Source organism: Mauremys reevesii, linkage group 17 (assembly GCF_016161935.1).
Source record: "Mauremys reevesii isolate NIE-2019 linkage group 17, ASM1616193v1, whole genome shotgun sequence".
NCBI lineage: Eukaryota > Metazoa > Chordata > Testudines > Geoemydidae > Mauremys > Mauremys reevesii.
In genome coordinates, this window is record NC_052639.1 from 33,855,691 (window position 1) to 33,927,340 (window position 71,650).

The following is a 71,650-nucleotide window of genomic DNA, read 5'->3' on the forward strand; positions in this document are numbered from 1 at the left end:
GAGCGCTGCGTTGTCACTGGCGCTCGAGGAGCTGCACCATCACTGGGCTCTTCTGCCCAGCAAGTCCAACGAAGGACTGATTTCCTCATGTAGCCTGCTCGGGACCGTCAAAGGATCTTGTCCCATTCTTCTTCATGGAAGGCCATCTTGTAGCCTGCAATAACATCCATGGTGTGATGGCAGCCCTCAACATCGTTCACAGTCCACATGGTGGAGACTGTTCGTTGATTCATCGAAGACGAGTCTTAAAGATGTTTTACTGCATAATGGCAATGTTTTGCCATCAATTCCACTTGGTCATGCAGTCCATATGAAGGAAACCTATGACAACATGAAACAACAACATGAAACCTCTCTGAGGCTCTTCTCTGCTCCACAGGGACTTCTGTCTTCTCACTCAATTACCAGTGGGAAAGGGAAAACCCCAAGGAGGCTCCTCCTCACGCTCACAGGCGTGACCCTGTATTCTCTCACTCCTCAGGAGACCTTGAGAAGGAGACTCCCTGCAGCAAAGCCATTTCCCCCACCCTGCAGCCTCTTTACCTGCCCCTGCTCATAGACTCTCTGTGAGGTCACCGCTTTAACCTCCTTTGACCAATCAGCCCAGCTCCTGTAAAGGCTAGTGTGATGTCACCGCCCTGGACAGCCTTTGCATCTTTGAGCTGCTCCTGCTGTGTCACACCACACCCCCACTCACTCAGTGTTACTTCTGGACACGAAGCAGGCGACACATGAAAACATCAGAGGCTGCTCAATGGCCCATACTTAGTTTGCAGAGATTTGTAGACGTTAAGGCAAGAAGAGACCTTTGGATCATAGAATCATAGGACTGGAAGGACCCCAAGAGGTCATCGAGTCCAGTCGCCTGCACTCAAGGCAAGACTAAGTATTATATAGATCATCTCTGACAGGGCTTTGTCTAACCTGCTCTTAAAAATCTCCAAGGATGGAGATTCAACAACCTCCCTAGGCAATTTATTCCCCTGCTTAACCACCTGACTCTTAGCAAGTTTTTCCTAATGTCTAACCTAAACCTCCCTTGCTGTAATTTAAGCCTCTTGATTCTTGTCCTATCATGAGAGGTTAAGGAGAATAATTTTCTCTCCGCCTCCTTGTAACAACCTTTTAGGTACTTGAAAACTGTAATGTCCCTCTCAGTCTTCTCTTCTCCAGACTTAACAAATCCAATTCTTTCAATCTTCCCTCATAGGTCATGTTTTCTAGACTTTCATCATTCTTGTTGCTCTTCTCTGGACTTTCTCAATTTCTCTGCATCTTTCCAAAAATGTGATGCCCAGAACTGTACACAAGAATCCAGTGGAGGCCTAATCAGCACGGACCTAGGCTGGGAGACCTACAGAAGGAGACTCTCTGCAGCAAAGCCCAGGGGTCTCTGAGATGGCCCAGCCCTGCAGCCTGTCCTACCTGGCTGTTGTCATGGACGCTCTGTGAGGTCACCGCCTCCCAACCTCCTTTCACCAATCAGCTGAGGTGCTGCACAAGGCCCTTGTGATGTCACCGCCTCACCCACCCCTGCCCTGCAGGGCTAATGTCCTGCCCTGGCCAGCCCCTTTGCATGTTTGAGCTGCTCTCCTGTGACACCCCACGCACTCAGGGTTAGTGCTGGGGATCAAGCAGGCAGCACATGAAACCTCAGAGGCTCTCAATGTGCCTCACTCAGTTTTGCTGAGATTTGGAGACTAAGGCCACAAGAGACACTTAGATCATCTCATCTGACCCCTCTGCACAGCCCAGGCCTCCTGTATGTCACTCTAGCAAGTTTTGGACCAAAGCAGACTCACAAGGCACCTCATCAAGGGATGGATGGAGAAAGCACCACTTCCCTTGGTGGTCTGGAGAAATTGATGCTGTCGGGGCAGGAATTCACCCCAAGGCCACGCTTGGGAGTCTGTATCATAACACGCATGCACAACAGCACTGCACAAAGTTTGTACACGTCACCTTAACTCTGATGGTTCCTAATGTTTAAAGGCCCCAGGGGTGCAACTTGGAGCTGGGGTACCGCTGAGCCCTCTGTCTCCCCAGCCTGGGCTCCCTCTCACACAGCTGCTGGGAGAAGATGCAGCTCGCTCCCGGCCCTGCACTCACACAAACCTTTGCACAGGCAGGGACACACCCAGCTGCAGGGACTAGGAAGCTTCTCCCCAGCTCCCAGCCTACGTCCCAGTGCTGCAGCGTCTTGCCCTGGCCAAAAGCCTGGCGGATCAGTTTATTCCCCAGTCTGCTCCTCCTCCAAGTGGAAGGATCATGCACCAGTCTCTGGTCCTGAGCAGGTGCCCCAAGCACATCTAGCAAAACACAGAGTTTTAGGAAATAGAACACATTGATTAACTACTCAAAGATAGGCTTGAAGGGATTGTAAGCAATGGCGCACAGCTCAATGCAGGTTACCCAAGAACTGACCCAAAGAACCCTCTGCTTTGGCCCCAGCGGCAGATCTGGCCCAGAGCTGAGGGCAGGTGCTTCCTGGGGCTGTGAGCTGAAGCTCAGACTCACTTTCCTGCTCAGCCCCAGCCCTTTCCCCAGGTCTCTCCCCTCACCGGCAGGCTCCGGCTCAGGGGCTGGCTCCAGCCACCGCAAAGAGTCGAACCCTCCCCGCCCTGCAGAGCTGGGCACAAAGAGGCTAATGCAGATCTCTCCCCATACAGACCCAGCTGGGGGCAGCAGCAGCAGCCCAGGCACCCACCGACCCCCAGCAGCTGATTTGTGCAGCAGCCCCAGACTCCCAATGCCTGCACCGGACACACCCGCCGGGCTCACAGCTCCTCCCCACCCTCCCATGGTGTGATGGGGCTCATGCAGGAGTCTGACTCCTACCAGCTCAGTTCAACTCTCCGTGGGACCATCTGGTGCCCTGTTGGCTTGTGGCCAAGCCCTGGAATCTCTGCTTCTTTCTCTGGAGTTGTGCAGAGCAAGTCTTTCCCCTCCTGCCGGTGAGTTGATCCCTGGAGCCAGGCCTCGGTCTGGCGGCAACATAATGGCCGCAATGGGCGGGCCTAGAACTTGACACCTGTGTGACGTTATTGATATAAATGGGGACCATATAGAACATGGGTTGCAACCAAGGTCCTGTAGTGGCACCAAATCTTAAGTAAAGGGGGTCATATAAGGTGTCTAAGACCAGGTTCTGGGTTGCTGGTTATGATTATGCTGTCTGTATGCATGTATCATTTTTAGTTGAAGTTATGTATATTGGCTCTATACTGTCTGTATTTCAAGTTGGTGATGTGCTTCTGGGTGATATCCCAGACAAGCTGGTGTTAGCTCTGCTTAGCCTGATTGATGGCCCATTAAGGACCATCAGCTACACAACTGACCCATGGAGAGAAGGCAGACATGCCTTGTGACTCAGCGAAGTATGCAGGGACTGGCCCATGTGACTCAAGACTCCATTTTTGCTGTAATTTTCCACCGTGAGGACAAAGAGATTCTTACACATGGAAAAGCCTATATAAGGCTGATGCATCATCTCCATCTGGTCTTCAACCCTGTTTCTTACCTCTGGAGGGACTTTGCTGGCTGAGCTCTGCACAAAGGACTGAGGACCCATCAAGCGGGTGATGTACTCCAGAGACTTGATTTGAACCTGCAGTTTACTCCCATCACTGCGCAAGCCTGAACTAAAAACTTTGCCATTACTGTATGTAATTGATTCCATTTAACCAATTCTACTCTCATCTCTATCTTTTCCCTTTGTAAATAAACCTTTAGATTTTAGATTCTAAAGGATTGGCAACAAGAAAAGCGTGATTTGTGGGTAAGATCTGACGTGTATATTGACCTGGGTCTGGGGCTTGGTCCTTTGGGATCAAGAGAACCTTTTCTTATTATTTTATTGGGGTGTTGGTTTTCATAACCATTCATCCCAGGACAGAGTGCACTGGTGGTGATACTGAAACTGGAGTGTCTAAGGAAATTGCTTGGGTGACTTGTGGTTAGCCAGTGGGGTGAGACAAAGTCCTTTTTGTCAGGCTGGTTTGGTTTGCCTTAGAGGTGGAAAAACCCCAGCCTAGGGCTGTGACTGTCCTGTTTGAGTAATTGGTCCTGATTTGGCACTCTCAGTTTGGGTCCCGCCAGAATCGCTCCGTCACAGTGGCGTAGTCGTGCTTGGATCCACAGAACCAGGTCAATTAAGCTTTGGGTCAGAACCCGCTATCCAAATTCAAATTTTGGGTTTGAGAGTTTGGTTGGTTAAAGATCAGTGACCATGAGACAGAAAGCATCAGGAAAAGCAAGGAAACTGCAAGCCTTGAGAGACAGCCTGCAGTTTGAATATGAGCAAAAACTGGCAGAAATTCAGATGGAAGAGAAGGAAGCCTTGGCCCAGCTGGAGAAAGAAGCTGCTAAGAGAGAAGAAAAAGCTCGTAAGGGCATCTGGAGCTGCTGGCTGCTGAGGAGGAAACTCAACAGATGCAGCAGGAAACTGCCAGACTTCAGCTCCAAGTCAAAAGCAAGGAAGAACGGCAGAAACTGTATCCTCTTGAAAATCAGTTTATAACTGTGTTGATATGTGGTGTCACTCTGGGCAGTTTTCTGTGTTTAACCAGTTTTGCTATGGCTGAGGAGAGGGAGTTCTAACCTGGAGAGAAATATCTGTTTGTCTGTGCAAGAAAGCAGTGTGTCTGTAAATGAAGTTTCTGAATGTCTGTCTGATGTCTCAGAAGGAAATCTGAAGTTAGATCAAGAGCAGAAAGATCTCATTGGTGAGGAAAATGTTTCTCAGAAGCAGATTAAAGTAGATGGTCAGGTTAAAGCCCTAACTGAGGAAGGAGAGGGTAGATTTGTGATGGGTAATGGAGTGTTGGCTAGTACAGCTTGAAAGTGAACCTGAAATGAGTAACTATGATTTGCTGGAAGTAGCTCAGTGTAGTGAAAAAGCAGCAGCTTATCCATTGGGAGTGGCAATGTGCCTGGTAGGGAAAGTTTGGAGGGAGCCACAGGCAGCCTTGTGAGCTGATGGCTTTGCTCTAATCAGGAGTTTGGGAAGGAGGATAGTGGAAGATGAGTGTCCTATCCCATACCTGTGTCCTGTGAGGAGAAATGTGACAGTGAGGGAAGTGTGCCTATGTCTGTCAGGGGGTATTGACTTGCCTATGAGAGGAAGATTACCCCAATCTCCAAAAGCAGTTGTCTGTGAACAGCCCTGTGCTGCTGGGACAAAGGAAATGAGATCCCAAGCTGTGTGTCTGGTGAAGAGAATGTGTCTCTGGCTCTTCTGGTGTCTGTGGAGCAGACAGAAGGGCCTTTCAGCCTGTGATGGTTGAGGGTGATTCAGTTGTCTCGAGTTGGTTGTAAATACAGCTAAAGCCCAGGAAGGGAATGGTCTGAGTTTGTGTCTGCTGCCAGGAGAATGGCACTGTGACTAGGTTGCATCCAGTTAGTGTCATAGCAAAATCCAGAGACCAGACAATTCTGGTGCATGGTTTACCAGTTGCTAATGTGTGGTTGGAAAAGGGTGTTGCAACTCTGTCTGTCAGGGGTGATACTAGCCAGGGCACAAGGAGAGCATGAAGGTGATTTAATTGTGTACCTGCAGCAGTTTGACAACTTGTATGCAAGAAGGAGAAAGATTCCTAAACTTGTTCCAGGCCAGGGAAAGGAGATTGTTTCCTAACCTGTTATCTAGGAAGTCTATAAGTTTGCCTGAAAGGATTGTGGTAGAAATCTGCCTGATGGGCTAAGGTGATTATGAATGTAGTAGAACCAGAAAGAATCTGTGATTGTAGGGAAAATGTTCCTTTAGAGCAGCTAGGTACTTGAAACGAGGAAGAGGCAGAATTTCTGAGGTGAATTGCTGTAGAAAAGCTCCTGAAAGGAATCCTCATAGTAGCCTGTGCACGACGGTTTACTGCAACTGAAGGTGTAAAAGTGATTTAATCAGGAAGTTTCAGTTTCTAACAACTGAAATTTTCTGTTGTGATGGATCCACTGACTTTCATGCAGAGAGTCCAGTGGGCAGCTTTGCAGAAGGTCTCAGATGGAGTAAGGCTGTTAACAAAGTTAGGGCAGCTATAACCACAGGCTGTGTGTGGCCAGCCTGTTGGGAGACAATGGTGTTGAACAGGACCATTGTCTCCATGCTGATTCTGTGAGTAAGCAGTCTGTGCTTCCAGGAGTCTGAGGACAGATTCAGCTACTGGTGTTTCGAGCAGAACAGTTTTATGGCTGAATGCTTAGGATGCAGGGGAGAGCAAGCCAGCTCTCACCCTCAGATTACTTTAGTTTATGTGAGAGTATCTCTGTAAAGACAAAGTCAATACTTGGAATCCATAGCTAAGGTTAAAAGCTAGTGTCTGTGTTAATGCAAGTGCACTTGGCTGGCAGGAGAAGAAAGACTTGCTAATAGCTGTTAGCACAGAGAGCCCACCCCATCCAGCCCAGTGAATTCTGTTAAGCAAGAGAAATCAGGGTCTTTCATCCTGCAGGCCAGAAGGAAGAAGGCCCAGATTTTTGCAAAAGAGGCCACAGGTTAACCTAAAATGCCCAAACTCAGTAGTGTTGAGCCAGGGTGTGGCATAGCCAAACATGATTGTAAATGGACACTTGCAATGAATTTGTTGTTATTGTACTAATGCTAATTTTTGTAACTAATGTTTCTATGTGCCAGAACTGTAACAATGTTGTCAATAATGCCTAATCTTTTGGAGAAAATCCATTGAACGTAATGTTGAAAAGGGAATACAACAGAAACACACTTTATGTTAAATTTGTACTATACTGATGTTTCACAGTTAATGCCTGTAAACAGTATTGAAACTTTTCACAGGAAAAATACATTCCAGACCTGATGTTGCTGTATGAAAGGAAACTGAGGCACACTACCATATTAGCTTTCATGGCTAGAATGATGCAAGATTCACCATACTATGAACAACCTTCCAATATCTACATTGGTTTAATGTTTTGGTGGGTTCCAAACATTGCTTCAATAAGCTGGTATGGATAAAGTAGCTGTTTTCTTTAGCTCTTGGCAAAATCATATGAAACATATGCCAGGAACTACATGCTGCAAAAAGCTATGCCAAGTTATACCTTGAGTTTGTAAAGAAATTCAATCATGTTATTGAACATGACTTTGATAAACCATTTCTGTTATACCTGGTAGATGCGGCCTCTGGCCCAACACTAGCTTTGTAGTGAGACAGACCAGGAAAGGGGCTTAGGATGCACGATCAGGCGATGTTTGTATTATCCCTTTCTATATCAATTTTTGCGTTATACGGGGTCGTCGACGTTATTGATATAAATTGGGACCATATACTGAACATGGCATGAGTTTGCAAGCAAGGTCTGTAGTGGCACCAAAATCTTAGAGTAAAGGGGTCATATAAGGTGTATAAGACCAGGTTATGGGTTGCACTGGTTATGATTATGCTGTCTGTGTGCATGTATCATTTTTAGATTGAGAGATTATAGTATATTGGCTCTATACTGTCTGTATTTCCAAGTTGGTGATGTGGCTTCAGGGTGATATCCCAGACAAGTTGAGTGTTAGCTCTGCTTAGCCTGTGATGGCCCATTAAGGACCATCAGCTACACAATTGACCCATGGAGAGAAGGCAGAGCACGCATATGACTCAGCGAAGTATGCAGGGACTGGCCCCTGTGACTCCAGACTCCATTTGCTGTAATTTTCCCTCAGTGGGGACAAAGAGGTTCTTACACCTGGAAAAGCCTATATAAGGGCTGATGCATCATCTCCATCTTGTCTTCAACTCCTGCTTCTAACCTCTGGAGACTTTGCTACAAGCTGAAGCTCTGCACAAGGACTGAGGACCCATCCCAGCGGGGATGTACTCAGAGACTTGATTTGAACCTGCAGTTTACTCCATCACTGCTGCAAGCCAGAACTAAGAACTTTGCCATTACTGTATGTAATTGATTCCATTTAACCAATTCTACCTCTCATCTCTATCTTTTCCCCTTTGTAAATAAACCTTTAAATTTTAGATTCTAAAGGATTGGCAACAACGTGATTTGTGGGTAAGATCTGATGTGTATATTGACCTGGGTCTGAGGCTTGGTCCTTTGGGATCGAGGAACCTTTTTCTTTTATTGGGGTGTTGGTTTTCCATAACCATTTTATCCCCAGGACAGTGCACTGGTGGTGATACTGGAGACTGGAGTGTCTGAAATTGCTCAGGTGACTTGTGGTTGCTTGGTGAGGTGAGACCGATGTCCTTTTTGTCTGGCTGGTTTGGTTTGCCTTAGGGTGGAAAAGGACCCCAGCCTAGGGCTGTGAAACTGCCCTGTTTGAGCAATTGGTCCTGATTTGGCACTCTCTCAGTTGGGTCCCGCCAGAATCGCTCCGTCACACCCTGGCTAGAATGCTGCCGTCCTGTGGGGTGACCTGAGGGCTGCAATTCTCGCAGCTTCACCTGATGCCCGGTTTGGCCCTTGCACTTGCTGCCCGCGCGCTTTGCTCTTGCCCTGCCGGCGCGTGGCAGGAGAGTGGGCCAGGCTTGATGAGCCAGGGACAGGCAGGAGGAGGAGGGAGCCCCAGGCTGGAGCCCAGCACAACTTTGCCTCCTCTGGGCCCCTCGAGCAGAGAGGCGGCTGGTGCTGACAGCGCCCAGGGGAAGCAAAAGCCACCACAGAGCAACCGAGGGTGGGGGCCAAGAGGGAGGGGAGGACCATGCCCGCGTGTGGACTGCAGACAGCCCCAAAGACACCACAGCCAGCCTGCTCCCTGGCACTTTACCAGACACACCACTGAAAGGCACCCGCAGACCCAGCATGGGGGCAGCCTGCTGATGCTCTGTGAACAGCAGAAGACATTGAGGAAAGCAGGGCTGCTGCCCCGCTGCGGGAAGCCTCTTACCGTTCCGCTCCAAGGTTGCTCATTTTGTGGCAGTGGGGGCAGGAGATTTCCACACCCCCAGAGGCTTTTCCCCAGCTGGCAGGGAAGCAGAGAAACTACTACAGAGCTCCCAAAGGTGGCATTTATGGCAAGCCCCCCTCAAGCGGCGGGACAGGCGCACACTTGGGAGGAAACTGCTCTGCACGCCAGCCTGCAGGCGTCAGTGCCCCATTTCTCTGGCACATCAGGAATGGCAAAGGCTGGTCTACTGGGAAGCCACTAAGGCTCACGCTCTAGCCTTTGGGACGCCCTGCCCAGGTCCATCCCAGGGCTCTAGCTGGGAAAGAACAGAGCATGGGCCTGAGAGGCCAGAAAGAGGCTTTCAGTCCTGAAGAAGCAGGAATTTCTGCAAAGGAAAGCTAAGCCAGCACAACCATGGAGGACCGGCCCTCCAACTGCCAGAGTCCTTTGGAGATCAGGAGAGGCAGGTAGGAAGCCCCGTCTCCAGCTGACCACAAGCATATGGGGCGGGTGCTGGGAAAGCCAAAGGAGCAGAGACAGTTAGAGAGAGGGAGAAGCAAAGGGTCAAGTGTAAAGGGGCATGGTCCCTATGTTGTGGCTCATTTTTTTAAAGCATACACCCCCAGTGGGATAGGCCAGCTGGGATGTGAGTCCTCTCCTCCTTTGCAGAGGCCTCCTGACCTCGAGACCTCCTTCTACTCTGTGTGTAGCAAGTCCTCCTTAACCCCCTGGTAAGGCTGGGCCCAGGGGTATCTGGGAGTTCAACCTCAATCTTGTTGTGGTCACTTACAGCAGGGGCTGAAGGTGTCCCCACTCTGGGGTTCTGCTCTGGCCGCTCCTGACCAGTGGAGCTGCATCACCTGGATCCAACCTCTAGCCAGGATCTAGATAATTTCTCAGCTACTACTGGCTGCGATGGGAATTGAGACAGCACAGCTAAGGCTCCAAAGCACACGGGTTCACATTAAACATGAACCAAGATTACTAACTACAGAAACCAAGTAGTGATCAAACAGATCAAGCAGATTACCTAGTAAATAAACAAGGTACCAAACAAGCTAAAGACTAGGAAAGATTGGGTCTGATTTATGAGTGCTCACCCTGACTGATGACCACACAGGCTTGCAGATGCTGAAGCTGTGCACTCGCTTTCCAGCTTGGGCTCCCCACCCCCGCGCCAAGTCATTTTCTTTCGGAGCTTCTCTCAGGTGTTCCAGCAATGGAGAGTATCAACAACCGATGATATCCTCCTGCCTTAGAGCTGTTTCATGTAAGCCGATACTCGTTCTTCAAACTTGGTTCCCAGCCCAGTTTGTGGAAAACTAGGGTGCAAGATGGAGCTCAGTGTCATGGTCCGATGCATGCCCTTGCCACCTTGCCGAGCCCATTGCTCAGGAGGCTGCCTGGAGCATTCTCCAGCAGGCTCACCAGGTCGAGGATAAGATTCTCCTAAGACTGTTGTCTCCCTGCTGGCCCTTCCAACCAGCTGTCTACATTGGAAAACATCTTTCCTAGTGGCTGTGCCAGGTGTAACCACATTTAAGAAATTAAGATACAGAGTCAATATTCATAACTAGCTACAGAACTGATACATGCATACAGACAGAGTTCTCTTATTCAGCAAATCAGAACTTTGCCAATGATACCCTTGCGACCCGTCTTGTACTAAATGCATCATCATGACGATGGATCACAGGTGTAATTATCAAGGCAGGTTCCTACTCCTTCCCCCAGCAGGTTGTAGGAAGGCCCAGCAGTTCAGCAGCCAGGGCTGTGGCAGGGAGGAGGGAGCTGACCAGGACTTCTCCTCTGCCTGGCCTTTGCTGAGACCAGGCAAAACCAGAAAGTCACCTGATCAGCTCAGGGTCAGCTGCTGGTGGAACCTGCTCCAGACATGAACAGCTGGATTATCTAGGAACCAAATGTGCCTGCTGCATGTGGGGATTAGGAATGGACGTTTTTACTATGGCCAGCCCTAGTCAGGGGCACTGAGAAAATTTCCTCCTGTGTGGAGGAGTCTCTGATGTCTAGTGTGGTGTTAGCTCCAGAAACATTTCCACGCTAAGGGACATCTGAGGAGCTCTTCCTGTGACAAGCTCTGCTGATGCTTGATGCCATCGCCCAGGCACAAATGGCTTCCCTCACATTCAAGCTCCCTCCTCCTCCTCTACAGATTATGTGATGGGAATGTGTGAGCTCAGATTGAGATCTTTTCCTGCATTTATTGAAGGTTCTCTCTTGTGTGGACTGTCTGGTGTGAAGCAGGTTTGATCTTCAAATGAAACTTTGATGTTTATGAGTTACGAGCTGGGGGCATCAACCCTTCTGCCCCTCTGGAGTTGGCAGCAGCAAAGAGCCGGGTTCAGTATCCAGCAGTGCCGTTTCAATGATGCAATACAAAAACCAACTCAGGCCCCCATCAGTGACCTGGGACAGTACATACTACACCCCAGGCACTCTAGAGCAATGCTTTACCCCCTCTCGCAAGCACAGAGTCTGAGTGTAGCAAAATCCTTTTAATAAAGGAGGAAACAATGTGGCATCATGTTGAAACACCACAAAGAGGATTCATAACGCAAACCATGAGCAAAAGACCCACCAAGGAAGTTTTGGCAGTGTCCTGTTCCTTGCTCCCCTCAGGATGCCAAGTCCAAATCACCCCAAAGTCCAATAACCCAAAGCGATCTCTGTCTCTGGTCAGTGCCACTTCAGAGTTCAAAAGTTTATCAGCAGAGTTTACTGCCCCCAGCCTGGGTGGAGATGGGGCACACAGGGCCTGTTCAGAGGCGCCTTACGTGGTCCAAGGCTGACTGCCCTGCCTCTCCATGAGGTTCTGCTGCGGCCTTCACCTAAACAGCTCCGCTCCACCCGGCACTCTGTTTCTCCAGCCCGACCATGAGCCGCTCAACCGTCCCCGCAAACCCTCCCCTCCGCTCGCTCGCTGTTCCATGGGCTGTAATCATTCTGCAACTTTGCAATATATCTTCTGGCTCCCCGCTAGTTAACACAGCACCCAGTAAGTTCAGCTCATTACAATGATTCCAGCTTCTAATAGGGGCCCCAGTGCTGGTCATAATTGGCCCAAGTGAAGTCAGTTCCAGCAGTCTCTAGCCTAGATTCTTAACAGGAGATCAGACCCAGCTCTACTATTCAACAGTGGAGAGAAAAAGATGCAATTGGTGCTCTAGACTCTTAAGGGCCCCTTCCACCAGTACATGCTTGTCCCCTACCTCTATCAATTTCCTGGGTTTTGGAACCCATGTCCACTTGTCTAGTAGGTGTTACTTAGACGAAAGTGAGACCTTCTGTCATAAAACAGTTTCATAGTCCCTCATTCACATACTCCAGGGTAACAACACTTTATTCCTCCTGCCCCAGTAACAGAGAAATTGAGGATCCCACAGCCTCGCAGGCCATTTTGGGTTGCCGTGGGCTCATGCTGGAGGCAGGGTGGTGTGCCTATGCAAACTGTAGTCAGCCCTGAAATTCCTATTTCCACACTCGCCATAATTCACCACCAGATGTGGGGTAGAGAGCTCATCCTGACTCTGCTTACAAGCATTCATAGAGTTTCTCTCTTGTGTGGATTCTCAGCAATAGGGGCTTGAGCGCTGACTGAAACTGTTCCCACAGTCAAGTATTTAGAGAGTTTCTTTTTCCCGTGTGGTTACTCCTCTGGCAAATAAGGCCTGAGTGCTGATGACTTTCCCCACCTCCAAAGCATTGATAGGGTGGCTCTCCTGTTATATAGATTCCCCATGCTAAATAGAGCACTCTCACTGAAACTTTTCACAGTCCAAATTTTAAAGTTTCTCTCCCATGTGGATTCTCTTATGCTTAGAGGCTTGAGCGTGACTGAAAGAGCTGATGGGTGCACTGAAACTTTTCCCCACAATATATGGCCTCTCATACTGTGGATTCTCCTGTGGCAAATAAGGCCTGAGAGCTGACTGAGAAGGTTTTCCACCTACAATTTATGCCATTCACAAAGTCTCTCCTGTGTGGATTCTCCCATGCTTTAGAAAAGCGGACTGCCCGACTGAAACTTTTCCACCTCCAGCGAGCATTTCTAGGTTTCTTTTCTTTATGATTTGTCTGCTGGGCTGGTTTCCTGGGCACCATTGCCTCCTCTCCACATTCAGTAAGGTCATCCACTTTTCTTCCATAGGCTTTTTCCAGCTTCCCTCTCTGACCTGTGCCAATGACTCAGGCATTTCTCTATTTCCCAGCACTGGGAAAGAGTTCCTTCAGCTCCTCTCAGAAACCTCCCCGCCCAGTTCCACTTCCTCAGGGCCTTCCTGCTGTGGATTCCCTCCTCGTTCTCTCACTCATTGTCCTCCTCACCTGCTGGGGAGAGAGAGGAACCCAGGCAGGAGTCAGTGCCTGGGAGGGTAGAAAGGACACAAAGGGAGTAGCAAAGAGGGAAAACAACGCAATCACTGAAGGGGGCTTATAGCACATTTGGGGGATTTTCAGATTTCCCCTTCATTTGCCAGATAGTTTCTGTGTCAGTGTCACTGACTCCAGCGGTGGTGGTAGAGCTGCCACAGAAGTGCCACCGATCACGGCTTCCCCCCCACACCCACTGCTTGGGGTGGCAAAAATGCTGGAGCCAGGACACACGGCTCTTCCCCTGCTTCCAGCTGGGTGATCAGGGCAGGTTTGGGAATGGGAAATCCTGCTCAGAGGGTGAAATCAGGTATGAGCACAGTGCCCTGAGGACTGGGGCAGTATTTGTCACAAAGGGGGCGTCTTGAGTTTAACCTGAGCCCAGGGTTTGCTGGGGAGTTGTGGGATATGAACAGATGGGAACGTGGTCACTGAGTCCCCGTGACACAGGCCGAAGACTGGAGGGAACGGGAAGTTCTCACAGCATTACCAGGAGTGTTCAGGGTCTGTGGGCTCTGGGGGACTTGCTGAGGCACACACAGCTCTGGTGTTAAACCCCTGCCTGTGTCTGAACCCCCAAAGCCCTCCCCACACCTGGAGCCAGTCCCAGGAAGGGAGGTGCACAGAGATGCTGTGTGTGAGTGAGAATTAATGCAGAGAGACTAAGACACTGCTCCTGCCCCTGTGACAGCTGGAGGGACGGGGATGAATTAGCACGTCCATTAGGTCAGTGCCCCCCACTCAGTGCCTGCTGCCCCCACCACAGCCCCACTATTCATGGGGAAAGAAGCACAATAGGGCGGGTCTGGGAGGGCCAGAGGCTCTTCCTTCCTGCTTTCAGAAAGGGTGGCTGGCAGAATATGGTCAAATCATATCAGACTTCAATACATTTAATACATTATTATCCTGTGACATTATGAGTGTGATATAATATCTCACTGAAAGGTGACAGGGCCAGAAAGAGTTAATTAACTCACAGACTGACCCGACCCATGGCTGAACTTAGAGACTGCTTAGGAAGATCTGGAAATGAACAGAGCTTTGAAATGCGGCTGATTAAATTACTCTGTGCTAATTGCCAGGATGGTTGGGAGAAGGAGAGTTAAGCCTATTGTTTTCTTAGGCCAAAAGGCTGCTGGAAATGTATAAGAACCCTGGGACATGATCCTTCTTCATCTCAGAGCTGCTTTGGGTTTCAAGAGGGGGAAACCTTAAGCCACTGACTGGAGTCACCCTGAATATGGACATTGGACTATGGACTATATCTAAAAGGACTTTTGGCAACTACAAGCTCATCTCTGCTATGTATCTGAACCTCAAGAATTGAGTTTGTCTGTATGTATATTGATCTTTTAACTAACACTCTCTCTCTTTTCTTTTTTAATAAATTTTAGTTTAGTTAATAAGAATTGGCTATAAGATTGTATTCTGGGTAAGATCTAAGTTATCATTAGACCTGGGTCTGGGGCTTAGTCCTTTGGGATCAGGAGAACCTTTTCTTTTATATGATGAGATAAGACTTTCAGTAATCATCATCATATCTGACATGTGTGTCTGGATAGAGGCCTGAGACTGGGTACCTTAAGGGAATTGCATTGTTTAAACTTCTGAGTAACCAGTGAGGTACTTCAGAAGCTGTTCTGTGCTGGCTTGGTAAACTTAAGTATTGGAATATCCACCAGCATTTGGGGTTTGTCTGCCCCATTTTGGTTGCAGTTCACCCTAATTGAGTGACCTCAGTTGGCTCCCACGGGCAGCACCGTCACATATCCCTTATCCTTCATTATGCAAAATGCAAACATAAAATCCTACTACTGTAAGTGCCCAGTAACCCCCATATTCCTCATCTTGTATAGAATTGTGATGCTCCGTGTAAACCATGCCCTGTAAGGTATCAGGGGAAAGGTTAGGAGCTGCCAAAAGTCATTGTCACCTGCATATTGCACTCCTTACAAAATTCATTCTGCACATGGATGGTGTGTGGCAGGGGTGAGGCTGAAAGGTTTGGAGTGTGGGAGAGGCTCGGGGGGGGGGGGGTTGGGGCGCAGTGATGTAAGGGCTCCGGCTGGGGGTGCAGGCTCTGGAGTGGGGCTAGCGATGAGGGTCTCAGCATTGGAGCAGAGGGTAGGGGCGCAGGGGGTGAGGGCTCTGGGGTGGGGCTGGGAATGAGGAGATTGGGGAGCAGGTTGCCCCAGGGAGAAAGAACTGCCCCCTCCAGCCCTCTCTCCCCACAGCAGCTCAGGGCCAGATGAGAGGGCACCTGTCTCCAAGCCGCAGCAGCGCCGGTGGGGCTGGGTTGGGACTGAGGGAGGCGACAGGATTTATTTTTCCGAAGTCAAAAGGAGGAAGGGATGGAGTTATGCTTCAGTTTTTACCTCATAAACTTATTCCTGTCTAACCTACGGGACACTATGGGAATAAGACACTATGTCATGTGGTGACATCACAAGAGCAGAGGATGTGAGAACTACAGCAACTGAGAGGGTGGGGGATTTAGAGTCGGATTGTTTCAAATGCTGCATTTGTCGGCTGACATTTAACAGCAACGCTTAGCTAACACCATGGAGAAAGGAATTCTCTGCTAAAGATTCAACCTGCCCCTTTGGCCAACTCCACCCCTTCCCTGACCGGAGTGTGCTCAGAACACCTCTCCCGCCAGCCTCCCCCCCATACACACACACAAGCCCACAGCTGGGCACCCAGCACAAAGCAAGGGAGGGGGTTGCTTGGCTTGTTTTACTTTTTACTTTTCAAAAGGCTTTTTAAAAAGCATTTTCTGCCCCTGTTCCCCATGGTGAGGAAGCAGATGGTTAGTTAAACAAAAGTTAAACAAAAGTTAAAAGGTAGAGTGACTAAAATGAAATCCCTGCAAGTTGCATGGGCCCTTTTTAAAGACACCATAATAGAGGCCCAACTTCAATGTATACCCCAAATTAAGAAACAGAGTAAAATAACTAAAAAAGAGCCATCGTGGCTTAACAACCATGTAAAAGAAGCAGTGAGAGATAAAAAGACTTCCTTTAAAAAGTGGACGTCAAATCCTAGTGAGGCAAATAGAAAGGAGCATAAACACAGCCAACTTAAGTGCAAGAGTGTAATATGAAAAGCCAAAGAGGAGTTTGAAGAACGGCTAGCCAAAAACTCCACAGGTAATAACAAAATGTTTTTTAAGTACATCAGAAGCAGGAAGCCTGCTAAACAACCAGTGGGGCCCCTTGACGATCAAAATACAAAAGGAGCGCTTAAAGACGATAAAGTCATTGCGGAGAAACTAAATGAATTCTTTGCTTCAGTCTTCACGGCTGAGGATGTTAGGGAGATTCCCAAACCTGAGCTGGCTTTTGTAGGTGACAAATCTGAGGAACTGTCACAGATTGAAGTGTCACTAGAGGAGGTTTTGGAATTAATTGATAAACTCAACATTAACAAGTCACCGGGACCAGATGGCATTCACCCAATAGTTCTGAAAGAACTCAAATGTGAAGTTATGAACTATTAACTAACGTTTGTAACCTGTCCTTTAAATCGGCTTCGTTACCCAATGATTGGAAGTTAGCTAATGTAATGCCAATATTTAAAAAGGGCGCTAGAGGTGATCCTGCAATTACAGACCGTAAGTCTAACGTTGGTACGGTGCAAATTAGTTGAAACAATAGTTAAGAATAAAATTGTCAGACACATAGAAAAACATAAATTATTGAGCAGTAGTCAACATGGTTTCTGTAAAGGGAAATCGTGTCTTACTAATCTATTAGAGTTCTTTGAAGGGGTCAACAAACATGTGGACAAGGGGGATCCGGTGGACATAGTGTACTTGGATTTCCTGAAAGCCTTTGACAAGGTCCCTCACCAAAGGCTCTTACGTAAATTAAGTTGTCATGGGATAAAAGGGAAGGTCCTTTCATGGATTGAGAACTGGTTAAAAGACAGGGAACAAAGGGTAGGAATTAATGGTAAATTCTCAGAATGGAGAGGGGTAACTAGTGGTGTTCCCCAAGGGTCAGTCCTAGGACCAATCCTATTCAATTTATTCATAAATGATCTGGAGAAAGGGGTAAACAGTGAGGTGGCAAAGTTTACAGATGATACTAAACTACTCAAGATAGTTAAGCAGATTGTGAAGAACTTCAAAAAGCTCTCACAAAACTAAGTGATTGGGCAACAAAATGGCAAATGAAATTTAATGTGGATAAATGTAAAGTAATGCACACTGGGAAAAATAACCCCAAATATACATACAATATGATGGGGGCTAATTTAGCTACAACGCGTCAGGAAAAAGATCTTGGAGTCATTGTGGATAGTTCTCTGAAGATGTCCATGCAGTGTGCAGAGGCGATCAAAAAGCAAACAGGATGTTAGGAATCGTTAAAAGGGGATAGAGAACAAGACGGAGAATATAGTATTGCCCTTATATAAATCCATGGTACGCCCACATCTCGAATACTGTGTACAGATGTGGTCTCCTCACCTCAAAAAAGATATTCTAGCACTAGAAAAGGTTCAAAAAAGGGCAACTAATATGATTAGGGGTTTGGAGAGGGTCCCATACAAGGAAAGATTAAAGAGGCTAGGACTCTTCAGCTTGGAAAAGAGGAGACTAAGGGGGGATATGACAGAGGTATATAAAGTCATGAGTGACATTGAGAAAGTGGATAAGGAAAAGTTATTTACTTATTCCCATAATACAAGAACTAGAGGTCACCAAATGAAATTAATAGGCAGCAGGTTTAAAACAAATAAAAGGAAGTTCTTCTTCATGCAGCGCACAGTCAACTTGTGGAACTCCTTACCTGAGGAGGTTGTGAAGGCTAGGACTATAACAATGTTTAAAAGGGAACTGGATAAATTCATGGTGGCTAAGTCCATAAATGGCTATTAGCGAGGATGGGTAAGAATGGTGTCCCTAGCCTCTGTTTGTCAGAGGATGGAGATGGATGGCAGGAGGAAGATCACTTGATCATTGCTTGTTAGGTTCACTCCTCTGGGGCACCTGGCATTGGCCACTGTCGGTAGACAGATACTGGGCTAGATGGACCTTTGGTCTGACCCGTACGGCCATCTTATGTTCTTATGTTTTCCACTGCCCAGGAGACCCAGCCAGGGACTGATGTGCTGGAGATATGTTGGGAAAAGGAACTGTCTGAATTGCCAAGGCAGGAAGCCAACAATCTACAGCAACATCATTAACCACAAACTCACTCTAAGCATGCTCCAGCCAGAAGGGAAATGGGCAGGAATTCTTGCTGTTCAGCCATGGCCACACATACAGAGATGCACAGCAGTGAGGGTGCTGGGCAAGCTGGTCTGAGCGAACAATTGGAAATGATCCTTCCGTTAGAACAGAACCAGAGTGTAGAAAGGCCCCTGTGTTAAGTGGTTGAGGCTGAAGCCTTAGGAAGCTGGCCTACGATACCACAGGGATCTTTCTGTGGAGGTTTGATTCTTGCCAGCTAGGGGAAGCTGGTGTGTGGTGTCTTTGTGGCTGCACTTTCAGTGATGCAGGTTTCTCTATCCCGTTGTACCAGGGTCATCCTACTAGATTGCCAGCTGCTTTTCAGCTGCAGTGTGGAGACTGTTTGTGTGTGTGGAGAGACAGTGTGTGTGTGTGTTGGGGAAGAGTGAGTGTGTTGAGGTAGGTAGGAGCGGATCATTATTATCCCTACTTGAAAGAGGGAGACGCTCAGGCTGAGAAAGGAGAATTGACTTGCCTTAGGTCACAAAGCCAGTCAATGCCTGAATTGGGAATAGGACCCACAGAGACCTGATTTTTAAATTAACCATCGGATCTTGAAATTCATACATTGAATGACCTCAATAAAGTGCTCTTAGATGAGCTCCAGTCCAACAAGTGTGCACAGTAATTATTCAGCCAGTATTTTAGGAGAACTGCAATGTTAGAGAGAATCATGAACTGCTCAGAGACAATTAATGCTGAGAAGCAGCACAATCCATGAAACATATAACTGGTTACGACTTATTTACTTGGTCTTAAAAGAGAACAAAAAGGCCTTGAGTCTCCTCCCTGTCATTAACGCCCTGCTCAGCCAATCAGGGTAGAGACTGAGGATGGAAGGCTGAGGGGTCTCACCAGAGAGCTCAAAGGATGGCCCAGGTCACTGGTGGGGATCACTGCCCCAGCACTACTGCAGCTCCACAGTTTTGGGCGAGCAATTTCACCAGGACATTGCAACATCGTTCACAATCCACATGAGTGGAGACTGTTCATTGATTCATCAAAGACGAAGTCTTAAAGATGTTTTACTGCGTAATGGCAATGGTTTGCCATGAATTCCACTTGGTGATGCAGTCCATAGGAAGGAAACCTAGGACAACATGAAACAACAACATGAAACCTCTCGGAGGCTCTTATCTGCTCCACAGGGACGTCTGTCTTCTCATTCAATTAGCAGTGGAAAGGGGATGCAATGTCTGCCCCCAGCCAGACCACCAACCCCATCAGACACCCTCCCCGCTGGTGCACCAGGGTCTCCCCTAGACGGACAACAGCTATGAATTAAAACCCCACAGTGTTTGTTGGGGCTACTGGAGATGCTGAAATCTCACTCTTGTCTCTCTCCTCCTGCCTCCACCTCTGAGCCAGGCACTGGGCAGTTCAGTGGGAAGGGATGAACTGATGACAGTGGAGGAAAAAAATCAAAACCAAAAGTGAAGCCAAAAGCGCAAGCCGGGCAGGCAAGGCAAATCGCAGGCTTCTGCCATTGACTAGTCCTCACCGCTCTTCCAATAACCCACCCAAACCACGACACCACAGACCCCACGTTCCTGGTGTAGCTCCACCTTCCAGTGGGGAAGTGGGGAACCAATTACTAACACACACAGCATATTCCTGAGGCGCAGTGCTGGGAGCTGGGGGGATCTGGCGGGCACCTCACTGTGGGATTCACGAGTGGCTCCGGGAGCATCCATGCAATCAAGCCGCTCCACATGCCGTTGTGCCGAGGGATAACAGCGCCTGGAGGGTTGCTGCTGGTCACTAGCAGGGCATTGTGGGAGACAGCCCAGGCTGGAGAGGGTTCGGGGGCACAGCGGATCCCATCACAGCGTGTCCCCCCAGCACCCACAGGGAATATCGTGCCCCTAGGAGGAGCGTTTGGGCTTTGCTGTGATGTGTCACTTTCCAGCCTGTGCTCTGTCTCTTCTCCTGTGCACACCCATGTCAATCAGGCATTGCTCAGCTGGGCTCTGCAGAGACCGGACTGGCTACACCCCGTGACGGGACTGAGGGGGGGCAGTGCTGAGCATCACAGGACCTGGTTTCAGCAGCGAGAAAATCCAGGAACAACCGAATTGTTGTTTCACCCACGAAAGCTCATGCTGCAAAAACGTCTGTTAGTCTATAAGGTGCCACAGGATTCTTTGCTGCTTTTACAGGAACAACCCAGTGATCCACTAAGCGGAGTTAGGGGCCTGAACTCCCTGTACGATGCACGGGCGACACAGGCACCTTACAACACAACTCACAACCACCAGCTCCCCAGGCAGGGAGCCAGCCAAGCCCGCCCAGGGAGACACTGACAACGGGGAGGTGTCCTAGCCCTGCCCCTCTCTCACAGATAGGTCCTGTGCTCCCAGCACCCACCTGCCATGTGGGAGATCCAGGTTCAATTCCCTCTGTCCAGCTGCAGAGAGTAGCTCAGGGACATGAGTACCAAGCTCAGGGCAGACTGTTACACACCAGGGCACCCCCCATGGGGACTGGGAGCTTCCACCCCCCGAGAGCGAACTCCCCAGGCACACGAACAGCCTGAGCAGGGAGTCACAGACAGTCCCCTTGGGCACTCGGGGCTATCCTGCCACCTAGGCAAGTCTGCCTTTGGGCTAGATCTGTGCCTCAGGGAGGCCTGAGGCCACCGGCATGAGCTTGGGCTGCCAGCATCACCCCCGCCCCCCGCCACTGTCCACAAGGGAGAAAGGATTTGAACCAGGGTCCCCCATGTTTCAGGTCAGTGCACGAAGCAGTGTGCCGTGGTGGGGCTCTGTCCAGCTCTCCCTTTGAAGGGGGTTCATTGGGGCTAACTAATGAGAGCGAGTGGGGCAGGGGGATCAGCTCCCCGGTGTGTCCTAATTCCTGCCTCTCAGCTGGGTGCCTGAACTACTGGACACTGTCATCCAAATACCATTGCTAGAAATAAACAATGAAAAGGTGCAGAACTCCAGGGAGCTCAGGACAGGAGACTAACTCAGGCAATCAGAGCAGCAGATAAGACAAATCTTGAGCTACTCTGAGGCTCCAAGCAGACATGTTACCGAGACGGAAACTGGCCAGGAATTCTTTGAAACGGCGTAAACACGTCTAAAAGTATCAGTTTGCTTTATGATGAGGGGATGGGGGGAGGGAGGTTTAAACTATTTCCCTGAATCACATCTCCCTTGGCAGCTCAGTCACCATTTCAGCTAGAGCAGAGCGGTGGAGCCTGGGCACTGGGCCACTGGGCCTTTAACACCACAGCCCTGGGGAGGGGGGGCTGATCTGGACCATCCTGCGAGGAACACGAGTCCTTCTACCATCCACCACACCCTGGTTTGGAACTGCTGCTGCCGGCTCACCCCATCTGTGGGTACTTCTATCCCCTCTGCCTCCTCTAGCTGGGGTTTTCCTTCTGCACCTACTTGGCAGGGCAGCCCCGTCTGAACCCCAGATCCTGTCCCTGTTTTGTCCTCTGCCCATCCCGCCTCCGATTCCCTTCAGGGGGATTTTCCGGCCTTTGATTGCAGGGAGCAGATTCTGATGGCGCGTGAGGGCAGCAGCTTGCAGCTGTTACTGAGCATGTGAGAAGAGCATTAGAAGAGAAGACCGGCCAGACTGGGTCACACCAAAGCTCCATCTAGCCCAGTGTCCTGTCGGCCGATAGCGGCCGGTGCCAGGTGCCCCAGAGGGAATGAACAGACAGGAATCATCCAGTGAGCCACCCCCTGTCGCCCAATTCCCAGCTTCTGACAGACAGAGGTTAGGGGCACCATCCCTGCCCACCCTGGCCAACAGCCATTGATGGACCTGTCCTCCACAGAAACACAGAATCCTAGACAATGAGGGTTGGAAGAGACCCCAGGAGGTCATCCAGCCTAAGCCCTGCTGAAAGCAGGACCACGAATCTCTAGTTTCCTTTTCATCACAGGACCCTGCTCAGGAACAGTGAAGTTGCAAGATCTAACAGGAAACAGCTTCAGAAAGAAGGGCAGCTCCTCTTCCTCCTCCTCCCGTGGGGACGAGCAGCCCCCAGCAGCCTCTCTGCCCCGGCCTCCTTCAACCCATTGCCCCTTCAGCCTCCCCCAACTGCCCCCATCACCCCTTTATCCTCCTCAACTTCCCCATTACCCCTTCAGCCTCCCTCAACTGCCCCAATTGCCCCCTTCTGCCTCCCACAACTGCCCCGGTCCCTTCCCTCATTGCCCCCTCAGCTTTCCCCTGCCCCCAGGCTCCTCCCCAGCTGCCCTTTCAGTCTCCCCTACATCCAACTGCCTCCTTCAGCCTCCCCAAACCCCGCACCCAGCTGCCTGACCTGACCCCTTTAGCATCCCTTCACCCTGACTGCCCCTTCCTCCTCACACACTCCCTCCTCTGCCTCGCCCCAAGTTCCCGACTCCACCACTGCAGATCCCCTTCTCCACAACCATCTGCTTCTCCATCATGGGGAACAGGAGCAGAAAATGCTTTTAAAAACCTTTGCAAAGTAAAAGTAAAATAAGCCAAGCAACTCCTCCTTGCTTTGTGCTGGGTTCCCAGCTGTGGGCTTGTGGGGGGTGATGGTGTGAGTGTGGGGGAGGGGTGTTCTGAGCACACCCGGTCAGGAAGGGGCAGAGTTGGCCAAAGGGGCAGGTTGAATCTTTAGCAGAGAATTCCTTTCTCCATTGTGTTAGCTAAGCGTTGCTGTTAAATGTCAGCCGACGAATGCAGCATTTGAAACAATCTGATTCTAACCCCACCCTCTCAGTTGCTGTAGTTCTCACATCCTCTGCTCTTGTGATGTCACCACATGACATGGTGTCTTATTCCCATAGTGTCCTGTAGGTTAGACAGGACTTAAGTTTATAAGGTAAAACTGAAGCATAACTCCATCCCTTCCTCCTTTGACTTAGTAAAAATAAATCCTGTTCCCTCCCCCTGCCCCAGCCCGACCCAGCCAAGCCCCACCAGCGCTGCTGTGGCCAGGAGACAGGTGCCCTCTCACCTGACCCTGATCTGCTGTGGTGAGAGAGAGCTGTGGGGAGTCCTCTCCTGGGGCAACCTGCACCCAAGCCCCTTATTCTCAGCCCCACCCCAGAGGCCGCATCCCTAGCCGGAGCCCTCACACCCCTGCACCCCAACCCTTTGCTCCAGCCCTGAGCCTCTCATCCCCAACCCCACCCCAGAGACTGCACCCCCAGCCGGAGCCCTGGCATCCCCACCTCTGCCCGTCCGGAGCCCTCCACACTCCTAACCCTTCAGCCTCACCTGTCACACACCATCCATCTGCAGAATGAAGTTTGGAATGAGCACCAATAGACAGGTGATGTGTCACACCTCACCTCCGTATTGGTGCACTCAGCAAAATTCATTCCGCACACGGACATAGCAAATTAGAGGAAACACTGCTCCTGACTTTCAACCTCTCTCTCAGATCTTCAATTTCATACGCTGACTGATCAGAATAAAGTGCTCTCAAGTGAGCTACAGACCAACAGGGGTTCATAGTAATTATTCAGCAAGGATTTTAGAAGACCTAGAACATTAGAGGAAATCATCACCTGCTAAGAGACAATTAATGGAGAGAAGCAGCAAGATTAATCCCGTACATTGGATTGGTTGTGACTTCTTTGCCTGATTTGAAAAAAGACCAAAAGGACCTGAGTCTCCTCGCTCACGATAGCCCCCTGCTCGGCCAATCACTACTGAGACTCTGAGGGGCGGGAGGCTGAGGGGTCTCACCAGATGTCCCAAAGGACGGCCCAGGTCACCATCACAGGGGATCACTCTCAGATCCAGCCCCACCTCTTGGTGAGGACCTCTGCAATGAGAGCAATCCCCCTCCCCTGCCCGCACTCCAGACACGTCCCTCCTTGTTAGAAGGAGGGAAGCTGGGAAAAGGGAAAAAAGAAGCAAGAGGCGAAAGGAGGGAGGAAAGAGGAAAAGGGAAACCAAAAAGGATACACCCCAATGTCCCCAGGGATTCCAATCATCAAAACCTAGGGAGGAAATCAAATTCTGCCACCTGAAGCCAGTGCTGTCTGTGCCTAGAATGCTGCCTGCGCCAGGTGGATCAGACGGAACAGGTTCCAAACGTCTCTGAGCCTCTTACCTTCTCAAAGGGAAGTTTCTTTTTGGCACAGTCAGTGGGAGGAAAGGAGAAAACTCCACAGAGGTTCCTCCTCATGCTCACATCCGTGAATCCTAATTCTCTCTCAGCCCTCGAGGAGAGACCTCGCGAAGGAGACTTGCGGCAGCAAAGCCGGGAGGTCTCAGAGACTGGCCTGGCCCTGCACCTCTGTCCTGCCCGGCTGATGTCGGGGTCTCTGTGAGGTCACCCTCCCCACCACCTTTGCCCAATAGGCCGAGTTCCTGCAAAAGGCCTTTGTGATGTCACTGCCACACCCACCCTCCCCTCAAAGCTGATGTCCTGCCCCTGGCCAGACTCGTTGGGTGTTTGAGTTGTTTCCCCTGGATCTGAGGTTGCCAACTTTCTGACCCAACAAAACTGAACACCCTCATCCTGCCCCTTCACAGAGGTCCCGGCCCGCTCAATCCATCTCCCTCCGTCGCCGCTCTCCCCACGCTCACTCACTCGCTCGTTTTCACCGGGCTGAGAAGGGCTGAGGAGAGTCCTTTTCAACTGGGTGTTGTCGGGACAGACCTGGGATGGAGGCTGCCTGCCAAACACCTTTAAGAGGAGCCGTCCCTCCCTGTCAGAAAATCATCTCCTCCTTCAGTTCAGTGACCGCCTGAATTGTTCCTTGTCTCGGCAGGGCCGGAGGATTGAAAGCAGCAACGTCAAAGTCCTGTGCAGCTAGCAGGAATGGACACAGACTCTCCCTTGTATCTCAACAGATATTTAGTTTTACTCTTGGTAAACTACAAGGCTAAAGGGACGGGCGCTGGCACCAGATCTAAGGAATGAAATACAACACAATCATCATCGCTATGCCCATCGTTGCCCCTTTAATCTTCCGTTGTCTCTCTCTGACCACCATCACCCTCCGTCGGTTCACTGAGATTGCCACACTCATTGCTTCCAACACACACCTGATCTCCAATTTTGCAGCCAAAAGAAAAGTGATAGGCTTTCTTAACCATAGTGTTTATACTGCACTTTTGTGATGCAAAAGTCACTTCACCACAAACATAGCACAAGTTATCTGCACTGTTCACACAAGTACGAGGCATCTCTGCTCACTTTGGCTAAAGAGAAATGGGTCCCTTTGCAAAATCAAACACTGACAAATAAGAGAGCAAGACACTGTATGATTTCTAGAGCTGATATAGGCAATTGGTTCAGCTTCATTATGATTGCATCATCCATGACTTCTAGGAATAACATGATGCAATTCATATCATGTATGAGGCAATACCAGCTTCAGATTGTATCCTTCATTGTTTTGCCTAAAAAGCAAGTACTGTCCAAAGCCATTCATAGATTTATTCATAGATCCAGTCAAAGATGGATTTTAGTCATTACTGGTTTAAATTGAGATCCCGTCCCTTTATAACTCACTTCTCCTCCGCCATTCCCAAGTCAAGGGTCATAAATACTGACCCAATAGCATATCTTGAAAACTAGAGCCAATCAAGAATTTTAAGCATCATTTTCGTTCTCAGTGACCCAGAATTAGTAAAGTTGGACTCCATTTATTTCAGAAGCATTTTGGCTGTAGAGCAGTGTAACAAGCCTCTCCTAGCTGCCTCCTGGTGGGGGGAGGCTGGGGAGCTGTGGGGACCTGTTTGAGAGGGTCACTAGTAGCAGCGTAGCACAGGAGGTGTCCTATCGGGTTGAGTCATTGCAGATGATGATGTAGTGCAGCAGACCCCCGTTTTGCCAACCTTGCATTAGGCAGCTTTCCATGTTAAGCGAACTCCCAGTGCCCACAGGTGCAGCAGCCGGCGATTTGTCCTGTGGCCGCTAGGTGGCGCTGCAGCCTCGCACTTTCCCGTTCCCCCGGGTATGGGAAGGTTTGATAAGGTGAGCTGGCTCCACCCGGCCCCGGTTAGTTGCCGTCAGTGGGGTCTGCTGTGTAAGGGCTGAAAGAGTCAATTTGACTGGCATTTTATGATCTTTCAATCATGAAGGGAGCAACTGCTTACCCTGACTGAAGCATCTTATCTCGTTTCCAAATTAAAGTGTCTCCTCTTTGTGTGCAAAGAGACACTTTAAGGACGCCACAAACGGGAGATGCTTTTGGTTTGGAAAACGAACTATTTTTGCAAAGATTTTTCATCCAAATTGATTTAGGATTAATGGGGTCAAATTCCATGCTGTGCCCTGTGGCTTTAAGGCATTGGAGAACTGCTGAAGAGGTTAAAGGCCGCAGAGCTGGGGAGCTGGGTGTGGGGCCTCCAAAGTTATTGTGCTCTGGTGAGACTGAGCAGTTGTGGGGATTGTGCAAGCTGTGGTGTTTACATGCACATAGAAAATGTAATGAAACTCCATTTTTAAAACCACTTATGTCTGGGAATGGAAGAGAAGCTCTTTGAAATAAGTGTCCCCTTCATACTCTTCAAGATCACTGGCTCCAACACTGCCTCAGGGAACTCAGTGGTGGTGCATTTGAGGGCGGATCGAGAGGTTTCTGGTTCAAGTCCAGCTGCTCTCTTACATGTCCTCTTTTTTAAGTGATCTATATTTTCATATCCATCTCCTGTATGTTCAGGAGTTCCGCTGAACGGGGACGTGAAATGAATTTCATCATTCAATATATTCCTGTTAAAATGTACAAACACTGAGGAAAGCTGTCCATCAGCTGAAATCCGTTCCGGTCCTCTGAGGCGCTAGTTTGTTTTCATTCTTGAAACAAAGATAGAGTACGACTGTAGATTTGCAGGTCTTGTTCTCCACGAGCGATGCCGTGGAGAAGAAGAAGAACCAGTGGCTATCAAGTGGACACTAGGGAGTTTAGTCTTGCCTTCCAAGGGGAGTATTGGGGGCAAAAGACATATCTGGCTTCAAGACTACGCTTAATACTTTTATGGAGGGGATTTTTTTAACAGCAGCCTGGCTCAAGAGCATTGGCCAATATGGACTATATTGTCTTCTTTGCTTCTCTGTCCTAATCTAAAGCCTTTCTAATGCTGTGTTTCAGTTGACTAATAAACCCTGCTATATTTTAACAGTCTGCCCAGTGTCACAGCAAAACTTGCTGAGGTGCATTGAAGCATGAATGAGGAGCAGTCTCTGAACAGGAGTGTCGTTCAGCTGGACCTGCTGGCAGAGCTCACAGGTTGAAATAGGAGTGTTGAATCCAGAGGCTCAGTCTCAAGTGTTGAAGCTACATGGTCTCTCCTTGTGGAAGAGTGGGACCCTTGGGGTCCAGCGCACTCAAGGGCACCTCCCAAGGACTGTTTAAAAGCCAGGGCATTGCACAGATCCTGTGCATCCATGACACTGCGCCAGATGTTAAGCCTTATGGGAAAAGAGATAAAACAAGAAAAGGATCTAAATGTGTATTTACCATTGCACCTCATCAGTCCTCGGGAATCCTCATCAGTTACAAAGTGTATTAAAACCTTCCCTAAGGCTCACCTCTTGGTTATCAGGTCGTGTCAGTTTTGTTAGAGGGCTTTCCTCCCCGCCCACTTCCCTGGTTCTTGTCACGCAGACAGCAAGCAGCAAAAGACCAGAAGTCCGAAGGGCAGATAGTGCAATGTTTATTGGGGTTATTTCCAAGCAAGCAGATTCCGAAGCCCTTCACACCAGTCGGGCTCATCGCTGTACGCCCAGAGAGTCTGTTCCCCAGTGTGCCGTTCCCAGCTCTGAGGCCGCAGAGCGTTTAGCCTGCATCCCCCTTCCCAGCTCTGAGGCCACAGAGCCTTGTCTGTGTCCCTGTTCCCATTTCCCCCATTAATAAACCTGATTCCAATTTCCCTGCCTCCTGTTTGACCCCAGTTTATATAGTCATATTCCCAGCTACACCTTAACCAATCATTTTACTGAAATGTAACTAACCAGTCCTAACGTATTGCAACATAATTACCTAACCAATTATATCCTACTATCCTAATTAACTTACACCCAGCAAAATTAATTATACCGCTGGCAGAAACAATTACAGAACCAGAAAAGTGGTGGACATAAAGATAAAACAATACAGAAATGAGGGTACCACAACTGTTGATAAGTGATTTCTTGCCAGACAGGATGCTATCAAACTAAATTTTCTTTAAGCATCTTAATATCTATTTCGTTAGCGGGTGGTTCTACCCTTCCCCATTCTGTGGTTGTCTTGTCTAGTTAGATTGTAAATCGTTTAGGCATGGGCCCTCTCCTATTCTGTGTTTGTACTTTGCCTAGCACAATGGGGACCCACTGTTAGCTGGTCCTTAGGCACTAAGGTAATACATATGATTTATAATAATAATAACTCTCCTGCCACTTTGAGCCAAGGAAGCTGGCCTTGGGACGTTACTGCTTAAAAATGAGCTGCGGTTAAAACCGTGGACTATTCTTTGTGACAAGTATCCCACAAATTCCACTGACCTCCTTGTTTTCTTTGCCTGGCGTAGGGTTTCTAAATTCCAAACCTGATGTGATCTCGCAGCTGGAACGAGGGGAAGAGCCGTGGGTCCCAGACCGCCAGGGCTCTGAGAAAGAAGTGCTCCTGAGAGCTGCCTGCACAGGTGAGGGATTGGTTAAACCAACTCAAAACTCTCCATGAATACAGGAAACATTTGGGATGCCCTACAAAGACCTTGTGAGCTCTGCAAGTTCAGGATTGTTCCCTTCAGATGTGGAATCATTAGGCAGATGTCACTCATGGCTTCCCACCTACCCTAACTGACAACTGGCAGCAGGTCCCTCCCCAATCTCACTTTCCCCTGAGTGTTGTGGTGAGATGCACACCCAGAACTGATCCCTTCCTCTCTCATCTGGGGAAGGGTTTGAGGAAAATGAGCTCCTGATAGGTTTGATCTCTCCCACACGTATTTTGGTTTGTTCATCCCTTTTCCCTTCTTGTCTCTGAGATTTCCTTTCTCTCCAGCGCAGGGAGTGACCTATGTCTGATTCTCTCTGTCTCCCATCAGGTGTTGGGATGGTGAGTGAGAATGAGGAGAATCCCCAGTAGGAAGATGCTGAGCAAGTAGAACCACATAGGACATTATCAGGAAGACCCAAAGGGAATGTTTCTGAGAGTTGTGCACTCCCAGAAAAGCAAAAGCCTGTGAGTCTCAGCAGAGGCCAGAGGAAAACCTGAGTAGCCTCTCAGACCTTATTACACACGAGAGAATCAACTTGGAAGAGACACACTACACATGGCATGAGTGTGGGAAAAGCATCAATGGGAGTTCAGACCTTTTCACACATCAGGGGATCCACAGAGGAGAGAGACCCTACATGTGCTCTGAGTGTGGGAAAAGCTTCAGTCGGAGCTCCTACCTTATCACACATAGGAGAATCCACACGGGTGAGAAACCTTATGGATGCTCTGAGTGTGGGAAACGCTTCAGTTGGAGATATGCCCTTGTCGCGCATCAGAGAATCCACACAGGAGAGAAACCCTACACGTGCTCTGAGTGTGGGCAATGCTTCAGTCGGTCATCAGCCCTTATCACACCTCAGATAATCCACACAGGTGAGAAACCTTATGGATGCTCTGAGTGCGGGAAAAGCTTCAAACAGAGCCCTAGCCTGAGCAGACATCGTAGAAACCACACAGGAGAGAGACCCTACACATGCTCTGAGTGTGGGAAAACCTTCATTGACAGCTCAAACCTTGTCAGACATCGTAGAATCCACAGTGGAGAGAGACCCTACACATGCTCTGCATTTGGGAAAAGCTTCAATCAGAGGACGTTCCTATTAGACATCAGACAAGCCACATGGGAGAGAATGTGAGAAATGCCTTGATTAGGGCTGGCCAAAGCCTGAGCGTCACGGTTTGACTGTTCCCCATTTCAAAGCAATTGTTAGTCATCAAGTCCCCTTCGGGAACAAATTGTTTCATTCCCGTTGCTTTGATGTTGCTTCAAGTTTTGCTGGAGAGCAGATATTTTTATTATCATTTTCCTCAGTTAAAATATATTGAACTATAACAAAGAGCAGGAACAGGGCAGGGATAGGGGAAAATGTCATTTCATCCACTGTAACAACAAAAGTAGTTAGGGTAAATCAGAGAGATTCCCTTATTCCCTGTATTGTCAGAGTGGGGAATGAACAACAATCTACAGCAATGCCATTAACACAAACACACTCTCAGCCTGCTCCAGCCAGAAGGGAAATGGGCAGGAATTCTCACTGTTCAGCCCAGGACACACTTACACTGATGCGCAGCCGTGAGTGTGCTGGGGAAGCTGGTCTGAGCAAACAATTTGAAGTGACAATTCAGTGAGAACTGAATCATCATGCAGTGGAACAGCTGTACATCAAGTAGGTGTGGCCGAGTGGTTAAGGCGATGGACTAGAAATCCCTTGGGGTCACCTCATGCAGGTTTAAATCCTGCCAACTACGCAAGCACTGTGCTGTTGTTGTTGTTATTATTGTAGTCTTAGTGCCTGAGCATCCACAGTGCAAATTGGAGCCAGATCTAGCTTCACTCTGTCTACACTTAAAATGCTGCTGTGGCATTGCTATAGCACTTTGGAGTAGACAGTGACTGGAGGGGTTTTCCCATCCCTGTAATAGCTGCATTGACAGAACAATTCTTCCTTTTCTTTACCACTATCTAACCAGGGCTTAGGTCACCTTAACTCTATGGGTTTGGGGGGAGGGGGGATTCACACCCTGAGAGACGTCGCTCTGTCAGTTCAGTGCCCAGCGTACACCAGCCCTTAGATCCTCTTGGTATTTCAATGCAGGCACTGACCTGTGAGAGGAAAACATCAGCTCACAAACACACAGACTGAATTCCACATTTCATCTCGCTGCACTTTCCAGAAAGTCATGAAATTCAATTCATTCTTGCTAGGACAGAGAACAAATAAGTGACACTAAGTTTTTGGCTTGGGTAAATAAAATTAAGTGTTTAATTAATATAGTAAAAACCTGTCCTGATGCCTCTAACTAACACCATTGCGTGAAATAGGAACAGAGACAAAGCTTGTCAGTGACGACTAATTTCACAAATGATCTTCCCAATATTAATTTCTACGCTGCCCCATTGGAGGTCTGGGCATCTCCAGTGTCACTGCTCTGCGTTCACCTTCCCTTAGAATTGTTCTCGGACATTCGCCTTCCTCTGCAGCGTGGGGCACGGGTCACTTGCTGGAGGATTCCCTGCACATTGAAGTCTTTAAGCCACGATTTGAGGATTTCAGTAACTCAGACATAGGTTAGGGTTTGTTACAGGAGTGGGTGGGTGAGATTCTGTGGCCTGCATTGTGCAGGAGGTCAGACTAGATGATCATAATGGTCCCTTCTGACCTTAAGTCTATGAATCTATTCCCAAATTTGGAAAATTGTGCAGTTCAGAATGTGAATAGTGACCCTGTCTCCTTCCTGCACCTGCTCTACCTTGCTCCACAGCAGCTTCTCCCTGCAGAGTCACTCCAGCACGGCAGTGCAGCCGCCCAGGGTTCAGCAGGGGCCCCGGCAAGGACAGTGGGTGCAGCTAACAGCCCGGTGTGCCTGGCAGTGATTCAGCTGTAAAAAGCAAACCCTCCACAGAAGTACAGAGACCTGATTTCCCAACTTTAACATCATGACCCCCTGTAGAAAGCCACACGTGTCAGTTGTATTTTCACAGGGAGATGCAAAAATCAAGTGACATCAATTTTTAAGTTGAGTAAATAAAGTTGAGGAGATAGTTGTTAACCTCACAAAAATATATTAAAGATCCCTCAACATAACACCTGAAGGTGAAATATGAACAGAGACAAACCTTGTCAGCAAAGGCTCATTTCCCAAACGATCTTCAAAATGTTACTAATTCCCACCCATCCTCCACAGGAGCTCTGTGCACTGTAACTGTTCTGCAGGCAGCTTCCCATTCAATGCTGTTGTGGGACATTCCCAGACTTGGAAATGTACCAACGACAGAATTTGAAGAGCAAACCTGGCTCCCCGCACCAGGCGGGATTTGAGTGTTTTGTCCCTGTCACTTAGAGTTTGTCAATAGTACAGACGCCAGGGGCAGGACTCCAGGCTCTGCTTGAGGGATCCTGGCACAGGGGCTGGGGTGGGGGGAGGGAAAGGATTGTAGATTCTGACCTGTGCTCTAGAGAGGAGGTAATAATTGAAGGGAGCGTGTTTGTCTCCTCTCCTCCGTGTCCCAGGGCTGGAATTCTACATTCCACAGGACCAAATGAGGGGGTGATGCCACTTGGTTAATGGAAACCAGTGCTCCAGGGGCGGCTTGAACTCACAACCTCAGCATAGCTCCTCAGCACTGCTCTATAAGTACTGTGCACTAACTAATTGCACCACTGGAGAACATGCTTGCTATGATTTTCTGAGCCCCCCCCCCAGGTTGATAAAGGCAAGGAGTGACCCCAAAACTGAGCTGAGAGCGGATAGCAACAAGTGTTGGTACTTGGTGGGGTGGATTCTTCTTAAGGGTTCCAGGCACCATTTCACCCTTTTGTTCTTCCCTGTGTAATAACAGAGCTGGTTAAGACTCAATGGAGAGTCTTGCTGCAGACCAACAGATCTGAAATCACTGATAACCAGCTCTAAGCATTAGTCCTGCTTTGGGAGAGTGTCTCTCATGCAAGAAACTGCCCAGTCTGCGCTAGCAGTGAGGCTCCCTCACTAACAGCTGAAATCAGGGAGAGCTGTGTGAAGTGCAGGGCCCCAGGGGGGCCTGAACAGGGGGGAACAACACCCCAGGACTTTTAAAAATGGGAGGGCTCTGCCTTGCCACTTTGTAATGACCGTAAGGGCAAGTGAGGGAGGAGAGCAGTGAGCAGGAGGAAGGGGCAGCATAGGAGTCTATCCAGCTCTGAATCTTGTTTTCTCACAGTAGCCAATACCAGGTCTCCCAAAGCCACTCCTCAAGGCAGCACTGGGAGTTGAACCCAGGATCTTCTGTTTACAAAACAGGCACTTTAACCAGCTAAGCCATGGTACCTGCTGTTATTTAAAGCATCGTGTCTGCCCACACCTGACTCTCTGCCAATCCCCACTGGGACCTGACAAGTGTTGCTCCTGTTTGGATTGTGTAAAGCAGAGGAGCAGCTGAAGTTTTGCTCCCAAGGTGTGTGTGTGATTCTTTGGACAGGTCTACACTACAAAATTTGGTTGGTGTAATTACATTACTTAGGCTGGCAATGCAGTTATATCAACCTAATCCCAGTGTAGAATCATAGAATATCAGAGTTGGAAAGAACCTCAAGAAATCATCTAGTCCAACCCCCTGCTCAAAGCAGGACCACTCCCCAGACAGTTTTTTGCCCCAATCCCTAAATGGCCCCCTCAAGGATTGAACTCATAACCGGAGGTTTAGCAAGCCAATGTACAAACCATTGAGCTATTCCTCCTCCAGACGGTGACTCAACTGTCAGAACTTTCTGGAGCAATGAAATGGGAGAGGCCCAGCCTCTGTAGCAGGAATGCAGGGCAGGCGAGTTCACGGCAGGCATGGTGGGATACTGGTGGAGGCCAGTCATGGTGATATAATGACCAGCAGCATTTACACTGACAATTTGTCTTTTAAGTTTGCTGCAAAAGCTCTAGACCTCTCGTCAAGGTGTTTTTATTTTGTCACCAAAACAGGGCAGTTTTGTCGCCAGACGTGGTATTGCAGTGTGTGTACCAGCCACAAGCTGCCAACCGAGGGAGCATTGTGTGTTTTTCACACACCTGAGCAATATAATGATGCTGAAATAACTTTGTAGTGCAGACATGGCCAAAGATTCACACACACACACACACACACACACACACACACAGCTTGCAAGGAAAAGCTCACCTGCTTCTCTGCTTTGCAGAATCCAAACACATGCAAAGCATGTCAGGCCCTGGTGGAGCTGTCAGGGAGTCAGCTGTGGGCATCACTGTGCCTTAGCTCTAGGTAGGCACCATGGCTTAGCTGGCTAAAGCACCTACCTTCTAAACAAGAGATCCTGAGTTCAACTCCCAGTGGTGCCTTGTTGAGTAACTCTTTGGGTACCTGATATTAGCTGCTGTCAGAGGACAAAATACAGCATTAGGTGGGCCTTTGGTCCAGCCCAGGGTGGCTGTTTTTATGGTTTAAATTACACTCACAGGCACTGATAACAGAGTTACTGAAAGTTTGGGAGTTAAGAGCTGATAGGTCAGTGTTCCAGCCCATCACAGATGACCCCCCCCCCTCTGGGACAGGGGCAGGTCTGGGATCTCACACCAAATGCTCCTTGTGGCTGCCAGAATCTGTGGGCAGCTCATTTAGTTTCCACCCAGGATTGAGTCCTGCTTCGTGCACCGTGTGTGAGAATGAAAATCCTAAACCGCCCTTTGAAATAACGAAAGCAGCAGGACATGTTATTGTCCCTGTCCCAAAGCAGACAGACCAATGGAGAAATGCCATTGACTCCAGGCAATACTCCACTGCCATTTTACCTTTTCACTTTGCTAAACTCCTCCCAACTTTGAGGGCTCCCAGAACCTGATATTGAGCTTGAGCTGAGATGTCTACAGTGCAAATTTACCACCCCATGGCCCTAGCCTGGGAGCCTGCACTGGCACGGGACAGCCCTGGGTGTTTCATTGCAGTGTGGACATAGCCTAGCATTATGTCTACACTGCCATTAACACACCCAAGTCACTATTCTCAAACCCTGGGTCAGTTGATTCAGGCTTGTGGGGCTTGTGCTGCAGGGTTATAAAATTACAGTGTAGACACTTGGGCTTCAGCCCAGCCTCCAAGACCCCACGAGGGGTGAGGGTCTCAGAGCCTGGGCTCCAGTCTGAGCCCCAGGAGCCCAAATCAGATCATCCAGGCCAGCCGGGCCACAGGGATTTTATCACAGTCTAGATGCCCTCTCAGGGTATGTCTACACTGCAATGTAAGCCCAGGGTTAGCAGAAGTCATGTCAGCAGCCCCAACACATAAACATAAACCATGAGGGAAAGACCCACCCCCAAATAAGCTAGGCAGTGTCCTTCTCCCTACGGTTCATAAGTCCAGCAACCAAAAGTCCTTTAACATGAGCCATCCCCTCTCCCACCCCACTCACAGCTGTTGTCCTTAGTCAGTGCAAGCCCAGAGGTGCCTCTGTAGAGTTCACCTGCCTGCCTGGGTGGAAAAGGAGGAAAATAAGAAGGCACTGTACTCACTGTGTTGTCTAGGGACTCACTCATCCCTCCACTGCCACCCTGTCCTAACATTGATCTAACCCCTAAATTTTAGTATTGGGACCCAGTCCCCAGCCTCACTCCCAACCAGAGCCTGCTCCTCTTCACCCTTCTCCTCTGTCCCAACCCACAGCCCTCCTATTCCCAGTGCCCCTCAATCCCAACCCACAGGCCCCTGCCTCACGCTGCTCCTCAATCCCAACCCACAGCTCCTCCTTCCTCCAGCAGCAGGTGCTTCAGACCCTCAGGAAGATTTTCTTGCAAGGTTTCGTGTATGAGTCTGCATGTGGATTTACAGTATGTTGGAAATAGGTTGGGTTGCTTGCCGAAATGATCACTTGTGGCTGGTGTTGCATTCCCAGTCTCCATGTTATTGGGGCAGGAGAAACAAAGGGTTGTTATCCTCGATGTGTGAACCAGGGACTCAACCCTGGGTGGAAACTAAATGAGCTGCCCACAGATTCTGGCAGCCACAATGAGCATTTGGTGCGAGAGCCCAAACCTGCCTCTGTCCCAGAGGGAGGGGTTCATCCACGAGGGGCTTGGCCCACTGACCTATCAGCTCTTAAATCCCAAACTTTCAGTAATTCTATTATCAGTGCCTGTGAGTGTAATTTAAACCATAAGAAAAACCACACTGGGCTAGACCAAAGGTCCATCTAGCTCTGTATTTTGTCTTCTGACAGTAGCCAATACCAGGTGCTCTCAAAACATCTCAACAAGGCACCACTGGGAGTTGAACCCAGGATCTCTTGTTTACAAAACAGGTACTTTAACCAGCTAAACCATAGAGCCTGCCTGTGACTAAGGTACAGTGTCTGCTCACACCTGACTCCTGGGCCCCACCTGGCCCCACAAAGCAGAGGAGCAGGTGAGGTTTTCCTTGCAAGCTGTGTGTTTGTGAATCATTGGCCAGATCTGCACTACAAAGTTATTTCAGCAGAATTATATTGCTCTGGTGTGTGAAAAACACACAACGCTCCCTCGGTCAGCAGCTTTTGGCTGGTGTACACACTGCAATGCCACGTTTGGCGACAAAACTGCCCTGTTTTGGTGGCAAAATAAAACCACTTCAATGAGAACAGTAGAGCTTTTGCAGCAAACTTAAAGTGACAGAGTGTCAGTGTAGACACTGCTGTTCATTATATCACCATAACTGGCCTCTGCCAGTATCCCACAATACCCTCTGTGAACTTGCCTGCCCTGCAGTCCTGCTACAGAGCCATGGGCCTCTCCCCTTTCATAGCTCCAGGAAGTTCTGACAGCTGAGCCTGCTGCTCTGCTCCAGCAGCCAGGAGCAAATCACTGCTGTGGATGCTGCTCTCTCCCACCCTGCGAATACAGATCAGGGTGGCGGGAACTTCCTTGAATGGGGGAGCACCGGCATCTGAACTGTGACACCCCCAGGACACCCCTTCCTCGAGGAGGCTCTTACCGTCTAAACAGGGTCGGCTGTTTTCAAGTAAAATCACTAAAAGGGAAGGAGAAAACTCGAAAGAGGTTCCTCCTGGCGCTCAGGTACGTGAACCCCAATACTCCCCCAGTCCTCAAAGAGAGACCTGGAGAGGGAGACTTGCTGAAGCAAAGCCACAGGGTCTCTGAGGTTTCCCTGGCCCCTCGCCCCTGTCCTGCCTGGCTGATGTCAGCATCTCTCTGTGAGGTCACCACCTCCCCACCACCTTTGGCCAATAGTCTGAGCCCCTGCAAAAGGCCTTTGTGATGTCACTGCCTGTCACGGACTCACAGATCGAGCCCACTCTTGGCCCCGTGCGGTCCATGGGGGGTGCCCCTTTCAGTGCGACAGCCCTTCTCGGGGGTCCACTCTCTCTTGGGGTCAGGCCCCTCCACCTCCTGGAGCTGCCCCTCTCTGAGCCTTAGCACGTCTGTCTCTCGCCGTGGGCCCCTCAGGGAGTCCACGCGCTCTGGACCCCCTGGGCCTCCTCACCCCCGAAGGGGTTGATGCCCCCTGTTCTCAGCCCAGAGCGACTCTCAGCCAGCGTAAAACAGGAGGGTTTATTGAGAGTTGAACACAGCACAGGAAACTCTCAGGGCCTCAGGCCTGGCCTCTCACAATAACAGCACATCCCAGTCCCCCTGCAGCCAGGTGGGCTCTGCCTGCTTCCTCGCCAGCCCCAAGCCCCCGCTTCCCAGCCAGGCCTCCGATATCTCCGGCCCCAAGCCCCACCGCTGTCCATTGTCTTTTCTCCAGGTAAACAGGGTTGCCTGGGCCTCCTCTCCTCTCCGCCTCCTCTGGCTGGAACAGGTTGGTCACGGGGTCCTCTCCCGCAGCCCATTGTCCTCCCACTGGCCAGAACCGCCTGTGACTCCTGAGCTGGGTCTCCGGGTCACCAGGTCACCAGTCGCTGGGGTCTCCATCCTCCAGGCCATCAGCCGGGTCCCAAGTCCCTCTCCGGTCTTCTGTAGCAACAAACTCCCTTTCCCCTCACCTCGTTAAACCAGTAACACCTGGGAACACTGAGTCCCACTCCCTGTGCATGCAAACCACTGGAAAACACAGCAAACCCTAAGAAAATCCCCCACTTTGTCACAGAGCCCAGCACCTCTCCTCCTCTGGGCACCTAGAGCAGAGGCGGCTGGTGTAGATGGCTCCAAGGGAAGGCTTAAAAGCCACAGAACAATTGAGGTCAGGGCTAGAGGAGGGCAGGACCATGCCTAGGTGTGGCCTTCAGACAGGCACAAAAGCACCCAGCCAGGCTGCTCCCTGCCATGCCAAACACCCACTGAAGGCCACCCGCAGACAAGCATGCGGGGCGGCTGCTGATGCTCTGTGGCCATTATCGAAGACGGTAGGAAAGCAGGGCCAGCCCCCCTGGTGGGGCCTCACTGCTCCCACTCAAGGTGCTCGCTTGCCGTGGGGCAGGAGATTTTACCCCAAGAGGCTTTTCCCAGCTGGCGAGAAGCAGAGAAACACCCAGGCTCCCAAGGCGCTATGTAGCAACCCCTCAAGCACAGGGACAGATGCACATTTGGAAGAGGGAAACTGCTCTACACCCTAGCCCGGGCAGCCGCCCATTTTCTTTGGCAAGTCAGGAATGGCAAAGGCGAGACTGGAAGCACCTGGGGCTCATGCCCCAGCCTTTGTGACGCCCACCCCCCAACTCCTTCCCGGGGCTCTAGCTGAAGCCAGAGCATTGGCCTGAGCAGCCAAGAAGAGGTTCAGGCCCTGAAGGGAGCAGGACTTTCAGCACAAAGGTAAAACCGACAAGCACAACCACGAAGGGACTCAAACCCTCAATTGTCTAATCTAAAGTCAGACGCCTTATCCATTAGGCCACATGGTAAAAGTCCCTCTAGGTACTTCTTTGGAAAAGGCAGACACTGATGCGTCCGACGAAGTGGGGATTCCCCCATGAAAGCTCATGCTCCAGTACGTCTGTTAGTCTATAAGGTGCCACAGGACTCTTTGCTGCTTTTGCAGACACTGTGTTTCTCAGGTCAGCTACTGAGGGGGGCCGAGACTCTCTGGGCACAAGACGTGGAGTTCCCAGTGACACGTGAGACTGAATTGTCTGGAGCCAGGTGCCGGGCGTTGGCAGGAGGCTCGGGCATGGGGCTGGGGTGCAGCGGATGGACCGGCTGTCTAGGTGGGGAGATTTAGTCTCACCGAGGAGGAATCCTGATGATAGGCAGTGGCCAGGGCCGGTGCAACCACTAGGCGAACTAGTCGGCCGTCCAGGGTGCCAAGTGGTTGGGGGCACCAAAAATCGCACTCAGGGGAGGCAGTGGAGTGGAGGTGAGCTGGGGCAGGGGGCTGGGAGGTTTGGGGGGAGGGCTGCCTGCAGCAAGCAATGGGGGGGGGCGTGCAGGGGAACCACTCCCTGTCCCAGCTCACCTCTGCTCCGTCTTCTGCCCTGAGCACGCCGCCCCCGCTCTAATTCTCCTCCCCTTCCAGGCTTGCGGCACTAAACAGCTGATTGGCACCGCAAGCCTGGGAGGCGGGAGAAGTGGAGCGGTGCCAGCGAGCTCAGGGGAGAAGGCGGAGTGGAGGTGAGCTGGGGTGGGGAGCTGCTGCAGGGGGGCTGCCCGGCTCTTCCCATGGCCCCAGCCCTGCCTCCCTGCACTCCCTGCATGGTAAGTGGAGTGACCCAGCCCCAGCCTGGTCCACTTCCCTGGCTCCCAGCCACGCCGCCGGCGAGTGCTGTGGGGCGGTTCCCCCCTCCCCTCAAGCTTGAGAGCCAGGGGAGCAGAGCAGGCTGGAGCCCCAGGCCTCCGTGGGGGCAAGCAGAGGGGGGGCTGGTCCCAGGCCTCCGTGGGGGATGGGGGGCTGGCTACCTCCTGCGGGAAGTGGAGTTACCTGGCCCCAGCCTGCTCTGCTCCCCTGGCTCTCAGGCTTGTGTTGGTGTTGGCTAGATTTGTGCGGGTGTTTGTGTATATTAGCAATTGTGTGTGTGTGTGTCAGGATTCATGCATGTGTCTGTGTATGTTTGCAATTGTGTGTGTGTGTATGCGCTCTGCCGCCCTCTGCCGGCACGACAACTATTTCTCTGTATGTCGCAGCCCCCATACCGTCGACCCCAGTGGAGATTTCCCATCTTACAAGGGCTGGCTGGCCTGACCCTTCTCCCCTCTGCGGAATGTGGCGGGGGCTGCAGCTCTCCCCCTGTGGGGCAGGAGTGCCACGGTGTGGGGTGCTGGTCTCCAATGCACCAGGAGAGTAGCTCAGTTGAGGCAGGGCAGGGCGTGTGGTGTCCGTTCTGCGTTGCCTGGTGCTGGGCCATTGCACAATCCCCAGCCACGCTGCACAGCGCACCCCAAGAGGGGACAAAGGGTCCAAGCACATGATCCTGCATGAGGGGATCATTCTCATTGGTAGCCATCCAGTGGCAGTGAGTTCCAGAGCCTTGGCACATGCTGTGTGGGGCAGGAGGTCCTTGTATTGGGAGCTGTGGGAGGAACTGCGTGCAGTTGTATCTCTGAGCACGATTGTGAATATTATGGTGTGTGGGGGTGATTGTGAGTGTGGCTGGGGGCGGTGATTGTTGCTCTCTTTGGGGGTTGGGCTAGCATGTCCCTCTGGGTGTGTGGTGTCTGAGTGTTCTTGCGATTGTGTGAGTCTCTTTGTGCGTCAGAGTGTGTGTATGTATGTGTGTGTGTGTGACTTGCTGCAGAATACAAAATCCTGCAAAGCCATTTCCTAGTGGTTAGCCCAGCAACACACTGATACAAACAGTGTCACAGATGCACACACACACAGAGTAGGGCTCAGCCCCACCAGCAGGGGCAGCAGGGACACACACGTCTCTCCTGGGCCAGCTTGGACAATTTCCCATCATGACCCGGCACAGTGCTGGTGCCCCCACACGGGGTTGGGCAGTGACTGGGCAGGGGGGGCAGATGTGCCGGATCTGTAAAAGCAGCAAAGAGTCCTGTGGCTCCTCATAGAATAACAGCCGTGTTGGAGCATGAGCTTTCATGGGTGAATCCCCACTTCGTTGGATGGATTCAGAAGGAAGCACTTTGGGAAAATCAGTCAAGGCCCTTAGCTGAGCTGAGACACAGACGCAGTGACCCCTGCACCACCCTGGGAGGGGAGTGGGGTTGAGTGGTCAGAGCAGGGAGGGGGCTGGGCACCAGGACCCCTGGGTTCTATCCCTGGCTCTGGGGGTGGAGTGAACTGGGATCCAGGACTCCTGGGTTCCATAGGGGAAAATGTTTTTCCCTGTGCTTCCCTCCCTAGTGATCCCAGCCCAGCCCCCTAGTGGAGACTGAGCACAAGTGGGGGGAGTTGTTCTCCCACTTTGGACTTATGATTCAAACCCCTCCCCCAGGGGCTATGATATCATGAAATCTGCCCCCCACCCCCAACACAGAGAAAACTGGTGGGATTCTGTCCACACGCAGAGAATTTTCTCCGCCGGGCTCCTTCGGTTCATCTCGCTGCTCTCCCTACTGCCGCCAGACACTGCTCATCTGCATAGCCCCGCCCATGGACACGTGACACCTTCTGTCCTGCTGGTTTCAAGTGAGTGAGTTGCCCTCGGGGAGTGAGCAGGTCCCAGCACGTCACAGCCCCAGCCAGGGCCGGCTCCAGGCACCAGCTCAGCAAGCAGGTGCTTGGGGCAGCCCAGGGGAAGGGGCGGCATGTCGGGGTCTTTGGCAGCAATTCGGCAGCGGGTCCCTCGGTCCCTCTTGGAGGGAAGGACCTGCCACTGAATTGCTGCTGAAGAAGAAAGTGGTGCAGTGGAGCTGCCGCCGATTGTGATCACAGATTTTTTTTTTCCTGCCGCTTGGGGCGGCAAAAACCCTGGAGCCGGCCCTGGCCCCAGCACACGGCACAGCCCCAGCACACGTCATAGCACGTCACAGCCTGGGGCAGGGAGATATTGGGGAAGGGGATGAGGGGAGAGACCCAGCCCCATAGACCCATAGGGGCAGCGGGATATGGGGGGGCAGGAGAGGGGATGGCGGGGGAGAGACCCATCTCCATAGACCCCCAGAGGCAGGAACTGAGGGGAGAAGGGGGGAGGGAGGGATCCAGCCCTATAGACCTGTAGGGGCAGGGAGATATTGGGGGCAGGAGGGGAGAAGGGGGGTTGGCAGAGACCCAGCCCGGGGTGCAGGGGAAATGGGGTGGTTTGGAAGGAACTGGGGAGGAGAAGAGACACATGGCAGGACAGGGAAACCGACTCACTCCGAATACATGCAGAGCAGGGCAGGGCGGAGGCAGATCATGCTGGTCCCAGGGTAATTTCGGGGGGTTCTGATTCCCCACTCAGCTGGGGGGCTCACCTCTGGGCTGAGGAGGATGCAGGGGCTGTGTGTGTGTCAGGCTGGGGGAGCTGCCTGGGCAGAGGTGCTGGAACTGGGGGTGCTGAGCCACGTAAATTATCCCGATCTAAACGCCGTTGTAGAGAACACTATGTTGGCACACTGCTTCCTGGCAGCCAGAGACTGTGCTTTCTACACCTGCTCCTGTGGATGTGACCTCTCTCCTGATTGCTAAGGAAAGGAGCCTTTCCAGGAAATGGCCACAGCTTCTGGGAATCCGCATGTGGCTGTGAACAGAATTTGGCTCCTGGAACACAAGGCAACTTAAAAGCTGAGCACGCAGACAGGGGCTTGAACCCTGGCCCCTCAGATTAAAAGCCTGATGCTTTACCACCTGAGCTACCTGGGCTTGTTAAGAGCATCTTCACCGTTCACCACAGGAGTGAGCAGGCAGGCAAAAGAGAGGCAAAAGAAAGTCCCCAGAACTCCTCCTCTTTCTGCACAGCCACTGCCTGTCAGCAGGATTCCTCCTCCTCCTCCCTCCTGTGCCTCAGTGCGACTAACTCTCCACAGCTAGACAGCCGGTCCGTCCGCTGCACCCCAATCCCCCATGCCTGAGCCTCCCTGTCAAAGCCCTGCACCTGGCCCCGTATAATTAAGTCTCACATCTCACTGGGAACTCGACTTCTTGTGCCAGAGAGTCTCGCCCCCCCTCAATAGGTGACCCAAGAAACACAGTGTCCACCTTTTCCAAAGAAGCGCATGAAGAAGGCGCCCGCATGGCTTAACGGATAAGGTGCCTGACTTTGAATTAAGAACTTGAGGGGTCAAGTCCCTTTGTGGTTGTGTTGATGCAGTTTTACCTTCGTGCTGAAAGTCCTGCTCCTTTCAAATCTGGAACCTCTTCTTGGCCGCTCAGGCCAATGCTCTGCCTTCAGCTAGAGCCCCGGGAAGGAGTTGGGGGTTGGATGTCACAAAGGCTGGGGCATGAGCCCCAGGTGCTTCCAGTCTAGCCTTTGCTATTCCTGAATTCCCAAAGGAAATGGACGGCTGCCCGGGCTAGCGTGTGGAGCAGTTTCCCTCTGTCCCTGTGCTTGAGGGGGGTTGCTACATAGCGCCTTGGGAGCCTGGATGTTTCTCTGCTTCTCACCAGCTGGAGAAAAGCCTCTTGGGATAACATCTCCTGCCCCACTGCAAAAGTGAGCATGGGGTATGGGAACGGTAAGAGGCCCCACCAGGGGGGCTGGCCCTGCTTTCCTACCGTCTACTGATGTTGGACACAGAGCATCAGCAGCCACCCCGCATGGTGGTCTGCGGGTGGCCTTCAGTGGGGGTTTGGCATGGCAGGGAGCAGGCTGGCCGGGAGTCTTGTTGCCTGTCTGCTGGCCACACATAGGCATGGTCCTGTCCTCGTCTAGCCCCGCCCTCAGTCGCTCTGTGGCTTATAAGCCTTCCCTCAGAGCTGTCAGCACCAGCCGCCTCTGCTCCAGGTGCCCAGAGGAGGAGAGGTGTGCTGGGCTCCAGCCTGGGACTCTGCCTCCCTCCTGCCTATCAAGCCTGGCCCTGGCACTGCTTTCTTCAAGTGCCATGTGAGCAAGAGGAAAAGTGTGGCTACAAGCACCAGACTTGTGGGCATCAGGTGAAGCAGTGAGAATCCCAACCACTAGAGCCACTTCTAAACCCCACCAAAGACCTGGCTCTGGTGGGGAAAGGAGTTAACCAGCAGGAGGGAAATGACCCACTTTTGTATAGTTGGAGACAGGAAAGCACTTTGAGCACCAGATCTTTACCACCAGCTAACACAAGGTCCCACTGAGATTTGAACTCAGATTGCAGGATTCAGAGTCCTGAGTGCTGCCCGTTACACCATGGGACCAGCTTGTACTGTTCTCTCAGGACATTGGAGACTCTCACAGGGCTGGCTTGTGTAAGGGACTGTTGGCCCTTTACTAAAACTTAGTGGGGTTTGGTTGGCTAGTTCCCAGTCCCAATAGAAGGGGGAAGGGCCAATGGGAAATCAGGACCCTGAGACTGACAGGCCCCTGGGGCAATGGTCACCAACGGGTAGGGAACAACCAACGGGTAGGGAACAAGTGAGAATTTGTTAATGGAGAAAAATTCCTGGTGAAAATTGGCAAAGCTGTGCAGATTTTGAAAAGTTCCAGTGAATTTACACATGAAGATACAAACAGAGAGACAAACACGCACACAGAGAATGAGAAAATCACACACTGCACAGGCCCACACAGACATAACAAAACCAAACCCACACAGCACACAGAGCCATATACACAAAAAGGAAAACCTCACAAAATATAGAAAGAACAAATCCACACCAAAAATACAGCAAAAGCCCACAACAGGAAACACAAAACCCACATATCAAAAGAATACAAAGCAAAAAACAATATTAATGCAAAAATCATACACACATCCATGCACACAGAACTATGCAAGACATCCACCAAAATCACACAGGGCCCACATGCACATCAACGTGACAGATGAAAACCACACCAGCATACAGCAAGCCAGGCAGGGTTTGAGTCTCACAGCGAAGTGGGTGAGCACACAGGTGGTTTGGGGAGCAAAGACTGAGGGGGAGTCAGGGGCAGTGCTCTGGGTTCTGCCTGACCCCTCCTGACACAGGCAGCTGGTGGAGGGCAGAGCCTGGTAGATCTGTGGAATCTGCCCTGCTCTCTGTAAAGCAAGGGGACCTCAGTGTCTTCTGAGCAGGAATTGTATTTTCTGCAGAGCAAACTGATTGGCAGAAGCCATTTGCTTAAAGGAAACTAGGGCTGCAGGTGAGGTTTGAACTCACAACCTCAGCATCACTCCACTCAGCACTGCTCTGTAAGTACTGGGCACTAACCCATTGCACCACTGGGCCCTGCTTTCAGGAGTTTGTCTCCATGTTTCATGGCTGGATTAGAGGAGTGGGGGGGTTGCATTAGCTAATACAAATCCATATGAAAGGCTGCAGAATGGCAGCAGCAGAGTGGGAGCCTCCTTCCATGTGAAAGAGCTGGTTCCCCCTTCCGTTGCTCAGGGAAGGTTGGTGCTTTGAGCCCACCTGGTGCTGGAGCATCTGATGGGTGAGATTAACGGGACTCAGGAGGGGAAGGAAAGGGAGGAAGTCTTTTCTATCCCTGCCTAGCTCCACTAGTCTCCTGTGGCCCTTTCGGCTCCGTGCTCCCCTGTTGGGAGATGCAGAGACAAGCCCCCATCGGGGTGAGTCACCGAGAGGCTGTGTCCCGTGGCGTGTGTGGGGAGGGTTGGATGGGGCTCAAGGAGAAGGTTGTGTGTGACAGTGCGTGGGGGAGGGGGAGGGTGTGTTCCTTAGGATAGAAACAGAGGTGAAAGTAAGCTGGTACAAGCTGGTACGGCATAGCGGCAAGAGCCAATACGCACCGGCTTTTGCTGTGGGGATTGAAAGGGCTCTAGGCTCCCGCCACAGCTGGCAGCCCAGAGCCCTTTAAACCCCCCACCCGCGGCTCCGGCGGCCAGGCTGGGGCCAGATTTAAAGGGCTCTGGGCTGCTGCGGCTGCGGTCAGCCCAGAGCCCTTTGAATCCCGGCCGCGGCTCTGGTGGCTGGGCTGGGGCCAGAATTTAAAGGGCTACCTCTGCAGCTGGGAGGCCCTGGTTCATGTAAAGGCCCTTGGTCTCCCAGCCACAGCTGGTACTCCAGGGCCTTTAAATCTTGAGAGGCCACGCCCCTTCCAGATGAGGACACGCCCCTTCTGGATGAGGCCACGCCCCCTCGGGACTCCGGCAGTACCGGTAAGTCCTGTAAGTTACTTTCACCCCTGGATATAAATGATGGAAAACACAGGGGTAGTGACAGTGAAGCCCCGTGTCTGAGTGTTATGACTATGTGTGGTGTTGCCATTCACCTTCTCCTCCTATGGTCTCAGCTTTCATTGAATCCAGCATTTTTTCTCCTGTCATCATCCCAGAGGTGTCCCACATGCCTCAGCTACCGAGTGTCCCTCTTAGAGACGCTGAGGACTGAACTGATTTCAGCTGCTGGGCAGCTCTGCTAGGTCTTTATTCATTTGCATAGGAAAATAGTGTTTAAATTCATTTCAAGCCCCCCTCAACTTCAGCGAACTCCTGAACATACTGGAGATGGGTGTGGAAATCGATTTTCATTTGAAAAAGTTTCTTTAAGGGACTCATTTGGAGTGGAACTAGGAACCCATTACCCTACAGGGAAACATTCACCCACTGAGCTATACTCTCAACAGAGAACATCCTGTATAGCCCAGAGCAGGAACAGTTTTTAACCTGGGGGTTAGTAAACTTTATCTCTATACAAACACCACAGCTTACAAACTCCCACCCCGCTCTGTGTCACCAGAGCACAACAACTCTCCTTGGAGCACACACAGCTCCCCAGCTCCCTGCCCGTCAGTCTCTCCAGCATTGCTCCAATCCCTTAAAGCAGGGTCTCAACCTCAATTTACCTTAGGGCCAGGGCCAGTCCTCCAATCCTCCCAGTGGGCCAATAATGTCACTCATACCGCCCAGAACCAGCCCCCCAAAACTCCACCCCCCACCTACCTAAGGCTCTGGGAGGGAGTTTGGGTGTTGGGTGGAGGTCTTGGGTTCAGGTACTGGGCTGGGGCTGGGGATTGGGGTGCAGGAGGGGTGCAGCCTCTGGGGAGTTTGGGTGCAGAAGGGGTGAGAGGCTGGTCTCTGGAAGGGAGTTTGGGTGGGGGTGGGGTTCTGGGGTGCAGGCTCTGGGATGGAGTTTGCAGCACCGTAACATGGGCGAGGCGAGTGAGGCACTTGCCTCGGATGCAGAAAGTGGAGGGGCGCAGCTCTACCACGATCAGAGGCGCTTCCGCTGCCACTTCTTCGGCGGCAGTTCGTCAGTGGGTCCTTCTCTCCGAGAGGGACTCAGGGACCCACTGCTGAATTGCCACCGAAGGATGAATGAAGCGGCGGTGGCAATTCAGTGGCAGGTCCTTCCCTCCGACAGGGATCAAGGACCCGCAGCCAAAGAGCCTGGAGCTGGCCCTTGCCTCGGGCACAAAAATTCCTTGTACGGCTCTGGGAGTTTGGGTGCTGGGTGCAGGCTCTGGGCTGGGGCAGGGGGTAGGAGGAACAGGAGGAGGGGTGGGGGTGCAGGCTCTGGGAGGGAGATTAGGGTGGGCAGGAGGGTGTGTGTGGAGGGAGAGGGTGCTGGCTGTGGGAGGGAGTTGGGGGCAGGTGTGTGTGGACCGGGCTGCAGGCTCTGGGAGGGAGTTTGCAGGGAGGAGGGGGTATGTGGGGAGGGGGTGGCGGTGCAAGCTCTGGGAGGGAGTCAGGGGTGTGGCGCTTACCTGGGTCTCCAAGGTGGGGTGGGCTGGGGGCCTCAACGTTCTGCTGCCCCCGGGCATCACCCCCGCAGTGTCCCATTGGCTGCAGGGGCTCGGGGTGGGGGCAGCGCATGGAGGCCCAGCCCCACCCTGCCCTGCCATGAGGAGGGGCCGGCAGCCATTGGAGTGAGCAGGCAGATGCTGCTCAGCTGTGCTGCACTGCTGGGACCCCTGGGGAGGAGCGCCTGGAGGCAGCAGGTGGGGCCAAGGGAGAAATCCGGTCCCCAAACTGCTGGAGCCCCACGGGCGAGATCTGGGGATCAGGACTGCCAGCCAGCCAAACACCTTTAAGAGGAGGTGTCCCTCTCCTGTCAAAAACTGATCTTCCTCCTTCAGTTCAGTGACAGCCTGAATTGTTCCTTATCCCGGCAGAGCCAGAGGATTGAAAGCAGCAACATCAAACCCCGGTGTAGCTCGCAGGAATGGACATAAACACTCCCTGGTATCTGAGGAGATGTTCAGCTTTGCCCTTGGTCAACTACAAGGCCAAAGGGAAAAGAGGTGGCACCAAACACAGGTACAAGTACTAACAACAGTGGCTGCCTTTTAGCCATAGATTTTAATCGGGGCAATAAGTTGAAACAAACCCCTGTTAAATCGAGGGCCGCCCAGAGGATTCCGGGGGTCCAGGCTCTTCGGTGGCGGGGGGCCCGCTTGGTGGTAAGTTAGCGGCGGAGAGTCCTTCCGTTCGGGACCCGCTGCCAAAGTGCCCCAAAGACCCACAGCGGGGCCCCACCGCCGAATTACCGCCGGCGGACCCGCCCCGAAGTGCAGCCCCACCACGGGCCCTTGGGGCACTTCAGTGGCGGGTCCCGAACGGAAGGACCCCCGCCGCCGAATTACCGCCAAGACCCGGCTGCACTCCGGGCGCAGGTTCCGCCGGCGGAAATTCGGTGGCGGGGGGTGTCCTTCTGTCCCAGAGAGGAAGGACCCCTGGCAGGCAAAGACCGGGAGCAAAGAAGCTCTGGGGCCCGGGTCCCATGAGAGTTTTCCGGGGCCCCGAGCGAGTGAAGGACCCTGCCCAGGGGCCCTGAAAAACTCTCGTGGGGCCCCTGCTGGGCCTGGGGCAAATTGCCCCATTTGCCCCCTCTGGGCGGGCCTGCATACAGGAGGCCTGTGATATGCAGGGGGTCAGATTAGATGCTCTAATGGTCTCTTCTGGCCATAAAGTCGACTAATTTCTGAAAAACTGAGTGTAGCATTGGGAGCAGCAGCGTCTGATGTTTTCCTGTCTAGCCGGCTTGCTTCCTAGAACGAATGCTCCTTGAGTGGGGTGATCCACAGGAGTAGCTCAAACCTCCAGAGTGCCTGGCCAGGGGCAGGACATTAGCCCAGCAAGGGAGGGTGTGGCAGTGGGGCCAGGATTTCATCCCATGATATCAAAATTCATCTTAGTAAAAGTATCAATGAATCAGTTTGCAGGATTTATATCAAGCATCCTAAAGTAGTTTACATATTGCTCTAATTAAGAGATCATCTCTCTGCTGGAGAATGTTATCTTAGGATAATGGTCTCCCGCTGCCGAAGCATTTATGGAAAAAATGTTGACGTGTGATATTTATTTTCAAAACCTAAGGCTTTGATCCTCTCTCAATGTTCTGTTACGATGACTTTGTTTCTGTTCAAATTATCAGAATATATATCTAATAATTTTCTCAGCTGAATGTTGAAGCAGTAAAGTAACAGATGTTTCCCAAACAGTTATTGACCTGAAGCATCGTGATTCGTTTAGAACAACTTATTGTTTGATTCAGCCAGTCAGATCAGTTCAGTTTATCCATAAAAACACATCCAGAGAAAGTTGACAATGGTGATGGAGAGAGGGTGGGTGAGAGGGGCTGAGCTGTTGTCTTAAATACCCTTTATGCATCTGATTAATTTGCACAGATTTAATTTAATATACATCTAGTTTAAAATTGGAAGAACTTTACTACTTACTCTCTACTTTCTCTTCATGTAAATTCAAGCATTGCACTATGCAAACTTGGGACAGCTATAATGTTAAAGAACCTGAATCTCTAAACAGGACTCAGGGAGGGCATTCGGATAAAAATCCCAGCACCTTCCCTCTTCTGATATTTGGGGAAGAGGAGTTCTCTGGGCTTCTCCCCAGGGCATCGCCCTGATCCCACCCCCCTATATTTCATATTTACTGCTGATTGATAGATTTAACCCTCCAGTTGGTTTGGTGGCTTTAGCTGGTTTTGTCAAGCTCTGTTATTGTCTCTAATTCCTTCATCAGCACAGGGAAAATACAATGAATCAGCCTGGCTGATTCTCCTCTGTGTGTCTTTAAAAATACAGTGAATTTAAAAGACACTATTATTGTTTATTTTTTTGTTTGCACAGGTTCCATTCTGGGAGCTATGTATACAAGTCATTGTTAAACCTCAGGAACATCTGAGTTCAACTCCTTTAAAATAATGTTTGAACTATAAAGAAAATTAAACAGTGATTTCTTTTTTAATGTCAAGCTATTTTGCCCTTTTTCTAAAAAAATTCTCCGTGTCAACTAAGTCCTTGGATTGTTTGAAAACAAAATGTATTTTTGCATGGGGAAAATTTTATGTTCAATACCCACATGAGTAACTCATAGGTGCTGGGAATCCTTGCAAGGGGGGACAGAAGGAAGCACTGTCCCTCCTCAGTATGCAAAATGGGAAAAGATCAATGGCTGGAGTAGCTTCCACTGCTCTAATACCCTATTAAAGTCAATGATTTAGGTACATAACTATAGGCACTCAAGTATGGAAATTTTGGCCTATGTGATTTGACCAGGGCCACAGTGGGAGCCAGTGTCAACGCTAGGATTAGTCCTTTGTTCTCATCCCTGAGCCCACTACTTACTATATTGCCTCTTCTATTTGTCTGCCCCTTTTTGTGGTCAAACGTCATGCTGGATGCTCAGCAGAAGAACTTGTGATGGTCCTAGTGTATCAACGGTAGCCTGAGTGGTGCTGCCCACTCCAGCTGCAAAATGATCTGGGGCCTTCCCAAAAATCAAAGAGCTTCTGGCTGTGATTTGTCAGTCCTCAAAGGCCAGCCAGGTGACTGCAAACAGCTTACAATCATTAGGAAAAATTAGTATCAAGATTCCAACTCTAGCAGTCAGACAACATTGGTTCAATTTACAAGAGATTACATTTTATATTCCTTGGTTCCCCCCAAATTAGGAAAGGCCTGTGACCACAGGTCCTGCAGGGTACAAAGGGCAGGTCTACATCCCTTTTCACTTTGTGCATAATCCTGCCTGCTACCTTTTCAGTTTCAGTTGTGCTACCACAGCACTGATCAGCACATAAGAATAGGAAAGGGCACACACACACTCCCCTCCTGGTGTTGGGAGGGGAACACAGGAATGTTATGTGCTCTTATTCAGCACATAAGAATGTTATGGCACATAGGAATGTTATGGAATAACATAGGAATGCCTTAGGGCACATAGGAAAGGGCACGCTGGTAGCACAGGGCCAGGCGGACCAGTGTGCCTCTGCCTCCCAACGGGGCTGCGCACCTGTGTCTGTCTGTCTGTCTCCCCCCCAGCTCCCCCAACGTGGCCTGATAGTTCACGCTTGCGCTCTGGTCACCCTCCCGCCTCCATCCTTCACTCCCTTCCCTGCGCCCCCAGCCCTGTCCACTGTGCCGTGCCCGGTCTCCATCCGTCCCTGCCCCCTTCGTCCCCTCCGCCCCGTCCCTGCATCCCCAGCCCTGTCCTCTGTCCCGTCCGTCTCCATCCGTCCCTGCCCCTTCGTCCCCTCCGTCCCGTCCCTGCATCCCCAGCCCTGTCCTCCATCCCGTCCCGTCTCCATCCGTCCCTGCCCCTCCGTCCCGTCCCTGCATCCCCAGCCCTGTCCTCTGGCCCGTCCCGTCTCCATCCGTCCCTGCCCCCTTCCTCCCCTCCCTCCCGTCCCTGCATCCCCCCAGCCCTGTCCTCTGTCCCGTCCCGTCTCCATCCGTCCCTGACCCCTTCGTCCCCTCCGTCCCGTCCCTGCACAGGGCCAGGCGGACCAGTGTGCCTCTGCCTCCCAACGGGGCTGCGCACCTGTGTCTGTCTGTCTGTCTCCCCCCCAGCTCCACCAACGTGGCCTGATAGTTCACGCTTGCGATCTGGTCACCCTCCCGCTCCCTCCATCCTTCACTCCCTTCCCTGCGTCCCCCCAGCCCTGTCCTCCGTCCCGTCCCCTGTCTCCATCCGTCCCTGTCCCCTTCGTCCCCTCCGTCCCGTACCTGCATCCCCCCAGCCCTGTCCTCCGTCCCGTTCCGTCTCCATCCGTCCCTGCCCCCTCCGTCCCGTCCCTGCATCCCCCCAGCCGGGTCCTCCCTCCCGTCCCGGCTCCCGCCCGCCCGGCCCCCGGCCTCCCCGCCGGCCAGCCCCGGCATCCCCCAGCCCTGTCCTCCGCCTCCCCTGTCTCCATCCGTCCCTGCCCCTCGCTCCCCTCCGCCAGCGTCCCTCCGTCCCGTCCTGCATCCCCCAGCCCTGTCCTCTGTCCCGCCCCTGTCTCCGTCCGTCCCCTCCCGTTCATTTGCAGCCCAGCTCAGCCCCGGTCACTCGCCAGGTGGGGCCGGGCAGCTCCTGCGCTGCGATCCAGCACCGGGCACCGCGGAGCACCGGGCAGGCTGTGCAGGGTGGGGAGGGATACTCGCATTGCTGACACCTGCCTGCCTCAGGGCTTTCTCCCTGCCCGCCGCGAGGATCGCGAGGGAGGGCAGCAGCGTGCCGCTGAGAGCCGTGTCCAATTGGCCGGGTGGCTGCCTGCAGACAGCACGGGGGAGAGAACCAGACAGCCCTGTAACGCCGCCGCTGCTCGGGACCCGGATCCACGCTGCTGTGCCACCGAGACCCATCAAGTGCCACGGGAGCGGGGGACACCCCCCCCCATGGAAGTGTCAGGGGCTGCTCGGGCTGGGAGCCCGGCGGAGAGTCCAGCTGGGGAGAGGCTCAAAGGGGGGGGGGGGGTAAAAACGTTGCACCAAAAATATGAAAAAGTTGCCAGACAAAAACCCTTTAATTACAGCTCGGACGGGCCCCTCCGGAGCAGGGGGGCGGGGCCAGCCGCGGTCCCGCCGCCGGGCAGCAGCTGCAGCAGCAGCAGCAGCAGGAGGGGGCGGCGCGAGACGGCTCCCGGGGATTCCCTGCTCGCGCCGCTGCCGGGGGGAGCCGCTGCTGCTGCGAGCTGGTGCGCGGGGGGTGGAGGGGGGGGGTGTCCTCGCGGGCGGGGCTCGCGCCCAGAGCGCTGACACTGTCCGTTCGGAACTGTCACGCCGCTCGGCCGGCCCGCCCCACTTGTGACGTCACCGCCCTCTGCCCCCGCCCAACCAGCGTGGTCCCCGGGCTCCGCCCACCGTCACCGCGGCAACCACCAAAACAAACGTTCTCGGAACACGTGGGGCAGGGAGGGGGGAAAAATGGGCGGTGACGCAAACAAAGCAGCTGGCTGGCAGCGCGCGGCAATGACGTCACCGAGGAGGAGTCCGCGACGCAAGGGCGGTTCCTCCCTCCGCTCGCGGGCAGCGACCCAGCGCCTCGCGCACCTGTGCTGGAGGGGAGGCGGCGGCGGATGCAGGGACGGGACCGAGGGGACGAAGGGGGCAGGGACGGATGCAGACGGGACGGGACGGAGGACAGGGCTGGGGGGATGCAGGGACGGGACCGAGGGGACGAAGGGGGCAGGGACGGATGGAGACGGGACGGGACGGAGGACAGGGCTGGGGGGACGCAGGGATGGGACGGAGGGGACGAAGGGGGAGGGACGGATGGAGACGGGACGGGACGGAGGGCAGGGCTGGGGGGACGCAGGGAGGAGACGAAGGGGGCAGGGACGGATGGAGACGGGACGGGACAGAGGACAGGGCTGGGGGGATGCAGGGACGGGGCGGAGGGGACGAAGGGGGCAGGGAGGGATGGAGACGGGACAGGACGGAGGACAGGGCTGGGGGGATACAGGGACGGGACGGAGGGGACGACGGGGGCAGGGACGGATGGAGACGGGACGGGACAGAGGACAGGGCTGGGGGGATACAGGGACGGGACGGAGGGGACGAAGGGGGCAGGGACGGATGGAGACAGGGGACGGGACGGAGGACAGGGCTGGGGGGATGCAGGGATGGGACGGAGGGGACGAAGGCGGCAGAGACGGATGGAGACAGGGGACGGGACGGAGGACAGGGCTGGGGGGACGCAGGGAAGGGAGTGAAGGATGGAGGGAGCGGGAGGGTGACCAGATCGCAAGCGTGAACTATCAGGCCACGTTGGTGGAGCTGGGGGGGAGACAGACAGACAGACACAGGTGCGCAGCCCCGTTGGGAGGCAGAGGCACACTGGTCCGCCTGGCCCTGTGCTACCAGCGTGCCCTTTCCTATGTGCCCTAAGGCATTCCTATGTTATTCCATAACATTCCTATGTGCCATAACATTCTTATGTGCTGAATAAGAGCACATAACATTCCTGTGTTCCCCTCCCAACACCAGGAGGGGAGTGTGTGTGTGCCCTTTCCTATTCTTATGTGCTGATCAGTGCTGTGGTAGCACAACTGAAACTGAAAAGGTAGCAGGCAGGATTATGCACAAAGTGAAAAGGGATGTAGACCTGCCCTTTGTACCCTGCAGGACCTGTGGTCACAGGCCTTTCCTAATTTGGGGGGAACCAAGGAATATAAAATGTAATCTCTTGTAAATTGAACCAATGTTGTCTGACTGCTAGAGTTGGAATCTTGATACTAATTTTTCCTAATGATTGTAAGCTGTTTGCAGTCACCTGGCTGGCCTTTGAGGACTGACAAATCACAGCCAGAAGCTCTTTGATTTTTGGGAAGGCCCCAGATCATTTTGCAGCTGGAGTGGGCAGCACTCAGGGAAGGGAGTGAAGGATGGACGGAGGGGGAGGGTGACCAGATCGCAAGCGTGAACTATCAGGCCACGTTGGTGGAGCTGGGGGGGAGACAGACAGACACAGGTGCGCAGCCCCGTTGGGAGCCAGAGGCACACTGGTCCGCCTGGCCCTGTGCTACCAGCATGCCCTTTCCTATTGGGGTGCGCCCATGCTGTGCCACAGAGCTCCCCTGCCCAGCACCCCCCTACAACTCTTCCACCACAAATGCACAGTGCTGTGCACACACACCTCGCCCAGCACACCCCTGCCCACAGCCCCACCATAGCTGCCCAGCACCCCACACAGAAACCTCCACTCTCTAGTTTCCCAATACACACAGATTTCCCCTCCCTTCCTTCCTCCCTCCCAGTGCTCTTCCCTACAGCCCCACACCATAACTGCACAATGCCCCACACAGACCCGCAGTGCCCTGACACACACAGATCTCCCCCATAGCCCAGCACCCTGTTTTCACTCTTGTTTTTTCAAGACCCAAAGGGAGAAATCCCCTCCCTCCTCCTACTCCATGGGAGGAGGGAAGCGGGGATTGAGCTTCTCTATGAATAGCTCCAGTGCCTGATTCTGCTTGAACTTACTTTTCCTGAAAGAGGCACCATTTTTCTCAGTTTTACCGTCACCCCTGGGGTTCTGAATAACAGCAGTGAAACTGACCACAGCTGCTAGTGCTTGGCAGCATTGTGAGGCGGAATAGAAGCTCTGAACTGCCAGTTTGCAGACTCAGGAAGACAGGTCTGCACTGGTTTACATTTGGAAGGTTATCTTCAGATAATGAAAGCTGGGCATGTGCTTTCTTCAATCCCTGACAATGCATGGCAGAGAATACAATTATTAAAGAAAAACTGTTTTAGCCCCTTTTGCACAGTTACCTGCACTTATACAGGTTGCAACCTGATATTCCTTGCACAATCTAAGTTTGGGTGCATCGGTAATGCCCTAATTGTATTACCGGTGCACCGTGATTTTGCTTGGTTCTTTTTAACCAAGGTGAAGTATTCCTAGAAAATAGGTGAAACATTTGGATTTGTAACAGTAATGTAAATACTGTGATAAATTCAGTGCCCCTGGCTTCCCATGGTTCCACAATCATAGAAATGGCATTGGAATTTACTTTTATCTTCAGAATTCTTCCCCCCTCCCTCCGCAGATCACCATAAGAACTTCAGGAAGGGCATTTGAAATAACACATAAAAGTGATTCCATGCACAAGTATGGAGTGTTTTCTGTTTCTCTGGAATTTGGCAGTCTATGGTGCTTAATATGGGCATATATGTTTGATTACTATAGAAATTTTTCAGATCCTGTAAAAAAAAAGTCTGTCTTCACAGAATCCTCTCATCATTGGTACAGAAAGTGAAACAGAAGTGCTGCAGTATTTTAGGGTTTCTGGATTTGTTTTTCTCCAGGAAACAATTTTGGTGCTTTTATTATGCCAGATAATTACAAAAAATGTACTATCTTAAAAATATTGGTGATTGGCAGCAGTAGCCCTGGAAACGAAAATGGGTGAGATTTTCAAAAGAGAGTAAGTGATTTAGGAACATAAGTCTCATTAACTTTTAATGGGACTGGCATTTCTAAGTCATGCAGTTTTCAATGTCTCACCTGTAGCAGAGCAGGGAGCTGCGGAAGAAATTGTTACGGCAGAGCTAGGCATTGTTTATGCTCGCTTTCTCAGCTCCGGTTATTATCGGTTATTTTGTATCAGTTCTAGCCAAGTATGACCGGTTTAGACTGCCAAGTGAAGAGTCCTTGGCGGTGGGCCATGGGAAACAGGTGTGTGAAGTAGAGAGTTATGTTTTATTATGTCTATGCTGCTTTGCTGCTAGTGGGATTAAATAGAAGCTTGTTTTTATTAAGTTTGGACTTCGACCCAGGCCGACTGGTAGGGTGCTGGGATCCCCATATCAGTGGCCGCAACGAGCGGAGTCCCCGTTGCCGGTGTGTCACGGTATCCTTCATTAAAAACCAATTACTCTCAGTGTGGAGTCGGTCTCGTTCTTACAGAGTACCTTGGGCTAATTTGTGGGCAACAACAAGTGGCACAGCGAGCAGGGTACTCTGTGAGACGATGCCGTTTTGGTCGAAGGCAGGGGAGGTAGGGAAGCCGTCGCTGTCCCTACAGCGCATACCGGGGTGGCCCCAGTCGGAGCGTTGGGGACCGGTTGCGCGGGTTTTGGCAGGCTGGGCGGCTCCAGCCGATTGGCCGGAGTTCCAGAAGTCGGCTGAGGTTACCCCTGAGCGGTTACTCGAGGGGTTGCAGCGGCTGCGGACAGGCCGGCGGTCTGGGACAGAGCGGCGAGCAATAGGGGAGCTGGGATGGCTCCTCCTTACCGCGCTCCGGGCTCAGGACGAAGAGGTGCTCCGCTTGCGGCGGGCCCTGGAGGGGAAAACGTCCGAGTGCACGGCTTTAGTTGAAGCTCGTGCAGTGGCTCAGGAGGTTGTTACCTCCCAAGCAGAACGAACCCAGGAGTTGACAAGACGATGCGAAGTGCTGGTGGCCCGTATGGCGAATAAGCGGCGGCTTAAGTTGGGGCGCCGGCCGGTGACCACGGCGCAGGTGCGGGCGGTGACTGCCCCTTCTTGGGACCCCGCCGCCTGGGATGGTAATATATGGGACTCTTCCTCCTCATCGGATGAGGAGGAGGGGGAATCAAAACTTATGATAGCCCGCGCCCGTCCGGTACGAGAGTTGCGGGCAGAAGGTGACCAGCTGCAGCCCCCGGTCTGGCGGACGTACAAAACAACGGAGTTACAGGAGATTGTGAAAACATTTCGACAAGAGCCGGGTGAGAATGTTTTAGGCTGGCTGGTCAGAGTGTGGGACTGCGCGGGGAACACGGTCTTACTTCTCCGGATGGAGTTTCAGCAGCTAGGAGTCCTTTTTCAAGACTCACAGGTACGCGCACAGCTGTCAAATCCCCCGCAACCCCAGGAAAACGGGATTGAGATAGAAGCCCCATCTCTGTACCGCTGGCTAGCGGTGGCGGTAGATGTAGCCTATCCGTCAGTGGGCGAGCTAGAGGCTCTAGTAACTCCCTGGAAGACCATGACTGAAGGGGTGCGGGCCCTCCGACAGTTGGGAATGGCGTGGGCTGTCGGGATGGGGGGCACAGAGGGACCTGACGACATTCCGGTCTCTAAATCGACTAAAGCCACTCTTCTACGTTTAGCCCCGGATGAATTGAAGCCCTCCCTCCTTGCGGTCGTTATGGCAGCAGATGGGCGAGTGGGTGAATTGGCGATTACTTTTACACAGTTAGAAACGGCGTTAGCCGGAACGCGGCCGCGAGCCGTTCGGGCTTCTAAAGGACAGCAAGGAAAGGAGCCCGCCGGGGGGGGGCAGGAAAAAGGGGAGGTGCGGGTACCCCGGAAGATTTTGTGGCAAGACCTGTTGCGAGCTGGTGTTTCCCGGGATGATATTAATGGCAAGCCGACTGTAGACTTATACAAACGGTGGATGCAGCTGCCCCCCTCGAAGAGAAGCGTTGGGGCCGAGGGGGAGAAGGGAGTGGATCACACTGATACAAGTGAGTTGCCCCCTCCACCAGCTGAATGGCGACTCCCGAGACCCTATTGAGGGGGGGGCGGGTCCTCCGCCCCGCGTGTGGCAGCGGTCGCACCAGGGAGGGAGGCGGGGGACCAACGCCCCTATGTACCTCACGACACGCTGGCCGAGGAGGTGTGCAGCATGTATTGGCATTGATTGATACAGGGGCTGAAGTTACTATTCTGCATTCAGCGCAGACTCACGGCCGTGTGGCCATGGTGAGGGGCCTTGGAGGGGCCGAGATTCAGGCATATGAAGTTACTGTTACGTTGACTATGGGGAAGGCACCCCCATTTCGGGCCACAATTCTAGCTGCGGCTATACGGGAGTATATCTTAGGTATTGATGTTTTGCGAGGCCGGTCTGTGGATACGCAGTACGGTCTCTTCGCCTTTGGCCACCCTCGGTATGTGAATGCAGCACGAATACAAGAAGTGCGACACTGACTATTCTGCGGGGTGCTCCACGCTGGGAGCCGGTGATTTTACCACCCCCAACAGCTGTGGTTTACAGGAAACAGTACCGTCTCCCTGGAGGGGAGGAAGAAATTACCCAGACAGTGGATGCCTTGCTAGACGCTGGGATTATTAGACCTGCGTTGAGCCCCTACAACAGCCCCATTTGGCCAGTGAGAAAGCCAGATGGAATGTGGCGAATGACAGTGGATTATAGAGAGCTTAATAAAGTGACTCCCCCGTTGGCAGCTGTTGTGCCGGACATAGTAACCGTGATAGAGCATATAGCAGCAGCTGCCCAGCCATGGCATGCTGTTGTGGACCTTGCTAATGCTTTTTTCTTAATTGCTATTGCCCCCAGCTGTCAGGATCAGTTTGCTTTTTCATGGCAAGCTTGTCAGTATACCTTTTGTGTATTACCCCAAGGATGGAAGCACTCCCCCACAATTTGTCACCAGCTGGTCAGTGCGGATTTGGCCCGAGTGCAACTACCTCCTATGACCCACAGTTACCATTACATTGATGATGTTATGGTCTCTGGCCCCTCCCGGGAAGTAGTGGCCGATGCGTTGCATGCAGTAGCTACCGGCTTGGAGGGTCGAGGCTGGACCCTGAACCCACAGAAGATACAGGGTCCTGCTCAGACTGTTATTTTCTTGGGGATTATGTGGGCAGGAACGGAGCGGCAAATTCCCCAGAAGGTGCGGCAAATGGTCCAGGGATACCCCGTGCCGCAGACCAAGAGGGAATTACAAGCGTTTCCAGGTCTTTTGGGGTTTTGGCGGGCTTTTATTCCGCACCTTGCATTTTTGATGCGACCACTGCAGACTCTCGTTCGTAAAGCAGCTCCCTGGAAGTGGGAGCGCAGCCATCAGACTGCATTTGAATTGTGCAAGGATGCATTGTTAACACATGCCCGGCTCCACGCCCCCTTGCCAGGGGTTCCTTTTGAGTTGGAGGTTACCACTGTGGCAGATGTGGCGTCCTGGGGGCTGTGGCAGCCAGTGGGGGGCCAACAGAAAGAGCCAATAGGTTTTTGGTCTCGAACCCTAAAAGGGGCAGAACCTGGATATACTCCGTTGGAAAAGCAAATTCTGGCAGTTGTGTGGGCACTACAGGATACCGAGCGCATAACCGGCCCCACGCCAGTAGTGGTGCGGACGCCCATCCCGTTGGGCCGTTGGGTGCAAGAGGATCCCGGCCACGTGCAGACTGGTGTGGCGCAAAGTTCCACTCATTTTAAGTGGCAGCATTACCTGCAAAAGCGCATGTTGCTCGGCCGACCTGCAATCTCCACCCCCCATGCTATATTGTTGGGGGCAGTTACTTTTGAACATGTGCCCTCCCTTACGGATGATTTGCCCCCCGTGGAGGACCCAGCACCCCCCTTACCGGTAACGGAGGCCCCATCAGTGGACCAGCTGTCAGCTGAAGAACGCTGTTATGTGTGGTTTACAGACAGCCTACACTGCCCAGGGGACCCGACGATGGAGAGCCATTGCGTATGCCCCATACGCGGACATTGTGGCTATGGCATGGGGAACAGCTGGATCCAGCCAGTGGGCGGAATTGAGGGCGGCGACCTTGGCTATTGAAGGGTCCCCGCCACGTGTGTATTTATACACTGACAGTTGGGCGCTGTACAAAGGTCTCCGTACTTGGATAACAGCCTGGGAAGCTAAAGATTGGGAACTAGCTGGCCGGCCTTTGTGGGGGGCGACTCTTTGGCAGCAGCTGTTAGAGTATGCCAAGCGAGCCCCTCTGGCTGTACGTCATGTGGACGCTCATACCAAAGCTGATACAACGGAGGCCCACTGGAATGCCGCAGCTGATGAAATGACTCGTAGTGAGGCGGTTCAGATGGCAGAGCACTACCATGTGGAGGGGGGCCATCGCGGAGCCCATGCAACCCGATATGCAGCATCAAGACATGGCGTTTATCTCCCGCTGGCCGCATGCCGTACTGCCCGTGCGAGTTGTTCAGTATGTTCCTGTAACGCCCCTGGCCCTTCCGGGCCAACCGGCCACATTTATCGGGCCACCGGCCCCTGCCAAGATTGGCAGGTAGATTATGTTGGTCCGTTGCCCCGGGAACGACGTTGGTGTTATGCACTGACAGCAGTGGATACCTATACTGGAGTGTTATTTGTGCACCCAAGCGCATCAGCAACAGCAACAACTACATTGACTGCGCTGCAACAGTTGTGCTCTCGTTATGGGACCCCTCATTCATTGCAAAGTGATCAAGGTACCCATTTTACAGCTCAGTCTGTTCGTACCTGGGCTGCTGATGTTGGTATTGACTGGCACTACCATCTTCCGTATGCGCCAACTGCAAGTGGTCTCATTGAACGTCTCAATGGGCTTTTGAAGGACCAAATTCGCCGTCTTACACCCACTCATACACTACGAGGGTGGACGGGGGTGTTGGAGCAGGCAATCTGGTTGCTTAATAATCGCCTGCAGGGGGGAGGCCAAACACCTTTTCAGCGGTTAGCAGTGGCCCCCCAGATACCAACTGTTTTGCGGATGGAACTCCAGAATACACCAGGAGTTGTAGACCCAACGCAAGGTATAGTGGTGTTACATGCCCAGAGCACCTGTACTGTGCCGGTGGGACACACAGTGGTCCCCTGGCCTGATCAGTCGCAGTTGTGGTGTACCCCTCCCTGCCTGTTTTATGTATCACCGATTGTTAAGGATATAAGGTGCTATCCCCCGTATTGGCTGAGCACTGATCGCTCCTTAAGTTGCCTTACATGTGCGAATGAGGGCACTGAGCCTGTGCAATGGGAGCAAGGGGAGGCATTATGTAAACTTATTCCGTTACCTCCTGCAGGTGTGGAGTTACAAGCCCCGAGTGATACAGCATGGCACGTTCTGGCAAGCGTGTGGTGGACGATACCACAACGCGATCCGCAAGCTGCCGTGGTTCTAGCAACAGGAGATGGCTGGATTTATATTTTACCAGACGGAGAGGATTATCCCCGAATGGTTTCATTATCACGTTTGTCACAGCGCTCCTTGTAAGGGGCAGCGCTGCTTACAGTGATACATTATCTGAGAATGCCTGGATGGTGTTGGCACAAAATGCTGTGAATGCAACTGCCTTTTGCCTCCCTCGAGTGTATGCTGTGGGGGCCCTTATGGAAACTTGTTTTGTGGGTGTTTGTACCGATTTGGATGTGTTAAGACAACACTCGTGGCTGTATGCAATTTCCAAAGATTGGTCATATAAGAATTTGTATGCCCTAGGTCCTGGAGCTGCTACATACACCATGGATGCAAGCATGTATTCCTTTCGCTTAGCCAATGTGACAACCGCTGGAATGTGTGTGTATTTTGTGAATGCTCGACAGGTGGCAGTGAATCACACCAATAATGAGTTAATTTGCCGCCATAAAAGTGAGGCATCTTTTGCATATGGGCATATGAAATTACCTACAGGCTGGTTTTTGCTGTGCGGCCGTACTGCGTTTACATATGTTCCTGCCAATAGTTCTGGGGGTCCATGTGCTATTGGTCGAGTAGCCCCCCTTCTTTTTCCCCATCCGGAGGAAAGTGCTAAAGGCCGATACCGTTATCGGCGGGGGAGTAGTCTCTAGATTCCACCTGTAAGGCAGAAGTTACTTTGTTTTCAGAACAAGAGGCGGCAGCCCTTACTTTTACCTTGATTGGTCTTCCAGGCATGGTAGCACATAATTATCATGCTATAGTGCATCTTGCTTGTGTTGTGGCCAAGGCTCTTAATTTAACCTCTACTGCTCTTGCTTTATTGACACAGGAACTTGGAGAAGTTCGACGAGGGGTGTTGCAGAATCGTATGGCTATTGATTATTTGTTATTGAGATATGGTCATTCCTGTATGGATTTTGCTGGCATGTGTTGTTTTAATATTACAGATGTAGAGCCTGCAGTTAATGAGGATGTAAAGCACCTTCAGCGTTTGGCAGACGGCATTCGTCAGCAGCAGGAGGATTCCTGGCTGTGGTCCTGGTTGTCATCGTTGCGTGGATGGACTGCTCATATAGTTCAGGGTGTAATACTTGGTATTATATGTCTGTTTAGCCTTGCTTGCTTGTATGTATGTTGCCTATGTAGTAGACGTTGTTGTGGTATGACCCACGCCCTGGTAAGGCCCTCTTGGTCCTTGGAGTCGCTGGAGAAAGCGAGGGGAGGATTGTAGCAGAGCAGGGAGCTGCGGAAGAAATTGTTACGGCAGAGCTAGGCATTGTTTATGCTCACTTTCTCAGCTCCGGTTATTATCGGTTATTTTGTATCAGTTCTAGCCAAGTATGACCGGTTTAGACTGCCAAGTGAAGAGTCCTTGGCGGTGGGCCATGGGAAACAGGTGTGTGAAGTAGAGAGTTATGTTTTATTATGTCTATGCTGCTTTGCTGCTAGTGGGATTAAATAGAAGCTTGTTTTTATTAAGTTTGGACTTCGACCCAGGCCGACTGGTAGGGTGCTGGGATCCCCATATCAGTGGCCGCAATGAGCGGAGTCCCCGTTGCCGGTGTGTCACGGTATCCTTCATTAAAACCAATTACTCTCAGTGTGGAGTCGGTCTCGTTCTTACAGAGTACCTTGGGCTAATTTGTGGGCAACAACACACCCATCATGTAAAATAGGGCTTGAATTTTCTATGATTTAGTTGACCACTGGCATGTACTTTCAGTATTTTCAAAAAGCATATACCAAATGGTAAATTAGAACATGCTGTAGCATGGCTAGTGCTGAATTATCAGACAAGTAGTTTCAAAACTTCCAATTTTTTATGCAGTATGTAGCTATTTATTTGTTCTAAAATCCATACTCTTACTGGCAGACTATTCTCAGACCTTGTAACCTTGTATGACTCTTACATAAACAAAGTTGTAGCTTCTAGTAGAGACTTAACTGATTTGCTCCGCTCTTTGTGTTATAGAGGAAAATCTTGTTCTCAGATGCCGATTCTTGAAATGATGAGGGTTTGTCGATCCCATAAATCACCTTCTTTCAAGGCCGGATCAGATATTCAAACAAGGTTACGAACCTCCTTACTTGTACAGTCATAATTCCAAAACAGGTCGATCAAGAGGAGTTAAGTCCCTGCCCTGTATAATTTATAAACATGAAGCTGAGTAACCTTGGATGACTAAATTAAACTCTAAAATAATAATGAAAAGCTTAGCTTTATTTTAGCAAACTGGTATTACAAGTTTCATGACATAAATGTTAATTATCAATATCTTTGGCACTAGACAATGGATTTTTCTCTGCACAAAGTCCATTTCTTGGCAGAGGATACATTGGGAACTATCAATATAAAAAGGATTAATGTGGAGACATGAAGAATAATAAAACATTAAGGATGTTATCTAAATATTTCAAATAGAGAGAAAGAGGTACATGTCTACCTATAATATGAGTTTTAGGATCAGCGGGCTCAGTTGTTTACAGACTCTGAATGATGCTTTGTTTTGATTCTTGTGAAAGCTTCCTTATTTATTTTCGTGGCCCAGGGTTGTCTCCCTGGTTTCCTGTTTATATATTATATAATAAGCATGTTAATCAAGGGTGATCATGTTAGGTTCTTTTCATCCATGGTTTAAAACAATTAGAGAAACTCTTTCTTTTCCCCCCCTTAGCTTAGTCTGCAGAAAAATTCACAAGATGAAATAAGCTCTGTGTGGGTTTTTCCCATGTAGAGCAGTGAAATTGTCCTATTTGTTTTTCTATTTCATATTTCTGTACATGTTAATTTATTTTTATTCCTAAACCAGTCCATAAGTTCCTATATTTAAATATAATTTGAAAGTCAGAGTCACTCTAGGCAAAAATTAGAATTAAATTCTTTATTAGAAGTACATCATTAAGCATAAAGAATGAGGAGTACTTGTGGCACCTTAGAGACTAACAAATTTAATAGCTCTGTAAAGGCAAAAGGGAAAGGGCATGGGTGGAAATGAAAAGTGCAGGCATTTGAAGAGGGATTTCACTGGAGAGAGGATGAGGCTTGGAGATGGTAGCACACATTTTAAAGAAAATTCATATTGCTTGTGTTTCAGGCAAAGATTAGGCATTTATTTACCTTTAAAATACATTTTTAACTGGATTTTCAAAACAGTTCTCTCAGAAACCACTGTGTAACTTAACCCCCTTAATTTAATTGTCTAGTAATTGATAGAATTAGAAACCACAGATATTAAGAAAGATTACACCAGAGGTTATCAAGGTAATTCACTGACTGCATTTCTGGCATCTTTTGGATGATGCCGCAGAATATTTGGGGCACGGGACCATTCTTTTGTTAGACAGTGCCTAGAACAAATGAGGCCCCAAACCCCGATTGGTACAAATCATAATAGAAAGAACTGGGTGGAAATTGCTGAAGGTCCCGATCTTGCTCTAATTGAAGTCAATGGAAAAATTCCATTGATTTCAATGGTGTAGAATTGAACCACAAAGGAGGCAGTTGGGGGAGGGATACCGCTGGGATAGGTTTACAGAAGGACAAGTGGCATTTGGGACTTCAGACACCTTGCAGAGCCAGAATGAAGTGACATACACAGAAGCAAAGACAGAGGGGTGGTTGGTGAAGCTATTAACAGCTGGGAGGTCCAGATATGTGAGCCACACTCAACAAAGTGAACATGTACAAGCACAGGGGCCAGAGTTTATTGTTTCCTGAATACTTTAAACAGGATCATTACATGCTGAAATAGATGAGTATTGCTAGAGTTATGAAGGCAAAACTGTCCTGTTAGATTGCACCTGGGGAAATCTGGATTTTGTTTTATCTGTTGGTTTTATGGTTACTGTATATTTTGTTCCTGTCCTCTTTATAAAGTGCTGCTGATTTTTTATATTGTTCCTTATTCATTTGATGCCAGGGCCTTATTATATCCCGTTGTTGTTTTTAGGCTACTCTTGTGGAGTATGAAATATAATTAAAAGGCCACATTTTCAAAGGATCCTCCTCTATTCAGGCGTGTAGAAGTTTTCATGCAAATAGCAGCATGTGCATGTTTCAGGTAACAGCAGATGCATGCACAGGTGATAGATTCAGACTTGCAGTGCTCAGAAAGTGTGCATACAGATATTTGCATGGATTTAAATAGAGGCCACTTTTGAAAACGTGTCAAAAATATCAGTAAGTTAGGCCACCTTATAACTAGGTTACATTTAAATAGCTACATAAGTGGGATCAGGGAGATCTACTTTGTCCTGAGCTGTTACAATTGAAAAGTGCTGGGTCACTTTAATAATTTCAAACCCCTATAAAGAACCCCTTGTTATGGCAGGAGTCTTGTAGGTGATGTATGTGATGATGAATATGCCAGAAAAATTCCAAGATATCGTGTGTAATTGAGCAAAACCCCAGGTTTAATGGAATTGAAAAGTACTTGTGTCACAGATGTAGGCAATTACTGTTCATAAAGGGGCACCTGCAACTTGAAAATCATTTCAATCAGAAAATGCTGCATCTACTATTGTTACAATTAGCCACGGAGGTTGCTGTCACTGAAAGGGATTAATGAAAAAATAACATTTTCATCTCTTGTTTTCATTTGTTTGCTGTGTGCATTTGGCAGGTCTCTGTGTAATAGTCCTTGTGTGATGGTGCCTGCCCTTCCCTATGCTACTGAAGAATGTGCTGATCAGTACTGTGGTAGCAGAACTGAAACTGAAAAGGTAGCAGGCAGGACTATGCACAAAGAGAAAAGGGATGTAGACCTGCCCTTTGTACCCTGCAGGACCTGTGGTCACAGGCCCTTCCTAATTTGGGGGGAACCAAGGAATATAAAAAGTAATCTCCTGTAAATTGAACCAATGTTGTCTGACTGCTAGAGTTGGAATCTTGATACTAATTTTTCCTAATGATTGTAAGTTATTTACAGTCACCTGGCTGGCCTTTGAGGACTGACAAATCACAGCCAGAAGCCCTCGAGGTTTGAAACCTGTTCAGTCTCAGTCATCTGGTGAGAGTTGAATTCTAGGCATGGAAAAACAAGCTTAAGGAGGCAGAATTTTATTGTGTACCTGGGATTTTGTCCCTTAGATTCACTGGGGACATTGGGGTTTGTCCTTTGTTTCACCTTTTCATCCATCCCTCCCTCCCTCCTTTCTCTTCGTCTCTTGCTTCTTTTATCCTTTCTTCTATTCCCCTCCCAAAACCAGGAGAGGGGTGTGTGTGTGTGTATGTGTGTGTGTGTGTGTGTGTTGAGGGGCACTGATCCCCACCAGTGACCTGGGCCATCCTTTGGGCTCTCTGGTGGGAACTCTCAGCCTCCCATCCTCAGTTTCTACCCTGATTGGCTGAGCAGGGGGTTATTGCCAGAGAAGAGACTCAGGTCTTGTTGTTCTTTTTTAAGACCAAGTAAATAAGTCATAAGCAGTTGTATGTTTGATGAATTTTGCTGCTTCTCTGCACTAATTGTCTCTGAGCAGTTCATGATTCTCTCTAACATTCCAGTTCTCCTAAAATACTGGCTGAATACTTACTGTGCACTGTTGCTGGTCTGGAGCTCATCTGAGAGCACTTTACTCAGATCATTCAATGTAGGAAATTTAAGATCCGATGCTTAGTTTGAAAATCAGGGCTCTGGGTCTTATTCCCAACTCTGCCACTGATTATGCGACCTAAGACAAGTCAATTATCCTTTCTCAGCCTTATCTTCTCCCTCTTTCAAGTAGGGATAATTATGATCCACTCCTACCTACCTCACGGTGGGTGGAGATAGGGCCAACTCTAGGTTTTTTGCTGTCCCAAGCAACAACAACAAAAAAAATTGGCTGCCCCCACCCCAGCCCTGGGCTCCTCCCTGAATCTCCCTGCTGCCCCAGCCCAGGGCTCTGCCCTCCACCCACACCCCTGCTGCCCCACCTCTGGGCTCCTCCCACTTGCACCCTCCTTCCACCCCAGCCCTGGGTCACTGGTAACTTGCTCCCAGAGTGGGTCATTCAGCAGGAATTTTGGATGTGCACAGAACACAGACAGGATTGGTTCCCATATGGTTACAGAACTGCAGTAACATGGAACAATTTCCAGCTTGTGTGATTAAAGGATATCTGGATGCAGATTATAAGACTGTCCTACAGAAATGAGGAAACGTTGAGGTGCCTTTATTATTCTTATGTTCCATTCTTTGTTTCTATGGGCAATTTGCCAATGCAATATCACTGTCTTCCTTTTAAACAAATAAAACTATAAAACAAACAAACAAAGGCAATGGCTGTTGAAAATAGCAATTCCAGTCCTAAAAACCACTGGGAAGCATTTCTTGCTCAAGTTTATCCTACTTTTCTACAGCAAACTACAGTGAATCAGTATATTTGATTTGGGAGAAATGAAGTAACAGCTGCCCAAATTGAGCTTCAGCACTCCTGAATTTTGAGGGTGTTCAAATCTGGAAGGCAGGTGCTAGATTCCCTTTCTGAATATTAGCTAAATCTGGAAAGGAAAAGTCAATTTCTGCTTCGATGGCTCAGAAGTGGAAATCCTCTATGTGCCTGGTACTGTATCTAAAGCTGCCCAGGTCCAGTGTTCACAGTGCCACCCCGCTCTAGCAGTGAGCTCTCCATTCACAGCAAGCTGCGGCTTGAGGTTTCAGCTACCGTACTCCCTCCCCCTCCCTTTCCTGTTGATAGCGGCCAAGGGAATGCTGAGAAATGTAGTTTTTTTCCTGCTCCAGAGCTGGCTCTATAGGCAGGGAGCTAACCAAGGAACTACAGCTCCCAGTGCCCCTGTTGGTTCTCAGCCCCAGGCTGATCCCTGCTGGCTGCCGCCCTGCAAATGGGCTGCTCCAAGCACCTGCTTGCTTTGCTGGTGCCTAGAGTCGCCCCTGCCTCCACCCATCCTGCACCCCACCCTGTGCCCCAGCCTGGAGCCTGCACCCAGCACCCAAACTCCATTCCAGAGCCCAACCTCTCAACCATCCCACACCCCAAACCCCTGCACCAACCCAGGGCCTGCACCCCAGACCTCCTCGCCTGACCCAAACTCCTTGCAGAGCCTGAGGCAGGTGAGGGGCAGAGTCTGTCGGGGGAGGGCTCTGTGCAGTAATATAGTGACACCTTGGGTCTTTGAATGAGGCTTTATACTTGGGGTGGGGGGGTGAGGAGGCAAGCAGCGAGTCGGTGGATGGAGAGGGGCAAATCTCCCAGATTCAAAATCTGTGACTGTGTCTGCTGGTCCTTCTAGCTGCTTTTCTCTGGGCTGGGGGTTGTTCCCACAGGAAGGTGTTTGCTTCTTATCCCTGAGGCAATCGGTATGTCTGCTCTTCTCTAGTCAGCCCACTTGCCAAGCTTGATTGTCCTTGGTTGGGCTGCCAGCCCTCTCCAAGGATTGCAGCTGTCTGGAGGTACTGCCTCCACGCCTTGCTCAGTCACACCTCATTCATGCAACAGGGCAGTTGATTACCAAGTGGGGAGATCTTATTCTACTTCTAGCAAAAGACACTTTTCTTTTACCTTAATTACACTACCTTAGGGGCCCGCTATAACATATTACCAAGATTCAATACAAAGTCATATACAAGTTATACAAAAATGCATAATGCAGAGATTTATCTACAACCGCATTGATTGACTGCATTGATTGACTGTGCAGTAATATAGTGACCCCTGGTCTTTGAATGAGGCTTCATACTTGCCTCATTAATGCAGAGAAGCAGCAAAATCCATCAACATATAAGTGGTTATGACTTATTTACTTGGTCTTAAAAAAGAACAAAAGGCCTTGAGTCTCCTCCTGTCATTAACCCCTGCTCAGACAATCAGGATAGAGACTGAGGAGGGGAGGCTGAGGGGTCTCACCAGAGAGCTCAAAGGATGGCCCAGGTCACTGGCGGGGATCACTGCCCCAGCACTACTGCAGCTCCACAGTTTGGGGTGGACCTCCCACAGTGAGAGCTGCCGAGCACTCCCCCGCAACACACACACACACACACACACACACACACACACACACACACACACCCTCTCCTGGTGTTAGGAGGGGAACAGGAGAAAGGAGAAAAGAAGCAAGAGAGGAAGAGAAAGGAGGGATGGATGGAGGAAAAGGTGAAACAAAAAGGACAAACCCTAATGTCCCCAGAGATTCTAAGGGACAAGATCCCAGCTTTGGAATAAAATTCTGCCTCCTTAAGATCAATTTTTCCATGAATTCAACTGTCACCAGATGGATCAGACTGAACAGTTTCAAACCTCGAGGAGGCTCTTACCTTCTAAACAGGGTCGGCTGTTTTCAAGTAAAATCACTAAAAGGGAAGGAGAAAACTCGAAAGAGGTTCCTCCTGGCGCTCAGGTACGTGAACCCCAATATTCCCCCAGTCCTCAAAGAGAGACCTGGAGAAGGAGACTTGCTGAAGCAAAGCCACAGGGTCTCTGAGGTTTCCTGGCCCTCGCCCCTGTCCTGCCTGGCTGATGTCAGCATCTCTGTGAGGTCACCACCTCCCCACCGCCTTTGGCCAATAGTCTGAGGTCCTGCAAAAGGCCTTTGTGATGTCACTGCCACACCCCTCCCTTGCTGGGCTAATGTCCTGCCCCTGGCCAGGCACTTTGGAGGTTTGAGCTACTCCCTGTGGATCACCCCACTCAAGGAGCATTCGTTCTAGGAAGCAAGCTGAGTAGGCAGGGAAACATCAGATGCTGCTGCTCCCAATGCTACACTCAGTTCTAAAGAAATTAGTCGACTTTATTGCCAGAAGAGACCATTAGAGCATCTAATCTGACACCTGCATATCACAGGCCTCCTGTATGACACACTAGCTACTTTTGGGGTAAATACATTCCAGAAAGGCCTCTAGTCTTCATGAAATGACGTCACGAGACGGAGAATCCACCACTTTCCTTGGTAGCTTGTTCCTGTGGAGAATCATCCTCGCTGTTGAATATTTGTGCATTAATTGTAATATGAATTTGTCTCTTTTCACCTTCCAGCCATTCGGTTTTTTTATGTCTTTCTCTGCTACATTAAAGAGCCCTTTAATAGCCAATCTTTTCTCTCCAGTAAGGCACTTCAACGTTTCAATGAAGTCACCTTTCAATCTTCTTTTGAGAAGCTAAACAGGTTGAGCTCTTTCAATACCTCACTAGAAGGCATTTTTCTCCAGCCCTCAGAACATTTGGTGGCTCTTGCTGCCTCAACTCCAATTTCACACCATCTTTTCAAATGAGGACACCAAAACTGGAGGCAGTATTCCAGTATCAGTCTGACTGATACCATGTCACCTCCTGCGACGTTCTTGACATAATCTGTAACTGTATAGATCACCGTTGCCACCACTGTTCTATATTTGCAGCCAATATTGTATAAAAGTGGTCACATAAAGGGTCTATGGAGAGGTTATGATTGGCTGATTATAATTATGCTATCTCTAGATATGTATCATTTTGTAGTTGACATTATGAATATTGGCTCTATGCTGCCTGTATTTCAAACTTGTGCTATGCTTCTGGGGAACACACCAGCCAGACAAATTGGTGTCAGCTCTGCCTAGCCTGCTTGATGGCCCATTAAGGACCATCAGCTATACAATTGACCCATTGAGAGAAGGCAGATATGCCTTGTGGCTCAGCAAGGTGGGCAGGGACCTGCCTATGGACAGAAATCTAAGGTTTTTCGATGTCACGTGCTGGATAGAATGTCCTTGGGACAAAGAAAGCAAAGACCACATGGCAAGAGACTATAAAAGACTGACGCCTCATCTCCATCTTGTCTTCAGTCCTGCTTCCTACCTCTGGAGGGACTTGGCTACAAACTGAAGCTCTGTACAAAGGACTGAATGGCCCATCCCAGTTGTGGATGTACTCCAGAGACTTGATTTGAACCTGTAGTTTATTCCATCACTGCTACAAGCCTGAACCAAGAACAAATTACAGCATGGTTTTACAAAAGGTAGATCGTGCCAAACCAACCTGATCTCCTTCTTTGAGAAAGTAACATATTTTTTAGACAAGGGAAATGCGGTTCTATCTAATATATCTTGATTTCAGTAAGGCGTTTGATACGGTACCGCATGGGGAATTACTGGT

The 71,650-nt window shown here is 50.9% G+C and overlaps 1 non-coding gene across 1 annotated transcript; it reads right to left on the reverse strand.

The window, feature by feature from the left end:
- Positions 1-44,180: 44,180 nt before the first annotated feature.
- TRNAQ-CUG lies at positions 44,181-44,252 on the reverse strand. Its single transcript has one exon. It is a non-coding gene; the product is annotated as a tRNA-Gln (tRNA).
- Between the last annotated feature and the right edge of the window lie 27,398 nt (positions 44,253-71,650).